The sequence below is a fragment of the Rana temporaria genome, chromosome 1 (genome assembly GCF_905171775.1).
Source record: "Rana temporaria chromosome 1, aRanTem1.1, whole genome shotgun sequence".
Classification (NCBI taxonomy): Eukaryota; Metazoa; Chordata; class Amphibia; order Anura; family Ranidae; genus Rana; species Rana temporaria.
The window spans coordinates 688,833,206-688,905,294 of record NC_053489.1 but is presented as its reverse complement, the minus strand read 5'-3'; the positions used below and the strand labels follow the sequence as shown (position 1 = coordinate 688,905,294).

The following is a 72,089-nucleotide window of genomic DNA, read 5'->3' as shown; positions in this document are numbered from 1 at the left end:
GTAGGAATTGGATTGTTATAGCAAGCAATTAACCATGTAATTGATTTCATATGTGATGTAACTTGTGAAGTGTTTAAAATCACATGACTTTCATGAAATTGTTAGAGGTGTTCTGACTTGATCTGAGGAAGGGCGTAAGGATGTAAGCCCGAAACGGATCTCATCCACGTCTGAATATTTTGAACACTTTTTTGGTATGTAACCTTTATGAAGATATTTGAAAAATAAAGAAACAATTTTAAGTGCAGCAACTCTTGAACTTGTTTCATATATACACACATATATATGTATACATGCAAAGCAAACTTACTCTTATTCAATATTGTCTAATTATTAATATATAAATTGAAAACTGTATTTCTTGATCATACATCACGGGACACAGAGCCTTAATTACTTAATGGGTTATGAAGTCACCACAGGTGATTGGACACTGGCAAACCCAATTAAAATTGAGTTCCTCCCCTATATAACCCCTCCCAAATGGAGAGTACCTCAGTTTTTTCGCCAGTGTTAAGGTGGTTGGTCACGTTCAACATGTGCGAAGAAGAAAAATGCTCTTTTGATGGTCTGGCTGCGGAGACCTAGGAGCTATAACCGGATCCATTCCTCGGGCCGATATCAAAGGCCTAAAATGGTTGGTACCCGGGCCTTGTGTAAGAAGAAACGAGGTTTGCCTGTAATGTCTCTCTGCGGAGGTCTGGGATCTGGGATACAGACTTTGGTGTACTAATACATCTGTGGCACGAAAAGTTTCTGGCAGAGTCTTCTACAGATCTAGGTATGAGGTTTTCTCTAATAAAACCCTTTATAAACATGAAGGTTGGCACAACTTGCCCGCCGTGATGGGTGAAAGCTGAAACTACTTTTAGTAGCTTTCCTGCGGCGTGGATCAGATAAGAAGATAATTTGTAGTTATGTATTATATTCTTTAGAGTAGGATGTCTTTCCTGGCTCTCACCACTGGAGGGAGTAAGTGCAACCTGGTGTTTTCTTACATAGCCTTCCAGGATAACATGCTCAGTGAAGTTGGTCAAATATAACACCACTCATCTCCTTCTGCTGCAATTTCTGCCACAATAAACATACAGGGGTCCACAAGATGCCCCCCAGTAATCTCTCCCCCCTCTTCCTCGTCTCCTGGGCGCATGTGCGCGTGCGTGTGCCGGGAGTGCGTTTTTCTGTCAGAATAGAGACATGGATGGGGGAGGGCCAAAAGTGGTTGCTAGTGCCCATGCGCAATGCAGGACACCTGTGTGCAAGCGCCAAGAGGCTGGTTCAAAAGCCCAGCACGCCAGAGCCTTCTGTAAGCGGCATGGACACAGAGCTGTGGGCTGTAAGCATCCCTGTGGATTGAACCAGGCAAACCTAAGACTCCTTTTCGGCATCAGGTTTTGCAGTGAGCTGATATGTTTTGTGCATTGTAAGACTATAGCACAACAGTGATCGCATTTATATTTGTGGATATTACCTTTGCTTTGCAGTAAGGACTATGTCACCTAGAAGAGGGTCTAGGGCGAGTAAAAGGGGCACCAGAAAATCCCTGCCTACGGCTAAGGATTCTGAGCTTGCCTTCAGTTTATCATCCCCCTCTGTCAGCCTGATATCAGCCTCACAGGATGAGCCCTTGTCTGGCTTTGCAGCTTCTCCTATGCCAGCTCCTGTATACATCACTGAGGACGCTTTAAAAGTTGGATGGCCTGGAAGGAAGGATTGCTAATATTTTCGCAACCTCCTTGAAAGATAGCAGAAAACGGGGTAGATCCACTTCATCTGCTTTGGCTCTCTCATCGGATGAGCCTTCTGAGGGTGAAAAATCCCTCTCAGGAGATGAGAATCATGTGCAGTCTGAGGTCTCAGAGGATGGGAGGTTTCCTGTGACTGCTCAGTCGCTAAAGATGCAGGTGCAATATTATGCAGAGATGGTGCGTGCCACTTACAAATTGCCTCCTGTTAAAGCTTCTAGGCCCTCTGTTTCCTCTTAGGGTTCTTGGAAATTCCCGCAGGCTGCATGCTCTTTTCCAGTTCATCCCTTGCTGGATAAACTGATGTATGATGACTGGGTTCACCAGATAAACTATTTTCTCCTCCTAAGCAGTTCTCCCTCCTTTATCCTATGGAGGAAGATTTCATTAAGAAATGGGGGGTACCTGCTATTGATGCAGCTATTTCTTGTGCAAACAAAAACCTGACCTGTCCTTTAGACAACGCGCAGGGTTTTAAGGATCCAACTGATAAAAAGCTGGAGTCCCTATTAAAAGCCTCCTCTGCCATGGCTGGGGCTGTAGTACAACCTGCAGTTGCAGCCATTGGTGTATGTCAGTTCCTCAAGGAACACATGAAGCAGATGATTAACCTTCTCCCTACAGAGATTGAGGTTTATGAAGGCCTTCCTAAGGCCTTGTTCTTTGAAATTAATGCGATTATGGACTCTGTTCAGCAAGCATCCCGCTTGAATCTCCTACAGGTACATATGCGCAGGTCCCTTTGGTTAAAACATTGGGAGGCCGAGGTTCCTTGCAAGAAATACTTGGCAGCGTTCCTCTTTGGGGGAGAACACCTGTTTGGGGATAACCTGGATAAATACATCCAAAAGATTACCGGTGGTAAGTCTACTCTATTGCCGGTTAAGAAGAAGAGTAAGCATCCCTCATTTAAACATACTCTTTCCCCCGGCAGTGGCGATGACCTCCCCAGTCTAACACTAAGGGAAAAGCCCAAGGGCAGAAAAGAACTTGGGGTTCAAAGTCTAAACAGACCCCCAAAACTCCCCTATAAAGGATGCCCCCGCTGAGCCGAGTGGGGGGAAGGTTACTGCATTTTGCAAATTCCTGGTGGAACAAGGTTCAGGACAAGTGGGTCATTGCCACAGTGTCCTCAGGCTACAAGCTAGAATTCAGAGAACTCCCGCCACCCCATTTTCTGAGATCAAGAGTTGCCAAATATCCAGAAAAAAAGAAGGCCTCTACTGCTGGCCATGGAACACCTGTTGTCCCAAGGGGTAATTTTGGAGTTATGCCCAGAGGATCAGGGCTCAGGATTCTATTCAAACCTTTTTACGGTTCCAAAACCAAACAGGGATGTCAGACCTATCCTAGATCTGAAAAGCCTGAATCAGTTCCTGAATATTCGCTCCTTACACATGGAGTCTGTCCGTTCAGTTGTTTCCACCCTTCAGGGAGGAGAATACCTGGCATCAATAGACATATATTCAGAGATGCATATCTTGCATGTGCCAATATTTCCGGCTCACCAAAGGTTTCTAACATTTGCGGTGGATCAGCGCCACTTTTAGTTTGTGGCCCTTCCTTTTGGGCTGGCTACAGCACCTTGAGTGTTCACAAAGATACTGGCCCTGGCTCTAGCAAGGCTAAGGGCAAAAGGTATAGCAGTAACAGCCCACCTGGATGATCTGTTGATCATAGATCAGTCCGCTGCACGCTTGGCCCACAATGTGCGCAGCACAGTGGAATATTTAGAGTACCTAGGCTGGGTCCTCAATCTGGAGAAGTCTTCCTTGCAGCCTCAAAGGCTAGAGTACTTGGGCATGATTATAGACACGTCCCTAAGCAAGGCATTCCTTCCCAAGTGAAAGGCAAAAGCCATAGGAGACTTGGTCCGAGTGGTAAAGGCGAAAAGAAGGCCTTCCATCCGGCTATGCATTAGATTATTGGGAAAGATGGTAGCCTCTTTCAAGGCTGTCCCTTACGCCCAGTTTCACTCAAGACCGTTACAGGGCAGAATTCTGTCAGATTAGAACAAAGATGTTCAGGCCCTGGATCTTCTTATGATATTATCTCCAGGGTTCGCCAGAGCCTCAATTGGTGGTTGCTCCCCCAAAATCTGTCAGAAGGAAAATCCTTCACTCCGGTTGCCTGGAAAGTGGTGACCTTCTGGGCTGGGGGGCAGTTCTAGAAGAAGCATCTGCCCAGGGGAAGTGGTCGGGGGCCGAAAAGCTCCTATCCATCAACATTCTGGAGATTCGGGCAATTCATTTGGCCTTCAAAGTTTGGTCTTACAGACTGCAAGGCTGGCCTGTTCGGGTTCAGTCCGATAATGCTATGGCCTTGGCCTATATCAATCACCAAGGAGGCACCAGAAGTCTGGATGCTCAAAAAGAGGTGAATCACATCCTGGCCTGGGCAGAAAGGCATATTCCTTGCCTATCTGCGGTCTTCATTCCAGGAGTAGAAAATTGGCAGGCAAATTTTTTAAGCCGCCAGCAACTGAGTCCAGAAGAATGGTCTCTACACCCCGACATGTTTCAAATCATATGTCAGAAATGGGGAACCCCAGATGTGGACCTGTTGGCTTCCTGGTTCAACGCAAAGCTAGACAACTTTGTGTCAAGAACAAGAGATCCCTGTGCTCTAGGGTGAGATGCCCTGACAATCTCATGGGATCGGTATTCCCTAATTTATGCGTTTCCTCCAACGATTCCTTCAGAGAGTCAAGAAGGAAGGAAAGTCAGTGATTTTGGTCGCCCCGGGTTGGCCCTGGGGAGACCCTGGTATGCAGAAATCATAAGGATGGCAGTAGGAAGACCTTGAGGTCTCCCACTACGCTCAGACCTACTCAGACCTACTGTCGCAGAGTCCATTATTCTATTCTGCCTTACAAAGTCTAAATTTGACGGTTTGGCTGTTGAGACCCACATTCTGAGGAAACGTGGGCTCTCTGGGCCAGTCCTATCCACTCTGATTAATGCTAGGAAGCCGGCCTCCAGGCTCATCTACTACAGAATCTGGAAGGCATATGTTTCCTGGTGTGAACCCAGAAAGTGGCATCCTAGGAAGTTTGCCATTAATAGGATTCTTGCCTTTCTTCAGTTGGGCTTAAATATGAAATTGGCCTTGAGCACCATCAAGGGCCAAATCTCGGCCTTGTCAGTATTTTTTCAAAAAACGCTTGCCCCTCATTCCCTAGTTAGTGCCTTTGTTTAGGGTGCACTGCGTTTAAATCCGCCGGTTAAGTCTTCCGCGTGCCCATGGGATTTGAATTTGGTGTTATCTGTTTTACAGAAGCTACCCTTTGAACCTTTACACCTGGTTTCTCTAAGTCTGTTGACACAGAATTTTTTTTTTCTTGTAGCCATATCCTCAGCAAGGAGGGTATCCGAATTGGCGGCTCTTTCGTGTAAAGAACCGTATATGATTATTCATGAAGACAGGGTGGTGCTGCGTCCTCAACTTTCTTACCTAAGGTGGTTTCAGGTTTTCATCCGAATCAAGACATAGGCCCGGATTCACGTAGAGCGGCGCATCTTTGTGCGGGCGTAGCGCATCTCATATGCACTACACCAATGTAACTCTGAGAGGCAAGAGCAGTATTCACAAAGCACTCGCTCCCTACTGTACATTGCGAGTGAGTGAGTGAGTGAGTGAAAAACGTATATAGCGCAACACATGCAAACTGAATCGCCTCTGGGCGCTGTGTCCATTTCATGGGTAAAAACCCTTTGACCTCAAAAGAGATTGGTTTTAATCTTTCTCCTGAAGGCCAAGTGGTCCGACTCCAGTCGGATGGTGGTTGGTAGCGCATTCCACAGCCAAGGGCCCTGGACTGCAAATCTTCGATCTCCTTTGGACTTGTATCTGGCTTTGAGTATCTGGAGGAGGTTTTGATTGGTGGATCGCAGAATGCGATTGGGGTTATGGGCTTTTATTTTTTCGCATAGATATTGGGGGGCGTTGTCTTGAATACACTTATGTATTAGGCAGAGTGCCTTGAAAGTGATTCTGTCTTTTACCGGCAACCAATGAAGGGATCTCAGCGAAGGTGAGATTGATTCCCATGTTTTTTTTCCAGTCACTAGTCGAGCGGCCGTATTTTGAACGACTTGCAGACGAGTGATTTGGTATTTGGGAAGTCCTAGATAGAGGGCATTCGCATAGTCGAGTCTGGAATTGATGATTGTTCCTACCACGACTGCTATGTCCTCTTTCGGGATAAAGGGGGTGAGTCTGCGTAGTAGGCGCAGCAGATGGTGCGATCCGCTGACTACTGACCCTATTTGTGCATCCATTCTCATGTTGGTGTCGAAAATTACTCCGAGACTTTTGACTTTGGTGCTAGGGGTGATAGTTTTTCCCAGAATGGGTGGGGGTGTCCATGCTGTCGCGGGGTGATTTTTTCCGGTTGGCGCGAAACAGGAGAAGTTCTGTTTTCGACCCGTTGAGTTTAAGATAACTGTTTGTCATCCAGTTATCTATTAGAGTGAGGCATTTCTCTAGTCCAAGAGAATGGTCCTTTTTGTTGTAGATGCGGAAATACAGTTGTGTGTCATCTGCATAGGAGTGGTAAAGTAACTTCTGGTTACTGATAATTTCAAAGAGAGGGCGAAGATAGATATTAAACAATACGGGCGACAAGGGAGATCCCTGAGGGACTCCGCATGACACCGTACGCTTTTCAGAAGTGAAAGACCCCAGTTTCACTATTTGTGATCGGTTTTCCAAGAAGGAGGAGAACCAGGGTAAAACACCTTCAGCGACTCCGGCTACTTCAGCTAGCCTAGCCAGTAGTAGTCCGTGGTCTACAGTGTCAAGAGCCGCGCTTAGGTCCAGCAGTACCAGGAGACAAGATTCTCCTTCGTCTGCGGCCTCTAGAGCGTCAACCCATATTTTGAGCAGCGCCGTTTCTGTTCCGTGACCCGGACGGAAACCTGATTGACTTCTTTCTCCATTACCTTGGAGAGAACATTTAGGCCTGTTATGGGTCTACGGTTGTTTGGATCTTTGGGGTCGAGGGTAGGTTTTTTTAGAATTGGTTTTATTGTACCTTGTTTCATGCCCTCCTTGAATGATTGGTTTATGAGCTGCGTGATAGCTGGTGCCAGTATATCGTCACATTCTTTCAGCAGTTTAGTAGGGATGATATCATTGGGTGCTGTGCTGTTTTGCAGAGTCCCGATGATGTTTTTAGTGGCCTCGATGGAAATGGGGTTTAGAGTGAATTTTGGTGATTGCGGTGGATTTATGTGGATATTAGGTTTGTGATTTGGGGAGGGGTTAGTGACGGTTCTATTTTGCTGAATACTTTCACAGATTTTTTCAATTTTATTAATGAAAATGATCCGATAATTCGTTGCAAAATTTTTGTGAATCAGAATTAGGGGCCTCTAAACAAGCTGGATTCATAGTCTGAGTGACCAGCTTAAAGAGTTTGCGGGGGCGGTTTTTAGCTTTTGCGATGATGTTGGAGGAATGTTTTTTTTTGGCCATAAAGATTTCTTTGTGGTATTTCTTGGTTATTATCTTATAAATGGTGTGGTTTTCCTCTGAGGAGCTTCTTTTCCACGCCTCTTCTACGCTCTTGCTTTAGCAACGTCAGCTGGTCATTAAACCAGCTGGAGTTGTTTTTCCGGATGCAAGTTTTGGTGCTACTAAGTCAGCTGACGGTAGTAGTGCCTTGTTGATGGCGTAAAGTGTTTCTGTAGCTGTTTGCTGTTGTTGGATTGTTTTTATTTTGTTTCCTAGTGTTGTTTTGAAGAGCTCCGAGTGGAGCTTCTTCTGAGATCTAGTCCAGTGAGTTGTCACTGTTTTTTTCATTTTTTTGGGGGGTGGCGTTTTTGGTAATTGTGAATATAATGGCATGGTGATCAGTCCATGGTTGCCGCTCAATTTCCAGGATGTCGATTTCCAGCGTAACGTAAATTGGCCGGCGTAAGCCCGCCGAATTTAAAGTAGGAAGGAAGTGGGCGTGATCCATTTAAATGAAGCTTGACCCCATGCAAATGATGGGCCGAACAAACGGCGCATGCTCAGAATCACGTCGAATTTACTCCCTAAGATACGACGGCTCAATGCCTACGACGTGAACGTAACCTACGCACAGCCCCATTCACGTACGACTTACATAAATGACGTAAAATAGGACGGCTGTTCCGACGTCCATACTGCGGACCGGTTTTAAATGGCCCGCAGTCAGGGCGGGTGCCGCGGAAGTGTAGATCGAGGTGCATGAAGAGTAGCGCAGGAAGCGTCTGTCATAAGTTCACTTGTCTCTCATGTCACACTGCTACTCCCCGGCGGCCCCTCCTCTCTTCTCGTCCATCCCCATTTGCTTGTGACATCATCTGAGATGGACGAGAAGAGAGAGGGGGGGCTGCCGGGGAGTAGCAGCGTGACATGAGAGACAAGTGAACTTATGACAGACGGTTCCTGCGCTACTCTGCCTTTGAAGAAAACAACAAGTAAATGCTGACCTGTGCCCTGGTGTGCTCTCATGTGCCCTGATGTGCTCTCATGTGCCCTGATTGTGCCCTAATGTGCTCTCATGTGCCCTGATGTTCTCTCATGTGCCCTCATGTGCCCTCATGTGCCCTGATGTGCCCTGATGTGCTCTCATGTGCCCTGATGTGCCCTGATGTGCTCTCATGTGCCCTGATGTGCTCTCATGTGCCCTGATGTGCTCTCATGTGCCCTGATTGTGCCCTGATGTGCTCTCATGTGCCCTGATGTGCTGACATGTGCCCTGATGTGCTCCCATGTGCCCTGATGTGCTCCCATGTGCCCTCATGTGCTCTCATGTGCCCTGATTGTGCTCTCATGTGCCCTGATTGTGCCCTGATGTGCCCCATGTACCCCAATGTGCCATGTGCCCCATGTGCCTCATGTACCCTGATGTGCTGGGCTCTGTACATCAGGGTACCCTGTGCCCTGTAGTGCCATGTGCCCTGTCCTGATGTGCTGTGCCCCATGTGCCCTGATGTGCTCTCATGTGCCCCATGTGCCCTGATGTGCCCCATGTGCCCTGGTGTGCTTGTATGTGCCCTGATATGCCCCATGTGCTCTGATTGTGCCCTGATGTGGCTCATGTACCCTGATGTGCCATGAGGCACATGAGAGCACATCAGGGCACAATCAGGGAACATGGGGCACACCAGGGAACATGGGGCACATGAGAGCACATCAGGGCACAGCACATCAGGACAGGGCACATGGCACATCAGGGTACAGGACATGGCACATCAGGGCACAGCACATCAGGACAGGGCACATGGCACATCAGGGTACAGGGCACATGAAACAGCACATCAGGGTACAAAGCCCAGCACATCAGGGCACATGGCACATCAGGATACAGGGCACATGAAACAGCACATCAGGGTACAAAGCCCAGCACATCAGGGTACATGGGGTACCCTGATGTGCTGGGCTTTGTACCCTGATGTGCCATGTGCCCTGATGTGCCATGTCCTGTACCCTGATGTGCCATGTGCCCTGTCCTGATGTGCTGTGCCCTGATGTGCTCTCATGTGCCCCATGTTCCCTGGTGTGCCCCATGTTCCCTGATTGTGCCCTGATATGCTCTCATGTGCCCCATGTGCCCTGGTGTGCTCGTATGTGCCCCATGTGCCCTAATATGCCCCATGTGCCCTGATGTGCTCTGATTGTGCCCCATGTACCCTGATGTGCCCCATGTACCCTGATGTGCTGGGCTTTGTACCCTGATGTGCTGTTTCATGTGCCCTGTACCCTGATGTGCCATGTGCCCTGTCCTGATGTGCTGTGCCCTGATGTGCCATGTCCTGCACTGTGCCATGTGCCCTGTCCTGATATGCTGTGCACCCTGATGTGGTCTGTTGTGCTGTACCCCTATGTGCTGGGCTTTGTACCCTGATGTGCGCTGTGCACTCATGTGTGCTGTACCCTGTGCCCTGATGTGCTGTACCCTGATGGTGAGTGGTCAGTGTGTAGTGTAGTGGTCAGTGTGCAGTGTAGTGGTCAGGGTTAATAATGCGTTCGCTGACACCAGTACTGTTTTTGAAGTTTGAAAGTTTGTATGCGGCTCCCCATGGGATATGGAAACTTGTCTTATGGCCCTCAGGTAATTTGAGTTTGAGACCCCTGCTCTAGATGTTGTAAGAGCGGTAAGGGTTTATCTGCAAGCTACGGCTCAGAAAAGTGTAGCGCCTGTGTACTTTTCAGTACAGGTGCTATGTCAAATTTAGTGGGATGGTTGAGTTACTTGAGTTAGATAAATCCATGTTGATTTATCTAAATTTGGCTGTTGCCAGCCCTGAACTGTTCCCTGGGTCATTCTGTGCTCTGGAGATGTAGTTCCATCTCTGGATGACAGGTGGTGCCAGGGAGGTCTAGGCGGAGGCGCCTTTTTGCCCAGCAGCCAATCAGGAGTGTTTCCCTCGTGGGGCATGCTGGGGGAGGGTATTTCTGTGGCAGACGCCATTTTTCCGGGGTTCTTCGCGGGTTCCTGGTTCGGCACCCACCTTTAGGGTATGCGCACATCATGGGCCCCGGCGATATGGCCTACCAGGCCGGGGCGCACGTGCTACGCGGAGTTCCTGACTCTGGGCCCTCATGGCCCGGAGCAACTGATGCTGCCAAAGGGGCCCCAGTGACTTACTGGGTCCCCCACCATTATTAAGAAGATCCCAAGCGAGTTGCGCTGTTCGGTGGGGAGTCGGTCTGAGGAGAACCCGGAGGCAGGTGATCCAATAGGGCTTAAACCATCCATCGGGGATCTGGGTGACCGGACATGACAGGTTGTATGCTGCAAACTGTCAGTCGGTGGCCCCAAGCTATCAAGTCTACCTGAGGAGGATTCAGGCAAAACTGTGTTTAGTGGGAGGATTCGCTCTATCATCCATGTTCCTGAGTACTGGGCCTGTGGCAGAGGTCTCACTACAAAAGTCTAAATCTTACTAGAGCCAAGTCGGTGGCAGAGACTTGTTCCTTCCCAGCGGTTCCGAGTGACACCCTGGCTGCCAGGCCTGTAAGAGGGACCTGTCCAGGGGCACTGCACCCAATCCGGCTGGAGTGGCAACGAAGCAAGATTAATCATTGGAGGCAGGACTGCTTCTTCTATCCATAGCCTGAATCTGCAAAGTTCTCTCCTTTTCACCAACCTATCCTATCTACCTCAAGTTGACTGTTGGTCATGTATGACCCAAAATAAAGGCACAGGAAACGTCAACTAATTGTTTGGACATTCCATCATTGCTCTCATCATCATCATTACCCCCTAGACCATGGGTGCTCAACCTGTGGCTCTCCAGCTGTTGCAGAACTACAATTCCCATGAGGCATTGGAAGCCGCTGACAGTTACAAGCATGACTCTTGAAGGCAGAGGCATGATGGGACTTGTAGTTCCGCAACAGCTGGAGAGCCACAGGTTGAGCACCCATGCCCTAGACACATCACAGAGGTAACACAACTATGCCAATCTCAAATCTAACCAGCGGCTCCTGAGGGGGTAGCGCTACATAAGGAAGACTGATTGTCTATTTATTCTGTCACAGGGCCCAAAGAAGGGCCAGGCAGCGTCAAAGTCCACTATTGCAAGGTGGATTCGACAAATCATTATTCAGGCCTTGTAACAGCACTGGTGAACGATGTGAACCACAACTGCGGTTAGCAAGGAATTCAATGCGATTCTCTATGCGACAACTCAGTATTGGCCCCAGGCGTCACTCCTCATAACAGGAGTTAGGGGGATCTATACATCATCTCTGTGTCACATAAAGAAAGGCGTTGAGCTACTAAGCATAGACGCATTACAACATGCGACCAGAGCTTAGTGTTTAAAATATAGTTCAAGATCAATATTCCAATACACCATTATATGCAAGTGATTATCAGTAAGGGACCCCAGGCGAACACTCCTCGCAACAGGAGTTTGGGGGTTCTCCACATCATATCACTTTGAGCATATAGGAATGTATTAGGCCACTAGGGGAGATGCTATGAAAAAGCATCAACCCCTAGCATAGAAAAGTTAGAGCGAACATGTTCAACAATTAGGACGAGGCCTATTAGTATTTTATACTTCTGTCAAGCACGTAGTAAGTAGTTGTAGTAACAAGTATTAGTTGCATATGAGAGCCAATATAGCTCAGGTACTTTGAGAGTACACAAAGTAATACACGAGTTGTACTGGCAACTATAGGCAATTGAAAAGGTGTAGTGCATTAGCACTGATTCAATTGACCACCGTGAAACGGCGCACTTCCGCGTTCAAAGTTGGAAACGCATCACAACGCTGGGCGATAAGGTCATCGCGCGAGCGCCGTATGCGTTCCAGCATGGAACGCACTACTGCGCTCAAAGTGCCTGTTTTGAAAGGGGAACAGCCAGCGGAAAAAGCATCTGTTACAGGCCTATGGTTTAGAAAAGAAGATCCCTCATTTTCAGGTGAAAGCGCACTCGACTAGAGCAGTTGGTGCTTCATGGGCAGTGCATCACCAGGACTCCATGGCTCAGATCTGTAAGGCTGCTACTTGGTCTTCGGTCCATACATTTACTAAATTCTATCAGGTAGATGCGAGAGGCTATGAGGATGCCGCCTTAGGGCGTAGTGTGCTGCAGGCAGCAGTATAGATCTATTGGCTCGATGGCGGCCTTATTCTGATCTGTGTCTCCCTCCCCTCAAATTTTAGCATTGCTATGGGACATCCCATTAAGTATTTAAGGCTCTGTGTTCCGTGATGTATGATCAAGAAAATAGGATTTTTTAATGCAGCTTACCTGTAAAACCCTTTTCTTGGGAATACATCACGGGACACAGAGCTCCCACCCCTCTTCAGAGTTAAACATTGAAACACTTATTGCTTTGCTACAAAACTGAGGTACTCTACATTTGGGAGGGGTTATATAAGGTGGAGGAACTCAATTTTAATTGGGTTTGCCAGTGTCCAATCACCTGTGGTGACTACATAACCCATTAAGTAATTAAGGCTTTGTCTCCCGTGATGTATTCCCAAGAAAGGGATTTTACAGGTAAGCTGTATTAAAAAATGCCATTTTCTTCATAAAGGTTCTGACATCAGGTATGAATTTTAAAGGGGGAACCCCCACACAAAAATCTTAAAGAAAACATGCGCTCCCCAAAAATTAATACCAGAACCTGATCTTAGCATGAAGCCTGGCTGGCCAGGAAAGGTGGAGTTATGATTATGTGCTCCCCTAACCATACCAGGCCACATACCCTCAAGATGGGGGAGTTCTTTCTCCATGAGGACAAGGGCCTCTTCCACATAACCCTGGCCTGGTGGTTGTTGGGGTCTGTAGGCAGAGTGTCATTGGAAATCAAAATCTGGAAGCCCCTTTTAAGATGAGGGGTTTCAAGATACCAGCCCCCCATGTTGATTATAAAGGGGTGCATTGTATAAACAGTAAATAATGACACCACACTTTTTGACAAGTCCTTAAAAATAAATAACCCAAAATAATGTCCCATGATGAACATCCATCGTTAATCTTGTCCAGCGATATAAATTCATCAATTGACCGGCTAAAAGAAAATAATCTCGCCCACATCAACATGGTCCTCCCCAAGGGCTCACTCACATGAAATTACATATCACAGATCCTGCCAATAAATGTAAACAAAGGGGCGGGGTCTCCTAGGTAATGTTATTGACCACATATGGCTTTGTGGATATATTTGGTCAGCGATATTCATGATCTTTTATTACACAGCCGGGGATACCCGGCTTACCTTGTATTTACTTATCCCCAGATGCAGAATGTTGAGCCCCCAGGAGATTCTTACCATAATGTGAAAGTATTCAAATGTGTACATTATGGCAGACCTACCTTAAGGGCGTTCCCTTCCAGCTCTGAGATGACTATACTCCCCTTCATGGTAGGCTAGTCCATCTTCTCTGGATCCTCTACCATGTTTGGAATCTTCGCCATCTTAATTAGACGGGTTGATGACTCTCATGTGTGTGTATGAAGCTACTTCTGCCTGGCACAAAACCATGCCGAGATTGTACACTCAGCATTTATAACGGAAGACCCATCCACAGTCCACCATCATAAACAAGCCTCTGCCACCCCATCAGATGTGCTTCTCCCAGGCATTTAGCTGCGGCAAGGCTCTCTCTTCCCCTGTTCTCCACAGGTGAGGCTCTGGCTTCCGTTTCCTTCTTCTCGGCGGCTAAATGGGAGTCTTCTCTTTTCAGCCAATCAGAAAACGAATATTTATTCGCTGTTGTAACACCTGGGTGGGTTTATGGTGCAACGCTCTGCGCCACGAGCACACATATATTGAAGACTATTAGAGCATATGGCTCTAATCAGCTGCTTCAAAAATACACCCCCGCTGCTGCAATTCAGGCACCCGGCGTCCGAAAAGTGGGTGGACACTTGAACAGGGGTGGCAGCGGCAGCTGTGGATAGATGCACGGTGGTGGTGTGGAGAGAGGGGGCGGCGCCCGCCCCTAATGGACGGGCCACCACTGAACAGACTTCACTTCCTCTTCAATAGTTTTATCTCTTCTATCCCCTCCATATCTGTGTATAAATATTGGAGTTCCAGAACCATTTCCAGAAGGAATCTAAGGGGTCTTCAGAGCTTAAAAAGTCAGCCTCGTCCCCAAACCACCATGTTTTCCTTGGCAAGGATAAAATCTGTGTTTCGAGAACTCCTGGAACTCACATGTCGTATATCTCAGGATGCTTCAGGTTCCATTCATGAGGCTGGATGTGGGTGGACCCAGCACCATGTCATCAGTGGGGCTTGGCTGCCTGAACCAGGAAGAGAGACCAGAAACTTGATGTCAGGACCAAAGATGGCGCCACAGGATCCGGACTCTGACAGCGGTGCAGAGGATCACAGCAGGACCCAAATTGAGAAGAGGTAAGAATGGGGGGGGGGGACATGGAGGAGGGTGACTAAAGTTCATCTTTCTGTTATCTTATAAAGAAAAGAACAACCACTGATCACAGGGATCGGATTTGGAAGTTTATTTAAAAAAGAGAAGAGTTACAAAATAAAAGTGAAGTTCATAAACTAGAGACAGACACACACATTAACACAATTTATGAATTTCCAAAATACATTTTAAAACTTTCACTGAGGATTTTGTAGAAGCAACGTATAACAGGATGACATTCATTTCTGGTATTGTGGAATGCTGACTATGACCCACAATGTGAAGTACCTCTGTACAATATTAGAAGTCAAACCATCGCTCTACAATCTGCACAAGAACATTCTAACAACACATTCTAAGGACTGTCGTCATGTATGGTTTGGATCCTTCGCCCTCCATGCATCCTGCCAGCTGGATAGTGACATGGTCAGAGAGCTTGTCCATGCAGGCTACCGCTGGCGTAGTGCAAGGAAGCATAAAGGCGAGGATCCAGGAAAGCACAGAATACAGAACTCACAGGAATTGCAGGATATAGACTATAGTGCAGCACCGAGGAGCTGGTCTTACAGACAAGCAGGACTCACAGGACAACAGGAGTATCTTAGCAGCAGTGGGATACCGAGCTTACAGAAACACAGAGGTACAATGTATGAAGATTACTGAAATGCACAAAGATCTTAGGGAAAGCAGGTACACAAGGAGTCTAGGACAGGCCAGCCTGCCCACACTGAAGGTACAGAAAGCACACTGAGAGACACTGGCAACACTGGGGGGAACAGGGATCACACTGGCAACACTGGGGGGAACAGGGATCACACTGGCAACACTGGGGGGAACAGGGATCACACTGGCAACACTGGGGGGAACAGGGATCACACTGGCAACACTTTCTGGAAATGTTTGGCCTCCTCCAGTTATAGAACCCGGGAAGTTTCAGACGGTTTGTTGGGAGTTTTCTGTGTCTGGTCTTTGTGGAGGAGGACCCTCTGATGGCCTACTGGTGGTGTCTGTTCTCTCTTACATCCCAGCAGGCTGTAGACGTGTCTCTGCCACTCTGAGGACGCATAGTAATAGATCAGAGGATCCAGACAACAACTGACACTGCTCATACTGACACTGATAATGTAGACAGTGTACAGTAAGTTATTACCTTGGTTATAGACCTGCAGGTAATGCATGAACCAAATAACATTGGCTGGGCCAAAGCAGAGGACAAACACACACAGCACAACCGCAGTCAGGAGGACGGCTCGGGACCTCTTCTGGGCGCCCTTCATGCTCGGTGCTCTGAGACTGCGGACAATTCCAATGTAACAGACGGTTGTAATAATTAAAGGTAAGAAATAGAAAAGTGCGATATAAAAGGGGAAATAGTAGTAAACATGAAACCTTTCAACCGATTCGGCATCCAGAATATCGGTACAAGTTGTGATATTAAGGTCAGGGAATGGTCGGGTTTGTTGTCTTATGAGAATCGGCACGGTGCTGACCATCGATATCACCCAGATGCAGCAACACACCAGCCAGGCTCTTCTCACTGTGCGCCAGGAAAGGGACTGGACCGGGTAGACCAGAGCCAGGAACCGGTCCACACTGATACTCGTCATCAGCAGGATGGATCCACGCATGTTACTTAAATACATGGCCGTGACTAATCGGCACATCCCTTCCCCCACCATCCAGTTATTTCCTGAGAATCTGTACACGATGTGGAAAGGAAGAATACAAACAAAGAGAACATCGGCAGCGGCTAGGTTCAGCAGGAACACCACTGCCGGCTTCTTCACCTTCACCTTCACCAAGAACACAATGATCGCCATTATATTGAGAGGAAGAGACACGAGGAGAACCACGGTGTAGATGGAGGGCACAAACTTCGTCACCAACCAGCTGTTCATATGTTCTTTAAATTCATGTAAAAACGTTTTGTGTAGTATGTGGACCTCGATTTGTTGGGTTGAGTTCATCGTAGTTTCATTACCTGAAGACATTAAAATATGACGTGAAGTTATTGTACGAGAAACATTGTGTAGCATTTTTCACATTACATCAAAGAGGAGGTATAATATTAATATATATAAAAAAAGGTACTACAGCACTAATATGATCATATAAGGGGAAAAAAACAACAACAAAAATAACCAAATGATAAAGCTGAATACATAAAAAAGGTGCTAAACCAGTGAAATTTTTTTTTAACAAAATAGAATGAATGCGCTAAATCAACCCTTGCTATTGTACAGTACACATCAAGGGCCGGATTCACATACATCGGCGCATTTTTATGCCGGCGTTGCATATCTTTTACGCTACGCCGGCGCAGCGCACAGAGGCAAGCACTGGATTCACAAAGCACTCGCTCCCACTCGCTCTTAAAGATACGCTGGGTTTCCTCTGCGTAAGCCAGCGTAGGTGGAAGTTGGTGTGAGCCATGCTAATGAGGTGTGACCCCATGCAAATGGGCCAAGCATCATAGAAGTACTTAAAATGAACGGCGCATGCGCCGTCCCGTGGCCTCATCCCTGTGCGCATGCTCAGAATCACGTCGAAACAACTGCCTAAGATACGTCGAATCACTGCCTACGACGTGAACGTAACCTACGCCTAGTCATATTCACGTACAACGTAAATGACAAAAGATACGACGGCTGTGCTCCCTGGTTATTCCATACCTTTGCATGAGTTGCACCTCATATATGGGGAATAACTTTACGCCGGACGTACGACTTACGCAAACTGCGTATATAATGGGCCGGGCGCAACTACGTTCGTGAATCGGCGCATCTCCCTCATTTGCATATGGGAACGGAAAATACGCCCAGCGTAAATATGCGCCCACGATACGACGGCATAGGAAAGTTACGTCGGTCGGATGAAACAAAATACAAAAACAAAAAAGTCCACAAGCATATATAAAATGCACTTGTGCATCAGTGCAAACACTGTGAAGTGAAAAACACCAGGTAAAAGCAGCAAGAAACAAACCAAAGTTCCAGCATGTAGGATTGACGTAATGATAGAGAGCACCTCCGATAGACATAGACAGCCTGTAGATACAGCTCAGTGCGGATGTGACCACTGACGATACTAGTGGGGGAGAAGCCTAAGTGACGCGATCGACGGACCTACATCCGCATGAGAAGATCGCCGCACTGAGCTGTATCTACAGGCTGTCTATGTGCAGAGGATTCCTGAGTGTGGTTTCTCTAATCAGTCCACAATCTCTGCTTTTTTTCCCTCGGCCATATTACACTATGAGCATTCTCCTTTGTTTTTTCTTCTCTCCCCTCTCTATGAGCTGGATTTCTGAATCGGCAAGTGGCAGTATTGGACTGTGGATGGGAGGTATGGTGAAGTGCTGAGCATATCGCAGGTGCTCTCTATCATTAAGTCAATCAGGGCGAGGCTCGGCCATTGCACTCTGGCCGTGCTGATCGTGGTGTCTTCCCTGTTGCTTCTCGGCTTTTTGGCTAGGATCGAGTGTGGTATCTGTTCTTATCAGTTGTCAGCGGAGCGCTGAAGCGCCTCCTACATGGGGAGGGTGGATGCAATCCAATGACATCATTGCACCTGAAAGGATGGTTTCAGCAGGCACTACGCCGTGCTGCCCGACAGTTACTGGGGGCCGTCCCATATTCGAGTCCGAGCCATCTGGAAGGGTGCTCCTGGTGAGGATGGGTGCTGCGCTTGGTCTCGGTCTTTTTGCCGAGTTCTAGTCTGGCCTTCTGGCTGGCTGGTGTAAGTGCTATCTCTATCAGCGATCCGGTAGGAGGAGCTGGTACTGCCCTCAGAGTTGACGGGGTAAGGCCATTGAGCGCATCGAGGCCTTTTGGGTAATGACTGCGCTCCCAATAAGCATTTTTATAAATAAATAAATAAATCCGCCGGGTTGACGGAGAGTCTGGAGGGGCTAGTATTGGCGGAGGCTGCTAACTGGAGCGGCAGTTCTCCCCAAGAAAACCTTGAAGGGCCCTCTAGCTGGCAGGGGTGGAGGGCTGCACTGGCTGGTAGGGGGGGGGGTAGATTTGGAAGGAAAAGCCTATGGTGCATGTGCCCCTGGAGTGGCAGTCCAGGGGTATCTGAAGATCACTGTGTGTGAGGGACACATTGATTTAAGATACACTGCACCAGATACACGCTTTCTTTAGCACCTGCCTCCTGGGCCGGGCCTTTTGGCTAGGACCGGAGGAATTTTTTATTCCTGGCCGGAGGGCCTGGTCATTGTTGAACACAATGACCACTTCTTTTCACTCTCCTCTTCACTATCCCTTTCCCCCACTTTCTTATATTTAAGCCTATGTTTGTCACGTTTTGTTCACTGTGAGATTAGGGTGCCGGTCCTCGGGCCAGCTCTGAACGTCTTGGGAGTAGGTGGACATGGCCTTCTGGCTTAGTTCACTTGCTCTCATGGGGTCTCCCTTCGGGGGAGCCCCACCTAGTACTGGGAGGGTTCTGTTTCGGCAGTCCCTCCAAGGAAGTTGGGTCCGTGTCGGCTTCGGTTGCTCGGACCACAGTACCTCAGTCCCCGTCTGGAGCCCAACGCCCCGGGGGATCAGGGTTTGGGTCCCTCTTCACATGAGGACCACTTGACGTTGCACCCGTCTGCACGTTTTTGTGAACACTCGTTATGTGTGTGCACATTTTTTCTGCACCGGGTGGAGTTTTTGGGTGTGTTCACACGCCATTGACTTAATGATTTTTTTTTTTTAAAGCCTATCTACATGCTGGAACTGTGAATGGTTCGTTTCTTGCTGCTTTTACCTGGTGTTTTTTACTTCACAGTGTTTGCACTGATGCACAAGTGCACTTTATATAAGTTTGTGGACTTTTTTGTATTTTGTTTCACACACACACACACACACACACACACATATATATATATACACACACTTGATGTGTACTGTACAATAGTAAGGGTTGATTTAGCGCATTCATCCTATTTTGTTCAACATCAAAGAGGACAGCTGGTGATCTCTTGTGTGTCTCTAATGTTGGGTGCCCTGAGATCAGCTGATGATTCCAATGTAAGAGGAAGGACACAGCAAATCTCTGGGAATATGCTTTGGCTCTAGGAAGTTGGACACTAGGCAAGCCAAAAGGCCCATCAGATCTCTGGGAATATGCTTTGGCTCTAGGAAGTTGGACACTAGGCAAGCCAAAAGGCCCATCAGATCTCTGGGAATATGATTTGGCTCTAGGAAGTTGGACACTAGGCAAATAAAAAGACATAAGAGAGCTCTAGGAGGCTGGACACTAGACAAACCAATGGGCTCAGCAGACTTCTGGGTATACGCTTTAACTCTAGGAGGTAGGTCACTAGGCAAATCAAAAAGGCACAACAGATATCTGGGTATATGCTTCTGCTTTAGTAGGTTGGACACTAGACAGACAAAAAGACACTGGAGAACTCTAGGAGGTTGGACACTAGGCAAACCAAAAAGGTTCAGCAGATCTCTGGATATATACGTATGTTCTAATAGGTTGGACACTAGGCAAACTAAATGGCTTAGCAGATCTCTGGGTATATGCTTCTGCTCCAGTAGGTTGGACGCTAGACAAACCAAAAATGGCTCAGTACAGATCTTGGTATATGCTTTGTATCAAGGAGTCTGAACAGTGGACAACCCAAAAGATCTCTAGGAGGTTGGACACCAAGCAAACCACAAAGAGCAGCAGATCTCTGGGTATATGCTTCTGCTCTACTAGGTTAGAAACTAGAGAAATAAAAAGACACATGAGAACTCTAGGAGGTTGGACACTAGGCATACCAAAGGGCTCAGAAAATCTCTGGGTATATGCTTTTGCTTTAGTAGGTTGGACACTAGGCAAACCAAAAAAGGTCCCGCAGACCTCTGGGTATATGCTTCTGCTCTACTAGATTAGACACTAGACAAATAAAGGCACAGCATAGCTCTGGGAGGTTGGGCACTACACAAACCAAAAGGCTCATCAGATCTCTGGGTATATGCTTCGGCTCTAGTAGGTTGGACACTATACAAACCAAAAGGCTCAGCAGATCTCTGGGTATATGCTTCGGCTCTAGTAGGTTGGACACTACACAAACCAAAAGGCTCAGCAGATCTCTGGGTATATGCTTCGGCTCTAGTAGGTTGGGCACTACACAAACCAAAAGGCTCAGCAGATCTCTGGGTATATGCTTCGGCTCTAGGAGGTTGGGCACTACACAAACCAAAAGGCTCAGCAGATCTCTGGGTATATGCTTCGGCTCTAAGAGGTTGGACACTACACAAACCAAAAGGCTCAGAAGATCTCTGGGTATATGCTTCGGCTCTAGGAGGTTGGAGAATAGGCAAACCAAAAGGCTCAGTACAACTCTTGGTATACGCTTTGGAATAGGAGTCTAAACACTGGACAACCCAAAAGACGTTCGGACATCTGGACATCTGTACATTAGAACAGTACATTAAAGAAAAAAAAATCATAATTAGGAGTCCTAGATGGGAGGTAGTCCCACAGGATGGTCTTGACGACCCGGAATCTATGAATGAGTGGTATGAATTTTTTTTAACACTATGGGTTTCAAGCTGCAAGATCTTATCCTCAAACGTAAAAGGAAAAAAAAATGTCAAAATTGGAAGGTAGGATTAATGATTAATGATCTTAAATTGCGGCTTGACCCCATTAAAGATTTGCAACAGGTGGTGGACTTTAACACTCGGATAAAAAAGAAAAACTTGAAAAAGTTGACAAAGATACTCAGAAAAAGAAGATTAAAAAGTTGCACCGCGATTTGGGGGATTTTCGCTCTAATGGTGTATATCTCTGGCAACAAGTGAAGACCCCAGAAAATAGGGAAACTAATGGGGCGAGTTCCCAATTGGATGCCCCGGTGTAAGACCACCAACAGTACCCACTGGTGTCCCGAATGTGAGTGACATTAGGAGGGGTGATGCTCGGTCCAGCCCCCCAAAGGGACCACTCTACACCGATTAGGAACGATATTGATTATGGTAGAGGCAGTTCAGTGAGAGATGGACAAAATATAGCATATACCACATAATAAACAGTATCAAGTCCCAGTCCATAATAGGTTTTTGCCGTTATGGGAGAACGGGGGAAGAGGTAGCTATCAATCTCTGTCCTTTTTTAGGAAGGGGGAGGGGGTGGCAGAAACGAGGCTGGGGGTTCCCCCAACAACAGAGGGAGGCCACCAGCACACTCTCAGCAAACACAAGGTTACCGAGATCCTCAGTCTTCTCCTAGGTAGGTGCTAGAAGAAAGTATAGTTTTTGGGTCTCTCTGCTTACCAGGAAGGCTGCCAGGTAAATTTAGATGTTCTCTGCCTATCAGGGAGCAGTGATCCATTGATAGGGTCTGCTCATGGTGCTCAGATGCTGCTCATGTTGTCTGAAAGTTTCACACTGGTCCAATAGGATGGGGCGTATTGGACAGTGGGAGGAAACCTGACCAGTGAGAGCACAGGCATAGTTCTAGCCTTGACCTTTGGCAGAGGAAAGTGCCTCAATGCATGCTGGGTGACTGTATATATGCCAAGGGCACATGTGCTTTATACCTTCAGCTGTAGAGTGTGGTCAAAGAGGGAAGGGGCGGCTGCCCCTCCCCTGCACAGGCTACCAAGCGCTCCTCAGTCATTTGACAGTGGGCGAACGGAAAGCGATTAAACACTCCGAGATTCTCTTGCAACCCTTAGATAACTAATCTCACAAACTGAAATATCCTGTTGAGAACGGAAGATATTCATCCATAACAATATTGTATTACCGTATATACTCGAGTATAAGCCTAGCTTGTCAGCACTTTATTTTTGTGCTGAAAATGCTCCCCCCCCCCCCCCCCCCCCCCGGCAGGGCCGATCCTAGGGTCACAGCGCCTGGGTGCAGAAATATTTCTGGCGCCCCTACAAGGGCGTGGTCACCTTACTAACTCCTCCCCCTTTACAAATGTTTCTATGGCAACGATTCAAACACAGAGATGCTCCCCTAAGGAGTCATTGTTGCCCTGGGATCCTCCCATGATCTCTTAACAATAAACAAAATACAGGAAGAGAAGCAGAGTACTTTATTGGGACCTGGAGGAGGGGCCTCTCTGATGGACACAGAGACGGCTTCTGTTAGAGGGTCTGTTTAGAAAGAGCCACCAGACATACTACAGGAGATGGTCAGAGACTTCCAACATGATACAAGACATGGTCAGAGACTGCAGACATGGTACAAGAGATCAATGCAGCCTTCCAGTGCCCACCAAATGCAGCCTTCCAGTGCCCACCAAATGCAGCCTTCCAGTGCCCACCAAATGCAGCCTTCCAGTGCCCACCAAATGCAGCCTAACATTGCTGACCAATTGTAGCCTACCAGTGCCCACCATCAATGCAGCCTCACCGGTGCCCACCATCAATGCAGCCTCACCATTGCAGCTTATCAGTGGCTAACAGTGCGGCCTCATCAGTGCCTATCAGTGTAGCACATCAGTGCAGCTTAAGGCTACTTTCACACTGAGGCACTTTGCAGCTGCTATAGCGCTAAAAATAGCAGCTGCAAAGCTGGCAGGATGGTAAAAAAAAAAAAAGTCCTGCAAGCCGCATCTTTGAGGCACTGTAAGAGCGGTGTATACACCGCTCTTACAGATCAACTGGCCATTGGAATCAATGGGCAGAACTGCCAGGGTGGTTTTAACCATTTTTTGGCCGCTAGCGGGGGTTAAAAGTGCCCTGCTAGTGGCCGAATAGCACCGCAAAAAATGTCAGTAAAGCGCCGCTTTACCGCTGATGCCTCAGTGTGAAAGTAGCCTTAGAGCGCCGCCTAATCAGTGGCAATGAGTGCAGCCTCAACCTCCTTAAAGCGGGGGTTCACCCTATCGACCAAAAAAAAAAATATTTTTTTTCTTTTACCTTAAAATCAGGCATTGTAGCGCGAGCTACAGTATGCCTGTCCCGAATTTTTTACCCCCGTACTCACCTTGTAGTCGTCCATCGAAGATACCGGGGAATGGGCGTGCCTATGGAGACGGAGGATGATTGACGGCCGGCTCTGGCGCGTCACGCTTCTCCGGAAATAGCCGAAATAGGCTCGGTCTTCACGACGCGTGCGCATAGCCTGTGCGCAGGCGCCGTGAAGAGCCGAGACCTACTCCGGCTGTCTTCGGGGAGAGTGACGTGCCAGGGCCGGCCGTCAATCATCCTCCCTCTCCATAGGCACGCCCATTCCCCGCGGGAGCCGGAATCTACGATGGACGACTACAAGGTGAGTCCGGGGTTAAAAAAATCGGGACAGGCATACTGTAGCTCGCGCTACAATGCCTGTCTCGATGGTAAAATGTGTCGGGGGGGGGGTGAACTACCGCTTTAATGAGTTTGCATCGATTTCAGCATGCATTGCATGGAACACTTTGCACATGCTGAAATCAATGAAAACAGACCACATTCATTGACAGTTCATTAATATGCAGATCATGCTATTGCAATAAAGTGATCCATGCATGCAAACTCATTAAACACCTTCAGTGAAAGTTCATGTACTGCAAAGTTTGCAAAACATGAACTTTCACTGAAGAGAGACTGTTTGTTTAATGAGTTTGCATGCATGGATCACTTTATTGCAATAGCATATTAAATTGCAAGGGGTCTCGGTCTCTCTCTCGGTCTCTCTCTCTCTCTCTCTCGTAAAAACAGGCTGAGGCAGCGCCACGGCCGTTTTATCAATAAGGTAGACGGCCTCCGGCTCCCAGTCCGCCCCTGAACTGAACGTGATCACGGCGCCCTCGCGACTCATCCAGGACGAAAACCGTCGCTCGGGACCAATGGTGCTCCTGAAGCTCTAGCGCCTGGGTGCAGTGCACCCCGTCTCGGATCGGCCCTGCCCCCCCCGGTTTATACTCAAGTCACCTTTTGCACCTGATCTCCCGGACTTTGGGGACCCGGTACCGGCCGGACCACAAACTTGACACACATGTAGTCCCACTCTTCCTCTACAAGTTTGTTGTCCGGGGGACCTAAAGGCCGGGGAGCACCGATTTTTTCAAAGTCGGGCACCCCTTCAATAGACTCCCATGTTAAACGGTAATTTCTCCGTTAATTTTGGGAAGCCGGTACCGGCCGGGGAGCACCAAATTTTCAAAGCCCTTCTATATACTCCCATGTTAAACCTAAGTCTAGTCATGGGCACAGTGAGGCATGGGCACAGTGAGGCATGGGCACAGTGAGGCATGCAGATGGACACCATAGGCTTATACTTGAGTCAATACGTTTTCCCAGTTTTTTGTGGTAAAATTAGGTGCCTCGGCTTATATTCGGCTCGGCTTATACTCAGGTATATATGGTACTTGATTAAAAAAGGTAAAATTTTAAACACATTACCTACAGTTATGAATCACAATATTTTATTTTCTTACAAAATCGCTTTGGTCTCCTTTATCCACTTAAGGACCGCCTAACGCCAATATACGTCGGCAGAATGGCACGGCTGGGCACAGGCACGTACATGTACGCCGCCTTTAAGAGCCCAGCCGTGGGTCGCCGGCGCGCACGCGACCCGGTCCGAAGCTCCGTGACCGCGCCCGTGGACCCGATCGGTCACAAGAGCTGAAGAACAGGGAGAGGTGAGTGTAAACACACATTCCCCGTTTTTCACTGTGGCAATGTCAGTGATCGTCTGTTACCTGATATAGGGAACAGACGATCACTAATGTCACACGTCCAACCCTGCCCCCTACAGTTAGAAACACACATGAGGTCATACATAACCCCTTCAGCGCCCCCTAGTGGTTAACTCCTAAACTGCAATTGTAATTTTCACAGTAATCAGTGCATTTTATAGCACTTTTCGCTGTGAAAATGACAATGGTCCCAAAAATGTGTCAAAATTGTCCGATGTGTCCGCCACAATGTCGCAGTCACGAAAAAAAAAAAAAAAAAAAAAAAAAAAGCCGCCATTAGTAGTAAAACATTTATTTTTTTTAATAAAAATGACATAAAACTATCCCCTATTTTGTAAATGCTATAAATTTTGCGCAAACCAATCTATAAACGCGTATTGCGATTTTTTTTTTCCAATAATATGAAGAAGAATACGTATCGGCCTAAACTGAGGGAAAAATTTTTTTTTATATATATTTTTTGGGGGATATTTATTATAGTAAAAAAAAAAATATATATATATATATTTTTTTTAAATTGTCGCTCTCATTTTGTTGATAGCGCAAAAAAATAAAACCGCAGAGTTGATCAAATACCACCAAAAGAAATCTCTATTTGTGTGGGAAAAAAGACGCCAATTTTGTTTGGGAGCCACGTCGCACGACCGCGCAATTGTCAGTTAAAGCGACGCAGTGACGAATTGCAAAAACTGTCCGGGTCCTTTACCTGCATAATGGTCCGGGGTTGAAGTGGTTAAACAATGTATTTTATTTTTATTTTTTTGATGTGCAATTTTTTTTTGTACCACCATAAAATTTCCTAAATAAAAGTTGATAGTAAAATAAAAACTGGTAAGCCCATGAGATGCCTCCACCTCCTTGTCCTGCTATGTGAGATGAGTTTAACCACTTAAGGACCGGACCGATATGCTGCTAAATGCCCAAAGGCGTTTTTACAATTCGGCACTGCGTCGCTTTAACAGACAATTGCGCGGTTGTGCGACGTGGCTCCCAAACAAAATTGGCGTCCTTTTTTCCCCACAAATAGAGATTTCTTTTGGTGGTATTTGATCGCCTCTGCGGTTTTTATTTTTTGCGCTATAAACAAAAATAGAGCGACAATTTTGAAAAAAATGCAATATTTTTTACTTTTTGCTGTAATAAATATCCCCCAAAAAACATATAAAACATTTTTTTTCCTCAGTTTAGGCCGATACGTATTCTTCTACATATTTTTGGTAAGAAAAAAAAAAAAAATCACAAAAAGCGTTTATCGATTGGTTTGCGCAAAATTTATAGCGTTTACAAAATAGGGGATAGTTTTATTATTATTTTTTTTACTACTATTGGCGGCGATCAGCGATTTTTTTTCGTGACTGCGACATTATGGCGGACACTTCGGACAATTTTGACACATTTTTGGGACCATTGTCATTTTCACAGCAAAAAATGCATTTAAATTGCATTCTTTATTGTGAAAATGACAGTTGCAGTTTGGGAGTTAACCACAGGGGTCACTGAATGTGTTAGGCTTCACCTAGTGTATGTTTACAACTGTAGGGGAGGTGTGGCTGTAGGTGTGACATCGATTGTGTCTCCCTATAAAAGGGAATCACTCGATCGATACGCCGCCACAGTGAAGCACGGGGAAGCTGTGTTTACATACAGCTCTCCCCGTTCTTCAGCTCCGGGGAGCGATCGCGACGGAGCGGCTAGAAACGAATAGCAGCGCCGTCGTCCCGGGTTCGCTCCCCGCGGGAATCCGCCCGCCGCACGCAGCGGAGTGGGTCCCGATCGGACCCCGGAAAAGGCAAGGACGTACGGGTACGCCCATTTGCCTGTACGTGCCATTCTGTGGACGTACATATACATGCGGCGGTCGGGAAGTGGTTAATGAAGGCTGATTGGATACATATTCATCATAAAATATTATAATAAACAGATTAATAATGTCTTTACCTGAGATCACAGTGGAGTTTAGATCATCTGCTGGTGATTGGGGAATGAACCCGATTGTATCTATAAAAACATAATAGAAATCCATCATTGAGTGAGAACATTGGATGTGAGGACCTTCAGATACAACACAAGGACCGGAGAAGAGCAGAACTTTCTCGTTGTGTCCGGAAACCTTCCACAGAGATCTCACATTGTATGTATTGTGTAGTATGTGGAAGATGGAGGTCGGTGTAAATCACAGGGAGCAGCATAGTGGCTTGGGGGTTAGCACTTCTGCTTTGCAGCACTGGGGTCCTTGGCTCAAATCCCAAACAGGACACCGTCTGCATGGTGTTTTCATGTTCTCCCTGTGCTTGTGTGGGTTTCATCCCAAAATTCCAAAGACATGCTGGTAGACAATTGGCTCCGGTCCAGATGGGCCCTAGTATGTGCCGGTGAGCCGGGCTGATCCTAGGCAGGGTGCACAGGGTGCTTTGCACCCAGGCGCCTGCAGAGGTGGGGGCGCCAAAGTGGCAGAGTTCTCCCCTCCCTCCTTGTTTGTGTACGTCCAGATCTAGCGTTCTGAGCAAAGGTGTCCGTCCGTCCAGAACTGATGTGTCTCTGACCATCTCATGTATTATGTCTGCAGTCTCTGATCATCTCCTGTACCAAGTCTGCAGTTACTGACCGTCTCCTGTACTAAGTCTGCAGTCTCTGACCATCTCCTGTATCATGTCTGTAGTATGTCTTGGGGCTCTTTCTAACAGACTCTCTAACAGAAGCCCTCTCTGTGTCCATCAGAGAAGTCCCGCCCCCCCTCCAGGTCCCCATAAAAGTACTCTGCTCCTCTTCCTGTATTTTGTTCATTGTTAAGAGATCATGTAAGGATCCCGGGGTAACAAAGACTTTGTGGGGGGCATCTCTTTGGTTAGGTCATTGCCATAGAAGCATTTGTAAAGGGGAGGAGTTAGTAAAATGATCACGCCCATGTGGGGGCACCAGAAATATTTCTGCACCGAGGCACCTGTGACCCTAGGATCGGCCCTGCCGGTGAGACAAGGGCCTTACATACTGAAGGGTAGGGACTGATGTGAATGTACAATATGTAAGGTGCTGTAAAAAATAGATATTGGGACAGACCCAAGCAGGACGGGGGCTTTTGGAGAGGACTAGGGGGCAAGACTCCTACCCACTGATTATGGCCCATGGAGAGAATGATTTGCTCTCTAATGAAAAAGACCGCCACTTATTGGACGCCGAGAGCGAGGCTTGGATTACTTCTCTGAATAAGGACAATAAAGCTTTCCTTCTGGAGTGGATGGAAAGGTGCAATAATGGTTAGGGGGGACTATGGTGTCCCTCCTGCAGACTGGGTCACTTGGGACAGAAATATTTAACAACCATAACCCTCAGGAGATCTATGAAGACACATTCCATTGCATCAGACTGCTGGGGCAATGAATGTCTTCTGATGACATGTCTAGCAGACAGAATACCTTTCCCATTGTGAATTGGGTCACCTATTGTTTCTGTCGGTCCGCTAGTATTGTGTCCACTTCACCTTGTTAGCAAACTATTATGGGATGTCACACATTTATGTTGATTCGCTTACAGGTTAATTAAATCACCATCTTTTAGTTGCTAGATGTGAATTAGCATATAGTATATGTTGGTTGCTGTATAGTTATGCCAATTATATTTCTGTATACAGTTTCCTTTCCATACAACAATGTGTTCAGGATCACCTGACCCGGTGTACTCTGAATTCTGAGTGAGTTTTCAATAAACAGTCAAGTTCCAGGGCATCCAAGCTAGTGCCGAGAGATCACAGAACTGTACTGGATGATGATAGAAGAGAGATCACAGAGTTGTACTGGAGGATGATGGAAGAGATCACAGAGCTGTACTGGAGGATGATAGAAGAGAGATCACAGAGTTGTACTGGAGGATGATGGAAGAGAGATCACAGAGTTGTACTGGAGGATGATGGAGGAGAGATCACAGAGCTGTACTGGAGGATGATGGAGGAGAGATCACAGAGCTGTACTGGAGGATGATGGAAGAGAGATCACAGAGCAGTACTGGAGGATGATGGAAGAGAGATCACAGAGCTGTACTGGAGGATGATGGAAGAGAGATCACAGAGCTGTACTGGAGGATGATGGAAGAGAGATCACAGAGCTGTACTGGAGGATGATGGAAGAGAGATCACAGAGCTGTACTGGAGGTGGATAGAAGAGATCACAAAGCTGTACTGGAAGATGATGGAAGAGATCACAGAACTGTACTGGAGGATGATGGAAGAGATCACAGAGCTGTACTGGAGGATGATGGAAGAGAGATCACAGAGCTGTACTGGAGGATGATAGAAGAGAGATCACAGAGCTGTACTGGAGGATGATAGAAGAGACATCACAGAGCTGTACTGGAGGATGATGGGAGAGATCGCAGAGCTATACTGGAGGATGATAGAAGAGAGATCACAGAGCTGTACTGGAGGATGATAAAAGAGAGATCACAGAGTTGTACTGGAGGATGATAGAAGAGAGATCACAGAGCTGTACTGGAGGATGATGGAGGAGAGATCACAGAGCTGTACTGGAGGATGATAGAAGAGATCACAGAGCTGTACTGGAGGATGATGGAGGAGAGATCACAGAGCTGTACTGGAGGATGATAGAAGAGAGATCACAGAGCTGTACTGGAGGATGATGGAAGAGATCACAGAGCTGTACTGGAGGATGATGGAAGAGAGATCACAGAGCTGTAATGGAGGATGATGGAAGAGAGATCACAGAGCTGTACTGGAGGATGATGGAAGAGAGATCACAGAGTTGTACTGGAGGATGATAGAAGAGAGATCACAGAGCTGTACTGGAGGATGATGGAGGAGAGATCACAGAGCTGTACTGGAGGATGATAGAAGAGATCACAGAGCTGTACTGGAGGATGATGGAGGAGAGATCACAGAGCTGTACTGGAGGATGATGGAAGAGAGATCACAGAGCTGTAATGGAGGATGATGGAAGAGAGATCACAGAGCTGTACTGGAGGATGATGGAAGAGAGATCACAGAGTTGTACTGGAGGATGATAGAAGAGAGATCACAGAGCTGTACTGGAGGATGATGGAGGAGAGATCACAGAGCTGTACTGGAGGATGATAGAAGAGATCACAGAGCTGTACTGGAGGATGATGGAGGAGAGATCACAGAGCTGTACTGGAGGATGATAGAAGAGACATCACAGAGCTGTACTGGAGGATGATGGGAGAGATCGCAGAGCTGTACTGGAGGATGATAAAAGAGAGATCACAGAGCTGTACTGGAGGATGATGGAGGAGAGATCACAGAGCTGTACTGGAGGATGATAGAAGAGATCACAGAGCTGTACTGGAGGATGATGGAAGAGATCACAGAGCTGTACTGGAGGATGATGGAAGAGAGATCACAGAGCTGTACTGGAGGATGATAGAAGAGAGATCACAGAGCTGTACTGGAGGATGATGGGAGAGATCGCAGAGCTATACTGGAGGATGATAGAAGAGAGATCACAGAGCTGTACTGGAGGATGATAAAAGAGAGATCACAGAGCTGTACTGGAGGATGATGGAGAATTCACAGAGCTGTACTGGAGGATGATAGAAGAGATCACAGAGCTGTACTGGAGGATGATGGAAGAGATCACAGAGCTGTACTGGAGGATGATGGAAGAGAGATCACAGAGCTGTACTGGAGGATGATGGAAGAGAGATCACAGAGCTGTACTGGAGGATGATGGAAGAGAGATCACAGAGCTGTACTGGAGGATGATGGAAGAGAGATCACAGAGTTGTACTGGAGGATGATAGAAGAGAGATCACAGAGCTGTACTGGAGGATAAGGATGATAGAAGAGAGATCACAGAGCTGTACTGGAGGATGATGGAAGAGAGATCACAGAGCTGTACTGGAGGATAAGGATGATAGAAGAGAGATCACAGAGCTGTACTGGAGGATGATGGAAGAGAGATCACAGAGCTGTACTGGAGGATAAGGATGATAGAAGAGAGATCACAGAGCTGTACTGGAGGATGATTGAAGAGAGATCACATAGCTGTACTGGAGGATGATTGAAGAGAGATCACAGAGCTGTACTGGAGGATGATGGGAGAGATCGCAGAGCTATACTGGAGGATGATAGAAGAGAGATCACAGAGCTGTACTGGAGGATGATAAAAGAGAGATCACAGAGCTGTACTGGAGGATGATGGAGGAGAGATCACAGAGCTGTACTGGAGGATGATGGAGGAGAGATCACAGAGCTGTACTGGAGGATGATAGAAGAGATCACAGAGCTGTACTGGAGGATGATGGAGGAGAGATCACAGAGCTGTACTGGAGGATGATAGAAGAGATCACAGAGCTGTACTGGAGGATGATAGAAGAGATCACAGAGCTGTACTGGAGGATGATGGAGGAGAGATCACAGAGCTGTACTGGGAGGATGATAGAAGAGATCACAGAGCTGTACTGGAGGATGATGGAGGAGAGATCACAGAGCTGTACTGGAGGATGATAGAAGAGAGATCACAGAGCTGTACTGGAGGATGATGGAAGAGATCACAGAGCTGTACTGGAGGATGATGGAAGAGAGATCACAGAGCTGTAATGGAGGATGATGGAAGAGAGATCACAGAGCTGTACTGGAGGATGATGGAAGAGAGATCACAGAGTTGTACTGGAGGATGATAGAAGAGAGATCACAGAGCTGTACTGGAGGATGATGGAGGAGAGATCACAGAGCTTGGATGCTCTGGAACTTGACTGTTTATTGAAAACTCACTTTATAGTACATTGGGTCAGGTGAGCTAATCAGCCACACTTTCCACCACAAAGACACAGTCCTTGACAGAGTTCCACTCTAAAATACATTTTACAGAATAATGGAAGCATAAAAAAGTCATTTTTAATATTGAAGCTCCTTACCGTCAAAAAACCATTCATCTGAAAATAAGAGGAGAGAAGACAGAGTTAGGTTTGATCTTCCATTGATATAAAAGTCACTTTATACAGAGTAATGAGGATGTGCCATGTGACCTGAGCCCCAGAAACCAATCAGATCTCAGCTCACTGGGGTCACATGATAGATTTTTGTCAATAAGCACTTATGGTGTTCATACTTCTGATGTGTTGTATAATCTGAGGACCATCTCTATATCAGTGGCGGTTGAAATTCTTGATATAGCCGGAGTTTGGAGATCAACATGGGAAGGAGGTGCTTTGCCAGGGGGTTCCGCTCCTCTGGTCAGCCAGGCTGCATGCTCAGATAAGGGTCTGGTATAGAATTTGAGGGACTTTGTGCTTTTATTTCCAGTCACCCGGTCATTTGTTGGTGTGAATGCGAACAATCTAGACATTTCTCAGTGAGAGACTTTCTTTCAGTGGGTGTTGGGCATCATGATTGACACTATTCGCTGGATGTGATGAAAGTGGATGTGCATTGTGGGACTTTTTTTAATTCAAAGGACTTTTCAAGGACTGTGTCTTTGTGGTGGCAAGTGTGGCTGGTTATCTCTGTCCTTTGCTGGACAAACAGCCTGTTCCCCGAGGCCCTCGATCCCTTGACATAGCTCCTTTTCTACTTCTCCCGCTCAGGAGAGGTTTGTGCATGCCTTCCATGAAGAAAAAGCAGTGCATCTCTGCTCAGAAGTTGCTCACCACCTTAGGGTTACTGAGAGCACAGGACCGCTACAATATGCCTCAACATGGTGCTGGGCTTTCTCCCACCAGGGCAGGTACAAGGGGTGGGCAGGAGGGAAGGCTGCCCTGGGCACAATGGTTTATTGTAGGGATGGGGGCACCCTGTGCCACATGTTTCTGCTACAAGGCTGATAACAGTAGTGGACAGCAACATCACTAACCCTAAGGGAAGGGGGGGGCACAGTTTGGCATGTTTGCCCTGGGTGCTAAATGACCTTGTCGCAACGCTGCCTACCACGCAGCCTGCCTCAGATGCTGCAGTGGCTCCGACATCCCAAGACTGAGTACATTACACACCTCACTAAGGAGGACTTAGGCCTCGTACACACGATAGGTTAACCAGAGGACAACGGTCTGATGGACCATTATCATCAGTCAAAACTGATCGTGTGTGGGCCCCATAGGTTATTTATCCATAGGTTAAAAAAAAAGCCAACTTGCTTTAAAGGTAACTGATGGATTCCTAACCGATAGGTCAAAACCGATCGTTAGTAGGCACAACCATCGGTTAAAAATCCATGCATGCTCAGAATCAAGTTGACGCATGCTTGGAAGCATTGAACTTCATTTTTTTCAGCACATCGTTGTGTTTTACATCACCTCGTTCTGACACGATCAGTTTTTTTAACCGATGGTGTGTAGGCGCGACGGACCATCAGTCAGCTTCATCGGTTTACCCTTTGACAACGGTCCTTCAGACCGTTCTCAACGGATGGACTGATCGTGTGTACGAGGCTTTAGATCACAGTCTGGAAGCCAAGTACAATAGGCTAACCACTAAATTTCAACAAGAGCTACACAAGACCACTAATACCTTATCCCAGAAGCTAGCTTCTTTAGGGTCACAGACAGATCTTTTAGAAACCAAACATGAGGAACTGGCATACAATGATCTGGTTAGAGAACACGCGACCCTCTTGGCTGCTTTTGCTCAGATGCAGGCTCAGGTAGAAGACTTAGATAATCGTAACTGACGCAATAACCTAATAATTTGCCTACTGGATATGGTTACTGATCTTTTACCCACCATGCTAAAACACATTGATTGTCAAGGAAGTTCAAGCTTTCACCTGTGATCGCATCCATAGGGCCATATGCCCTGAACCTCCACCAGACAAGTCTCCTTGTGATATTATTTTGTGCATGAAAGCATCTCCTTACTAAGAAAGATATTCTACTATTGGCTAGGAACTCGCAGTCTCTCTTTCAAAAGAAAACACAATCCAAATATTCCCTTATATATCACAAGCCATGCTTGATAGGCACCACAAAATGAAAGAGGTTACTACTGTCCTAGCATCAGCCCAAACCCACAATAGATGGGGATTCCTCTTTGAATTGATTGTTCCGCATAACGGAACAACCTACATAGCTACCTCCTTGCTGGAAGGTTAGGACATTTTCATTAAACTTGGCCTTATGGATGCTGACATTTTTAACCCCTAAAAAGGGTTAAAAGCGCCCGTGTTGTGGCGCTTCCAAATCGCTTTTCAGACTTATTTAAATGGGTAGGGCGTTTTGGGAGCACTAAATACAGTGCTCCCAAACTGCCCCAAAGGGAGGCTCTTTATAGGCACCATTTCTAGCGCTAAAACGCCTGAAAACCGCCACAGTGTGAAAGGGGTGTATCCTTTCCACACTCCATCCAAGAAAAATAAAGATTTGACTTGAGTTCCGCTTGAAGTGACATTTTTGTTACAGAATGGAAGCATAAAAAGACTTTTAATATTGAAGCTCCTTACCGTCAAAAAGCCATTTATCTGAAAATAAGAGAAGACAGAGTTAGGTTTGATCTTCCATTGATATAAATGTCACTTTATACAGAGTAATGAGGATGTACCATGTGACCTGAGCCCAGGCAACCAATCAGATCTCAGCTTACTGGGGTCACATGATAGAAGATATGATTTTCGTCAACGAGGTCCTTATGGTGTTCACACCTCTGATTTGTTGTATAATCCGAGGACCATCTACTGTATATCAGTGGTGGTCAATGTTCTTGATGTAGCTCGAGTTTGGAGATCGACATGGGAAGGAGGTGCTTTGCCAAGGGGGGGGGGGGGGATTCGCTCCTCCCCACCTTCTCTGCTCAGCCAGGCTGCATGCTCAGATAAGGGCCTGGTATAGAATTTGAGGGACTTTGTGCATTTCCAGTCACCCGGTCATTTGTTGGTGGGAATGAGAAGGATCTAGATGTTTCTCACTATTTATCTTTCAGTGGTTGTTGGGCATCATGATTGAGGAGAATAAATCGATCATCACTGGATGATGTGATGGAAGTGGATGTGCATTGTGGGACTGTGACTTTGTGGCGGCAAGCGTGGCTGATTAGCTCTGTCCTTTGCTGGACAAGCAGCCTGTTCCCCGAGGCCATCGATCCCTCAACACAGCTCTTTTTCTGCCCATCCCCCTCAGGAGAGGTTTGTGCATGCCTTCCATGAAGAAAAAGCAGAAGTTGCTCACCACCTTAGGGTTACCGAGAGCACAGGACCGCTACAATACGCCTCAACATGGCTCCGGCCTTCTCCTACCACCAGGGCAGGTACAAGGGGTGGGCAGGAGAGAAGGCTGCCCTGGGCACAATGGTTTATTGTAGGGACAGGGGAAGCTTGTGCCAAATGTTTCCACTACAAGGCTAACAAGAGTAGTGACAGCAACCTCACTGCTAACCCTAACGGGGGGGTGGGGCGCAGGTTGGTATCTTTGCCCTGGGTGCTGGATGACCTTGTCCCGGTGACTTGTCGTTAAGGTTCCCCTATCGAGATGGTTCCTGTAAGGACTGCGCAGGCGCAATCCTTGCCGACGTAAATCTCCGAACCTCGGCCGGCATCCAGGCTCATTCCTCAACATCCCCGTGGATTGGAGGATGTTAAAAAAAAGCCAGGAGGCCGAGCGAGCGTAGCGAGGACGCGAGGCCGACTGGCCGCTTTCCTCAAATTCCACGTCGCCCTGGATGCCGGCCGAGGTTCGGAGATTTCCGTCGGCAAGGATTGCGCAGTCCTTACAGGAACCATCTCGATAGCCAGAACCATATCGTCAGATCACCGGCACTGCCTACCATGAAGCCTGCCTCAGATGCTGCCGTGGCTCCGGGGTCCCAGTTGATGTTCACCTCGCCATATTGTCCGTTTCTCCTACACATGGAAACTGTATGGTGGTATCTGTCATCATCATACGGTTCTGGCTGCACCAAACCTTTCCACTTTTATATGGTCCTTTTATTATTGTTATTATTATATATTTTTTTTGCATAAACATTTTTTAAAAGAAATACAACATAAAGGAAACTTAAATAAAATCCACATACAGTATCTCACAAAAGTAAGTACACCCCTCAGTGACATTTGTGTAAATCTTTTCTTGTATCTTTTCATGTGACAACACTGAAGAAATGACACTTTGTATCTACAATGTTGTGTAGTGAGTGTACGAGGGGGGGGGGGGGGGGGGGGTGTACAGCTTGTATAACAAATAACTCAACACACAGCCATTAATGTCTAAACCGCTGGCCACAAAAGTGAGGACACCCCTAAGTGAAAAATGTCCACATTGGGCCCAAAGTGTCAATATTGTGTGTGTCCGCCATTATTTTCCAGCACTGCCTTAACCCTCTTGGGCATGGAGGTCACCAGAGCGTCACTGGTTGCCACTGGAGTTCTCTTCCCCTTCTCCATGATGACATCACAGAGCTGGTGGATGTTAGAGACCTTGCGCTCCTCCCCCTTCCCCCCCCCCCCCACAGATGATCAATAGGGTTTAGGTCTGGAGACATGCTTGGCCAATCCATCACCTTTACCCTCAGCTTCTTTAGCAAGGCAGTGGTGGTCTTGGAGGTGTGTTTGGGGTGGTTATCATGTTGGAATACTACCCTGCGGTCCGGTCTCTGAAGGGAGGGATCATGCTCTGCTTCAGTATGTCACAGTACATGTTGGCATTCATGGTCCCCTCAATGATCTGTAGCCCCCCAGTGCCGGCAGCACTCATGCAGCCCTAGACCATGACCCTCTCCCCACCATGCCTGACTGTAGGGAAGACACACTTGTCTTTGTCGTCCTCACCTGGTCCCCCCCCCCACACACACACGCCTGACACCATCTGACACCAAATACCTTTATCTTGTCTCATCAGACCACAGGACGTAGTTCCAGTAATTCCTGTCCTTAGTCTGCCTGTCTTCAGCAAACTGTTTGCGGCTCTTTCTTGTGCATCATCTTTAGAAGAGGCTTCCTTCTGGGATGACAGCCATGCAGACCAATTTGATGCAGTGTGCGGCGTATGGTCTGAGCACTGACTGGCTGACCCCTTCCCCACCTCTTCACCCTCTGCAGCAATGCTGGCAGAACTCATACGTCTATTTCCCAAAGACAACCTCTGGATAGGATGCTGATCACGTGACCTCAGCTTCCTCGGAGGACCATGGCGAGGCAGGGGAGGGGAATCCGTCCTGTTATACCTCTGGATGGTCCCGGCCCCCGTGCTGCAGATCAGTTTCAGGGTCTTGGCGATCTTATATCCTCGGCCATCTTTATGTAGAGACACAATTCTTTATATCAGATCCTCAGAGAGTTCTTTGCCATGAGGCGCCATGTTGTCCTTCCAGTGACCAGTATGAGGGAGTGAGAGCGATAACACCAAATTTATCACACCTGAGACCTTGTAACACCAACGAGTCACATGACACCGGGGGAGGAGGGAAAATGGCTAATTGGGGCCCAATTTGGGCATTTTCACTTAGGGGGTGTACTCACTTTTGTTGCCGGCGGTTTAGACATTAATGGCTGTGTGTTGAGTTATTTGTTATACAAGCTGTACACTCCCCCCCCCCCCCTGTCTACACCCACTACACAACATTGTAGATACAAAGTGTAATTTCTTCAGTGTTGTCACATGAAAAGTGACTGAGGGGTGTACTTACTTTTGTGAGATACTGTGTATTTCACATTCATGCAAGTGAAAAATATTTTACATAAGCCAAAAAGAGTTCTCTTATTTTGTCTCCTTTAGAATCCAATCGGACTTTATGTGACATTTCTACAGAATGATAGAAAGATATTCAATAATGAAGCTCCTTACCTCGGGGGACCATGGGCACTGAAAACAAGAGGAGAGAAGACACAGAGTTAGGTTTGATCTTCCATTGAAATTACTTCATGTACCATGTGACCTGAGCCCCAGCCAGGGATGGACTGGCCATTGGGACTACAGGGAGTTTCCCGGTGGGCCGATGGCTCAGTGGGCCGGCTTCAGTGACAATGGACCGCCGCCCCCCCTTGCTCCTCTGTCTCTCACTTCCCGCAGCGCTAACCTGGGGGGTGGGGGGGAACAAAGAAGCAGGGGGAGGACCAGAGGAGCAGGGGGAGGGGACAGAGGAGCAGGGGGAGGACAGAGGAGCATGGGGAGGACAGAGGAGCAGGGGGAGGACAGAGGGGGAGGGGACAGAGGAGCAGGGGGAGGACAGAGGAGCATGGGGAGGACCAGAGGAGCAGGGGGAGGGGACAGAGGAGCATGGGGAGGGGACAGAGGAGCATGGGGAGGGGACAGAGGAGCATGGGGAGGACAGGACAGACAGCTGACTCAACAGCTATGACCTGGGAGTTACTCCCTTCTGCCTAATCTTGTCCCATTAGGTGGGGGGGGCACCGAACTGATTCTTTGCCCCGGGTGAAATAATGTCTAGCTTCCCCACTGGAACTGCCTATAAGAGTACCAGTACCGGCCGTTCTACTCTAAGGCCTCGTACACACGACCGAACATGTCTGCTGAAACTGGTCCGCGGACCAGTTTCAGCAGACATGTTTGGTCGTGTGTAGGGCCGACCGGACAATTTACCGGCCGACCGGACAGGTTACCAGCGGACAAATGTTTCTTAGCATGCTAAGAAACATGTCCGCCGGACATGTCCGATGGTCAGTACGACTCATCGGACATGTCCGCTGGCCCGAGAACCCGCACATCGCGTCGAAGTGATTCGACGTATGCGTGGAAGCATTGAACTTCCGAGTTTGCGCACGTCGCCGCGTCATCGTCACCGCGTATTCTGTCCACGCGGAATTTGGTCTGATGGTGTGTACAGCCATCAGACCAAATGATCCCAGCGGACATGTCCGATGAAAACGGTCCGTGGACCGTTTTCATCGGACATGTTGGGTCGTCTGTACAAGGCCTCATAAAGTAGAACGGCTAGTGGCTAGTGAAGGGGAGAGGGGGCTTGGGTGGCAGGGGGGGTGCGGGAGTTGTCCGGCCGCCATGGGAGAGACCTGTCAAAGTGGGCCAGTCTGGATGAAGTCCAGGGCCAAATTTCTGTCCCAGTCCAGCCCTGGCCCCAGCGACCAATCAGATCTCAGCTCACTGGGGTCACATGACAGGAGAGACAGAGATTGCCCACAATAGGGCAAGGAATAAGCTCAGGTTTTCAGACATTCATTCGAATGCCAAATGCTTTTGGAGTTCACCATGGACTAACATGACAGCTTTCGGTCAGTGGCGGCTGGTGCTCAAAATGTTTGGGGGGGGCGCAAACGAAAAAAAAAAAAAAAACAATTTCAGCCACTGGGCCCATCAAACGCAGCCACTGTGCCATCAATTGTCACCACTGTGCCATGCCATCAAATGCAGTCACTGTGCCATCATTTGTCACCACTGTGCCATGCCATCAAACACAGCCACTGTGCCCCCAATTGTCACCACTGTGCCATGCAACACATCCACTGTGCCATCAATTGTCACCACTGTGCCATGCCATCAAATGCAGTCACTGTGCCATCATTTGTCACCACTGTGCCATCAAACACAGCCACTGTGCCCCCAATTGTCACCACTGTGCCATGCAACACAGCCACTGTGCCATCAATTGCCACCACTGTGCCATGCCATCAAATGCAGTCACTGTGCCATCATTTGTCACCACTGTGCCATGCCATCAAATGCAGTCACTGTGCCATCATTTGTCACCACTGTGCCATGCCATCAAACACAGCCACTGTGCCACCAATTGTCACCACTGTGCCATGCAACACAGCCACTGTTCCATCAATTGTTACCACTGTGCCATGCCATCAAATGCAGTCACTGTGCCATCAATTGTCACCACTGTGCCATGCCATCAAATGCAGTCACTGTGCCATCAATTGTCACCACTGTGCCATGCCATCAAACACAGCCACTGTGCCACCAATTGTCGCCACTGTGCAATGCCATCAAACACAGCCACTGTGCCACCACTGTGCCATGCCATCAAACGCAGTCACTGTGCCATCAATTGTCACCACTGTGCCATCAAACACAGCCACTGTGCCATCAATTGTCACCACTTTGCCATGCAACGCAGCCACTGTGCCATTCCATCAATCGCAGCCACTGTGCCATCAAACACAGTCCCTGTGCCATGCCATCAAAACGCAGCCACTGTGCCATCATTATCACCACTGTGCCATGCCATCAAATGCAGCCACTGTGCCATCAATTGTCACCACTGTGCCATGCAACGCAGCCACTGTGCCATCATCATCATCACCACCACTGTGCCATTCCATCAATCGCAGCCACTGTGCCATCAAACACAGTCACTGTGCCATGCCAAACGCAGCCACTGTGCCATCATTATCACCACTGTGCCATGCCATCAAACACAGCCACTGTGCCCATTGACGCCACTGTGCCCTGTAAAATGCCCCTCCCCCGCCACTGGCTCTGATAGGAACTTCCACACAGCCAACCAGCTGCCGTTATTCAGGTGGCCGGCGCTCACCATCCGGCCATCTGAATAGTTGGCGGCAGCAATAACATAGATTCATGCAATGCATGAAACTATGTTATTGCAATCAGTGGCGGTGCGAAAGCCAGAGGGGGCGGCGCTCTCTATAGACGCACCACCACTGCTTTCGGTTGTCAATGGTTGCGAAGGAAGAAGTGGGTGCTTGTACCCACCCCGTCCTTACCAACCACTGACATCACCTGGCCCATTTATTTACAGGGACAGGAATCCCCAGCTACATAGGCAAATGGACAAGGATTGAAGTGGTGACACCATTGCCTAAATATAGCCACCAGTGGTATTAGAGTTAGGGTCTTCGGGCTTCATGGATGTACCTTTTTTTTTTTTTTACACACTACATACCTAATACTCCTGTCATATATGGGAGATCAGTATCTAGGTTCCCCCTTATTATTAAAGGGGGTCTTCCAAATTCTGATAATCCCCCCTGCCTGCAGACCCCCACAACCACTGGGCCAAGGTTGTGGGGAAGAGGCCCTTGTCCTCATCAACATGCGGACAAGGTGCTTTGCCTAGGGGGTTCCTGGCTAGGTACCCTTCCATGTTGAGGGCATGTGACCCGATATGGTTCAGGGAGAATGCACGCTTGCTGTCATGCTCAAAAAAAGGGTCTGGGGTGAAAGTTTGGGGGGTTATGCAACCTAATATAAAATAGTATATACCAGCCTGCAGGGGCAGCTCTCGGCTCCTGTTCACCTCTACCAATCAGGACAATAGAAGTTTACAGACATTTTCAGCAACCAATTCCATTCAGAGAAGAGCAGGAAGTGGAAGCAGAACGGCGACTCACTGGAGGTGTTGGGTCATGTGATCAGTGCGCTCTGGGGGCGGGTTTAGTGGAGATTTATATGGGGCCTCCTGCTCTCCTTTCTATAGAAAACTCAAACCTGGACGCTCCCATCCCCCCCAGATTACTCCCTGGACAATGATCTCCTCTCCAGGGACACAATGAGAAGGTATTGGAGATCGGAGAATCCTATTGGACGGTATAATGAGGAACACCAAATAGAATTACAGAGGGCGTGTCAGTTATGGAGGAAGCTCCACCCAATGTACATCGAGATATTTCCACCTAAACCTGGAATGTGTAGAAATAGAATAGAAAAGTGTCTACAATACGATACTCACTAAATCCAGTGTTATCGAATGGTCCTGGTCCAGGTCGGCGAAGGCCTGCAAAGAGAAAATCATTTCAAACTCAGTTCATTCTCAGGATTCATCTTTACAAACACAACATTCCTCCCTCACATCATTGGAAAGGTTCAATAAAGACTCAAGTCCATCCAGTTCAACCCGAGTGTTTATGTCACTACCATATACCATATCCCTGTACATTGTGTTCCCTGAGAAATACATCTAAACGCTTTGGAATTTATCTACATTTCCATCCCCCATAGCTGAGATCCTTCATCTCCCACAACGGAAACCCATCATCCCCCTTCTCCATCCTCCATCCCCCACAACCAAGCTCCTCCATCCGCCACAACCAAGCTCCTCCATCCGCCACAACCAAGCTCCTCCAGCCAGCACAACCAAGCTCCTCCAGCCAGCACAACCAAGCTCCTCCAGCCAGCACAACCAAGCTGGATCTCCTCTCCAGGGACAGACAGTGGAGGACATGAGATGGGAGCAATGATCTCCTCTCCAGGGACAGACACCAGTGGAGGACATGAGATGGGAGCAATGATCTCCTCTCCAGGGACAGACACCATAGAGGACATGGGATGGGGGCAATGATCTCCTCTCCAGGGACAGACACCATAGAGGACATGGGATGGGGGCAATGATCTCCTCTCCAGGGACAGACACCAGTGGAGGACATGAGATGGGAGCAATGATCTCCTCTCCAGGGACAGACACCATAGAGGACATGGGATGGGGGCAATGATCTCCTCTCCAGGGACAGACACCATAGAGGACATGGGATGGGTGCAATGATCTCCTCTCCAGGGACAGACACCAGTGGAGGACATGGGATGGGGGCAATGATCTCCTCTCCAGGGACAGACACCAGTGGAGGACATGGGATGGGGGCAATGATCTCCTCTCCAGGGACAGACACCAGTGGAGGACATGGGATGGGAGCAATGATCTCCTCTCCAGGGACAGACACCAGTGGAGGACATGGGATGGGGGCAATGATCTCCTCTCCAGGGACAGACACCAGTGGAGGACATGGGATGGGTGCAATGATCTCCTCTCCAGGGACAGACACCAGTGGAGGACATGGGATGGGTGCAATGATCTCCTCTCCAGGGACAGACACCATAGAGGACATGGGATGGGGGCAATGATCTCCTCTCCAGGGACAGACACCAGTGGAGGACATGAGATGGGAGCAATGATCTCCTCTCCAGGGACAGACACCATAGAGGACATGGGATGGGGGCAATGATCTCCTCTCCAGGGACAGACACCATAGAGGACATGGGATGGGGGCAATGATCTCCTCTCCAGGGACACAATGAGAAGGTATTGGGGATCTGAGAATCCTATTGGATGGTATAATGAGGAACACCAATAGAATTACAGAGGGCGTGTCCGTTATGGAGGAAGCCCCACCCAATGTACATCGAGATATTTCCACCTAAACCTGGAATGTGGAGAAATAGAACAGAAAAGTGTCTACAATACGATACTCACTAAATCCAGTGTTATCGATTGGTCCAGCTCCAGGTCTGCGAAGGCCTGCAAAGAGAAAATCATTTAATTCTCAGGATTCATCTTTACAAACACAACATTCCTCATTGGTAAGGACTCAAGTCTATCCAATTCAACCCGAGTGTTTATGTCACTACCATATACCATATCCCTGTACATTGTGTTCCCTGAGAAATACATCTAAACGCTTTGGAATTTATCTACATTTCCATCCCCCATAACTGAGAACCTTTATCTCCCTCAATGGAAACCCACCATCCCCCGTATCCAAGCTTCTCCATCCTTCATCCTCCACAACCAAGCTCCTCCATCTGCAACAACCAAGCTCCTCCATCTGCAACAACCAAGCTCCTCCAGCCAGCACAACCAAGCTCCTCCATCTGCAACAACCAAGCTCCTCCATCTGCAACAACCAAGCTCCTCCATCTGCAACAACCAAGCTCCTCCAGCCACCACAACCAAGCTCCTCCAGCCACCACAACCAAGCTCCTCCAGCCACCACAACCAAGCTCCTCCAGCCACCACAACCAAGCTCCCTCCAGCCACCACAACCAAGCTCCCTCCAGCCACCACAACCAAGCTCCCTCCAGCCACCACAACCAAGCTCCCTCCAGCCACCACAACCAAGCTCCCTCCAGCCACCACAACCAAGCTCCCTCCAGCCACCACAACCAAGCTCCCTCCAGCCACCACAACCAAGCTCCCTCCAGCCACCACAACCAAGCTCCCTCCAGCCACCACAACCAAGCTCCCTCCAGCCACCACAACCAAGCTCCCTCCAGCCACCACAACCAAGCTCCCTCCAGCCACCACAACCAAGCTCCCTCCAGCCACCACAACCAAGCTCCCTCCAGCCACCACAACCAAGCTCCCTCCAGCCACCACAACCAAGCTCCCTCCAGCCACCACAACCAAGCTCCCTCCAGCCACCACAACCAAGCTCCCTCCAGCCACCACAACCAAGCTCCCTCCAGCCACCACAACCAAGCTCCCTCCAGCCACCACAACCAAGCTCCCTCCAGCCACCACAACCAAGCTCCCTCCAGCCACCACAACCAAGCTCCCTCCAGCCACCACAACCAAGCTCCTCCATCTGCAACAACCAAGCTCCTCCATCTGCAACAACCAAGCTCCTCCATCTGCAACAACCAAGCTCCTCCATCTGCAACAACCAAGCTCCTCCATCTGCAACAACCAAGCTCCTCCATCTGCAACAACCAAGCTCCTCCAGCCACCACAACCAAGCTCCCTCCAGCCACCACAACCAAGCTCCCTCCAGCCACCACAACCAAGCTCCCTCCAGCCACCACAACCAAGCTCCCTCCAGCCACCACAACCAAGCTCCCTCCAGCCACCACAACCAAGCTCCCTCCAGCCACCACAACCAAGCTCCCTCCAGCCACCACAACCAAGCTCCCTCCAGCCACCACAACCAAGCTCCCTCCAGCCACCACAACCAAGCTCCCTCCAGCCACCACAACCAAGCTCCCTCCAGCCACCACAACCAAGCTCCCTCCAGCCACCACAACCAAGCTCCCTCCAGCCACCACAACCAAGCTCCCTCCAGCCACCACAACCAAGCTCCCTCCAGCCACCACAACCAAGCTCCTCCAGCCAGCACAACCAAGCTCCTCCAGCCAGCACAACCAAGCTCCTCCAGCCAGCACAACCAAGCTCCTCCAGCCAGCACAACCAAGCTCGATCTCCTCTCCAGGGACAGACACCATAGAGGACATGGGATGCGTGCAATGAGGAGTCATTAGATATCTGAAATATTATTGGATGGGATGATGAACAGGAGCACAAATGGAACTCCAGAGGTCCAATCAGTAATGAAGAGACCCCGACCCTATATATTACATACCATCTAAATATTTTTTCAATGCATAATCTTCAGAAGAGACGTTCAGGACAGATATGGGAAGACCTGAAAGGAGAAAATTATTTAGAATTCTGTCCACCATTTCTATGTAAAATACACATTTCTCATTTTCACTTTTACATTTTATTGACCTTTAATAATACACATTTCTAATTATAATTATCTGGCCGGTATTTGTAAGAAGGATAAAAGTCAGAATGTGAGTGACAATCAGGACCGTCCTCTCACCCAATAACATCAGAAATACAACTGACCCCAGAGGAATGACCCAGAACCCTTCCAGGGGCAGATCATTCCTCTACAATCTCTGTGATGGAAGGTCACCCCTTCCTCCTGACACCACTCTGCTCAGGGTGACCCAGAACCCTTCCAGGGGCCGATCATTCCTCTACAATCTCTGTGATGGAAGGTCACCCCTTCCTCCTGACACCACTCTGCTCAGGGTGACCCAGAACCCTTCCAGGGGCAGATCTTTTCCATATTCTTCCCTGCAGTTCCTTACTTTTAGGCTATAGAGAGATGTTGGGATTTTTTACAACCAAGCGGGCTGAACAAAATAAATAACCGGATGCCAAATCGGCAGACCTTTTTCTGTTATGCCCCTTCAACAGACTTTTAGCCGATTTCCGTCAAACCGCTGCTGTACACATGGGCCGAATGTAGGCCAGTTTCTATTGAACCAGCCGATACACCCATCCACCCCCCCCCCCCCGATATTCATGTGTATGGGGCTTAAGAATGTGTTACAATACTGAAATGGGGGTACTCACCCTCCGTCTCATTGTCCTCTATGGAGAGAGAGGAGGACACACAATACATGATATCACCCTACAATACTGAAATGGGGGTACTCACCCTCCATCTCATTGTCCTCTATGGAGAGTGAGGAGGACACACAATACATGATATCACCCTACAATACTGAAATGGGGGTACTCACCCTCCGTCTCATTGTCCTCTATGGAGAGTGAGGAGGACACACAATACATGATATCACCCTACAATACTGAAATGGGGGTACTCACCCTCCATCTCATTGTCCTCTATGGAGAGTGAGGAGGACACACACACAATACATGATATCACCCTACAATACTGAAATGGGGGTACTCACCCTCCGTCTCATTGTCCTCTATGGAGAGAGAGGAGGACACACAATACATGATATCACCCTACAATACTGAAATGGGGGTACTCACCCTCCGTCTCATTGTCCTCTATGGAGAGCGAGGAGGGCACACAATACATGATATCACCCTACAATACTGAAATGGGGGTACTCACCCTCCGTCTCATTGTCCTCTATGGAGAGCGAGGTGGACACACACAGAAGGATGAGAGGCAGACGGAGATCCATCTCTGCGCTGTGAAAACGAAGAAGTGATGAAGAGACTTCTCTGTAGATGACGGGTTGGGTCCTTTATCTGAGTTGGAAGAGATGACATTTGGAGATTATCTCAGCACAGATTTGGGGATCTTCGGAAACATGATTTCCATGTATGACAGACAGCAGCTTCAAGCCAACTGAGAAGTGGATGTCAGAGGGTCTCACCAATAATCACATTACAGGGAATACCATAGTACTACAGACATAAGGGCCGAAGCCCAGACTTCCCTGCGGAATAAAAATAAAATAAAAAAGGGAATTGCCAGCAAAAAAAATAGTGAGGAAAAAAAAAAAACAGCATTGGGTCCCTTGGGTCCCCCCCCCCCCCCCCCCACGCCAAAATGTAAAAAAAATGGCGTATTCCTCCCCAAAATCCATACCAGACCCTTATTTGAGCATGCAGCCCGGAAGGTCAGGAAAGGGAAGGAATGAGTGAGCGCCCCCCCCCCTCCTGAACCATATCAGGCAACATGCCCTCAACATGTGGGGGTGGGTGCTTTGGGGCCGGGCTCTGCACCCTCCACCCCAAAGCACCTTGCCTCCATGTTGATGGGTACAAGGGGCTCTTCCTGAAAAACTCTTCTCCGGTGGTTGTCGGGGGCTGCAGGCGGGGGGGGGGTGTTATTGGAATCTGGAAGCCCCCTTCAATAAAAGGTTTGAGCAACGAGTATGTACCCCTACCCATTTACCACAAAAAAAGGAGTGCAGTGTGAAAAAGTATGGGAGACAGTTTTTAATAAAAAATATCTTCTTCCTCTGGTCTTTTTCTTTCTCCTGTCTTTTTTGCCCGGTGTTCTTCTTCCTCTGCCGCCGACCCTCCTCTGATGCTGCGTTCCGCTGATCTGTCCAAGCCGATATCAAGCATGTCTTAGATAATGATAGGGACGTGGCCATTGGGTGACATCACCTGGAGGCCCCACGCCCTTGTGATGTCACAAACCCATCAATCCCCCAGTCGGTGACGTCACAAGGGGTAGGTCTCTGGAAGATGCCAGCCGATGGCCGCCACCCCCCCCCCCCATCGTTATCCAAGACATGCTTGACATCGCCGCAGACTAGATCAGCGGGACACAGCATCGAAGGAGGTTTGGCGGCAGAGGAAGAAGAACACCGGACAAAGAAGACAGAAGAAAGAAGAGTGAAAGAAGAAGCGGGAGAAGATGGAGGTAAAGATTTGTCAAAAACTGTGTACTGTATATTTTCACACTGCACAACTTTTTTGGGGTGAAAGGGTAGGGGTACAATGTACCCGATACTCATTCACATGGGGTGGGAGGCCAGGATCTGGGGGCCCCCCCTTGTTAAAGGAGGCTTCGAGATTCCAATAAGCCCCCCACCCACAGACCCTGACAACCACTATAATAATAATAATAATAAGAGGCCTTGCCCCCATCAACATGGCACAAAGCACCCACCCCCCCATGTTGAGGACATGTTGACTGGTAAAGTCTATTGAACACAAACATGAAAAATCTAAAGTGCTAATTTTAAAGGCTAATATGCAAGTTATTGTCATAAAAAGTGTTTGGGGACCCGGGTCCTGCCCCAGGGCAGTGTTTGGGGACCCGGGTCCTGTCCCAGGGGACATGTATCAATGCAAAAAAAAACATTTTAAAACTGCTTTTTTTTCGGGAGCAGTGATTTTAATAATGCTTAAAGTAAAACAAAGTAAAACAATAAAACTGAAATATTCCTTTAAATTTCACCTGGGGGGTGTGTATCGTAAGCTAGTAAAGTAGCGCATGTTTCCCGTGACGCGTCTGAGGGGGGTGGGATCACCCGTGACACCATGGGGAAACCGCCGGAAACCCTTGTTGCGTCAGAGGGGGGTGGGGTCACCCCTCCAATTCCCCCTTACCAATTCACATGGGGGGGTGGGATCTGGGGGTCCCCTTCGTTAAAGGGGGCTTCCAGATTCCGATAAGCTCCCCGCCCGCAGACCCCCACAACCAACAGGCAAGGGTTGTGGGGATGAGGCCCTTGTCCCCATCAACATGGGGACATCCTCCCCATGTTGAGGGCATGTGGCCTGGTACGGTTCAGGAGAGGGGGCGCTCTCTCATCCAATAAGAGTCTGGTATAGATTTAGGGGGGAACCCCCACACTTTTTTTTTGGTGTGGGGTTCCCCTTAAAATTCATACCAGACCTGAAGGATCTGGTATGGATTTTGAGGGGGACCCCTACGCCATTTTTTTTATATTTGGCGCAGGGTTCCCCTTAATATCCATACCAGACCTGAAGAGCCTGGTAATGGAATTTGGGGGGACCCCAGGCACTTTTAGTGAATGGGTAGATGTACCCCCTACTTATTCACATGATGGGGGGTGGAATCTGGGGGCTCCCTTGTTAAAGGGGGCTTACAGATACTTATAAACCCCCCGCCCGCAGACCCAGACAACCCCCAGGCAAGGGTTGTCGGGAAGAGGCCCTTGCCCCCATCAGTATGGGCGCAAGGTGCTTTGGGGCAGGGGGGCAGGACGAACCCCCCCATGTTGAAGGCATTCAGCCTGGTATGGTTCAGAAGGGGGGGAGTACTCGCTCATCCCCTCCCTTTACTGACCTGCATGCTCAGATAAGGGTCTGGTATGGATTTTGGGGGGAACCCCACACCATTTTTTTTCACAATTTTGGCATGGGGTCCCCTCCCAATCCATACTAGACCCAATGGCCTGGTATGGACCTGGGGGGCGGACCCCACGCTGTTTTTTTTCTTGATTTGAGCCGGCAATTTATTAAATTTTTTTTACATTCAGCGGGAAGCCAACTGACACACAGCCTCCCAGCCCCCTCTTTAGCAACCAGCTATATACAGTGTAAAAAAAAAAATGCAAAACGCAAATTTTGGCAAAATCACATGTCCAAAAACGCAGCAAGCGCCACAAAAGGCACTGCGGAAACACTCAAAAGCAACATGCATAGATGCGAATCAAACCTTAAGAATCGGGACTTCTGCTGGTAGGAAGGAAGCGCATCAGTAAGGCTCTATTCACACTAATGCATTTTTCATGCATTTTGCATTTTACAGAAATGCAGGGACATTTTTTAACATGGGTTCCTATGGAACGCGTTCACATCAATGCATTTTTGTGCCTCTACGTTTTTCTGGAAAGGGTCAGAGACTTTTTTTCCCCGCAAAATTCAGCGTTTTGCATGTAATAGACTTCAATGGACCCGCATCCAAAATGCAAGTATCGCGTTTTTTTACTGCGATTTGCGTTTTTTTTTACACTCTATATAGCTGGTTGCTAAGGAGGGGGCCCGGGAAGCCGGCCACCACGTCCTTAACAACCGGATGAGTCACTAGCTGTCAGCAGTCTTCCCTCTGAATTTAAAAAAACAGCGTGGGCTCCCCCCAGGCCCTTGGGTCTAGTATGGATTCAGAGGGGACACCCCATGCCAAAATTATAAAAAGAAAATGGCATTGGGTCCCCCCCCCAAAATCCATACCAGACCCTTATCCGAGCATGCAGGTCAGGAAGGGGACGAGCGAGCGCACCCCCCTCCTGAACCATACCAGGCCACATGCCCTCAACATGGGGGATGGGTGCTTTGGGGGAAGGCAAGTAGGAAGGGTCACAAGTGTGTGTTGTGTCTCTCTGATGCTGAGGACCTTTCCTAGCCTGGTGTCGGGATAAACATAACAGATTAGAAGAGCATGTTTTCCTCGGCTCCCGTCCCCCTATCTCTGACTATCCAGAAAGTACTCACTGTGACTCAGAGGAGCTGAGGGGTCTTGTTAGCTTCTCCTTCCTCCTCCATTGAACTGCTGAAGTCAAAATCTGGAGGGACTGGAGCTTGGACACAACATAATTGGCTACGATTTAGCAAGTGAATGTCCAGATCCCTCCCTATGCTGGCCGAGCTCTGGAAGGACTGGATTGACCACTAAGCAACCTTTTCACACCTTTGTTATCTCCTGCCTGGCCTATTGTAATTCCCTCCTCATTGTACTACCTCTCCCCAGGCTCCTCCCCCTTCCACCTTTCATCAATGCTGCTGCCACAATCATCCACCTTACCGACCACAAGACACGTGCCGTTCATTTCCGTCCCAATACAAATTCCGACACATGTTTTGGTTATGAAATTGTTACGAATAGTAACAAATTTAGTTGAAATTCGTTAAAATTTGCCGAGTTTATTCGTTTTCTAACGATTTCCAAATTTTCAGAGCGATTAGAATTTGGATCGGTCGAAAAACGATCGACCGATTCTGATTCTGTGTAAAGACCAGCTGGTCGTTAAGCAGCGAGCTGAGAAGACGGCCGCCGCGTCCTTAACAACCGAAGACTTATCAGCGGTCAGCTGGCTTCCCCCACTGACAGCTGAAACAAAGCAATGGTGACAATAAATTCAGAAAAAAAATGGTGCGGCCCTCCGGGTCTGGTATGGATTCTAAGGGGAGCCCCACACCAAAATAAAAATAAAAAACAGCGTAGGGGTCCCCCCAAAATCCATACCAGACCCTTATCATGCAGCCCAGCAGGTCAGAACAGGGGGGGGGGATGAGCGAGTGCCCCCCTCCTGAACAATACCAAGCCTGCAGACCCCCACACCCACCAGACAGGTTTGTGGGGATGAGGCCCTTGTGGGGGGTGGGTGCTCCCCGGGCAAGGTCCCCAAAGCACGTTGTCCAGGAAGGAATTTTTTCCCCCTGCTGGAGCAAATTGGATCATGCTCTGCTGGGGTTTTTTGCCTTCCTCTTCCTTTTTTTTAACCGGTTAAGCCCCGGGCCATTATGCAGGTTAAGGACCAGGCCCCTTTTTGCGATTCGGCACTGCGTCGCTTTAACTGACAATTGCGCGGTTGTGCGACGTGGCTCCCAAACACAACTGACGTCCTTTTTTTCCCACAAATAGAGATTTCTTTTGGTGGTATTTGATCACCTCTGCAATATAGTTAACTTTTTGCGCTATAAACATCCCCAAAAAAATGTATAAAAAAAAAACATTTTTTTCCTCGGTTTAGGCCGATACGTATTCTTCTACCTATTTTTCATAAAAAAATCGCAATAAGCGTTTATCGATTGGTTTGTGCAAAAGTTATACAAAATAGGGGGTATTTGTATGGCAGTTTTATTAATATTTTTTTTTTACTAGGAATGGCGGCGATCAGCGATTTTTTTTTCGGTACTGCGACATCATGGCGGACACTTCGGACACTTTTGACACATTTTTGGGACCATTGGCATTTTTATAGCGATCAGTGCGGGGAAGGGGTTAAGTATGTTCCCTGGGAGTGTCCTAACTGAAGGGGGTGGACTCACTAGGGGAAATGACTGATCACTGGCAGGGCCGCCATCAGGGGGGTACAGGCAGTACACCTGTAATGGGCCCGGAGGTGCCCAGGGTCCCGCATGGCAACCCCCTTTAAAAAAAATTAAAAAGATTTTTTATTTTTTATTTTTTTTAGGGGTCCGGAGGTCCCCAGGGGCCCGGATGGAAATGGCAGTTTTATTATTTATTTTATTTTATTTATTTTATTTTTTAGAAAAAAAATATATATTTTTATTTTATTTTTTATTAAAGGGACAATTTTTTACTTTTATTTTTTTAGGGGTCAGGTCCCCAGGGACCCGGAGATCCCCAGGGCCCCAGATGACAACCCCCCTTTTTTATAAAAATATATATTTTTTTTATATATATATTTTTATTTCTTTTATTTTTATATATATATATATATATATATATATATATATATATATATATATATATATATATATATATATAATATATTATTATTAAAAGGCCCAGGATGGAAACGCCCCTTTTTTCTGTAACGAGCGATCGCGCATAGCTACGGGCTCTCGCGCAGGGGAGCCGCCCTGCCGCCGTGAAAATGACGGCGGCTGGTCAGCAAGTAGTTAACCTCCTTACTACCGGCCGCCGTCAATTGATGGCGGCACGATAGCTCTCTTGTTCTGAGAGGACGCCATATGACGTCCTCGTCTTTCAGAGCCACTAGGGGCCGCGTTACTGGGAACCCGATGCCCGTGCCCGGCGGCCGCGATGGCCGCGGGGCACCTGCGATTGCCCAGTAACTACAAATTCGGACACATGTTTTGGTTATGAAAATGTTACGAATAGTAACAACTGTAGTTGAAATTCGTTAAAATTTGTCGAGTTTATTCGTTTTCTAACGATTTCCAAATTTTCAGAGCGATTAGAATTTGGATCGGTCGAAAAATGATCTGCCGATTCTAATTCTGTGTAAAGACCAGCTGGTTGTTAACCTCCTCACTACCGGCCACCGTCAATTGATGGCGGCACGATAGCTTTCTTGTTCTGGAGAGGACGTCATATGACGTCCTTGGGCCAGATTCAAGAAGCAATTGCGCCATAGGTTACACAGCGCAATTGCTTACTTGCTCCGGCGTAGCGAGTGCTCCTGATTCAGGAACATCGCTACGCGGACTGCAGCCAAAAATCTGCGTGGCAAAAGGCTCTTATGCCACGTAGATTTTAGGCTGCATTCTTGCGATGGCCGCTAGGGGGCGCTCCCATTGTGATCTGCGTATAGTATGCAAATTGCATACTAACACCGATTCACAACGTTGCGCGAGCCCTGCGTACGCAAATTACGTAGTTTGCGTACGTCGGGTTTCGCGTAAGGTTACACATCCTAATAGCAGGCGCAGCCAATGCTATAGGATACCCACGTTCCCGCGTCGCGATATTTAAAATCTACGTCGTTTGCGTAAGTGAATCGTGAATGGCGCTGGACGCCATTCACGTTCACTTTGAAGCAAATGACGTCCTTGCAACGTCATTTGCCGCAATGCACGTCGGGAAAGTTTCCCGACGGAGCATGCGCTCTACGCTCGGCGCGCCTAACTTAAATGATTCCCGCCCCCGGCGGGATCATTTACATTGCGCGCGCTTACGCCGGGCAATTTTGCCGGCGCGCCCTCGCAATTTACGGAGCTACTGCTCCGTGAATCGAGGGCAGCGCAAAATATTTGCGGGGGCGCAGGGCAAAATCGTTGCCCTGTGCCTCCGCAAATAAAGCGCAAATGTACCTGAATCTGGGCCCTTGTCTTTCAGAGCCACTAGGGGCCGCGATCAGGGCTGGACTGGGACAAAAATTTGGCCCTGGACTTTTTCCAGACTGGCCCACTTTGACATGTCTCTCCCATGGCTGCCGGACAACACCGGCACCCCCCCCCCCCCCCCCCCGCCCGGCCACCCAAGCCCCCTCTCCCCCTTCACTAGCCGTTCTACTTTATTAGAGTAGAACGGCTGGTACTGGTATTCTTATAGGCAGTACCAGTGGGGAAGCTAGACATTATTTTACCCGGGGCAAAGAACCAGTTCGGTGCTCCCCCTTATGGGACAAGATTAGGCAGAAGTGAGAAACTCCCAGGCCATAGCTGTTGAGGGAGCTGTCTGTCCCCTCCCCCATGCTCCTCTGTTGTTGTCCCTGCTCCTCTGGTCCTCCCCCTGCTTCTCTGTTCCCCCCAGGTGAGCGCTGCGAGGAGGGAGAGGAGGTGAGCGCTGCGAGGAGGGAGAGGAGGTGAGCGCTGCGGGAAGGGAGAGAAAGAAGAGTGGAGGGGGGCGGCGGTCTGCTGTCACTGAAGCCGGCCCACTGAGCCATCAGCCCACCGGGAAACTCCCTGTAGTCCCAATGGCCAGTCCATCCCTGGCCGCGATACTGGGAACCCGATGCGCGTGCCCGGCGGCCACGATGGCCCAGTAACTGAGCAGGACCGTGGATCTGTGTGTAATGATGGGGTGTGAACACAGAGCTCCACGTCCTGTCAGGGAGATGAGACCGATGAATGTGTCCCTTGTACATAGGGACACCGCATCGATCTCCTCCCCCAGTCAGTCCCCTCCCCCCACACAGTTAGAAACACTATGCAGGGAACACATTTAACCCCTAGTGGTTAACCCCTTCCCTGCCAGTCACATTTATACAGTAATCAATGCATATTTATTGCACTGATCGCTGTATAAATGTGAATGGTCCCAAAAATGTGTCAAAAGTGCCCGATGTGTCCGCTATAATGTCGCAGTCCCAATAAAAATCGCAGATCGCCGCCATTACTAGTAAAAAAAAAAAATATATAATTACCTCCCCTATTTTGTTTTGCGCATACCAGTCACGATACGCTTATTGCGATTTTTTTTTTACCATAAAATATTTAGAATACGTATCGGCCTAAACTGAGAAAAAAATAGTTTTTTTTAAAAAAAATTGGATATTTATTATAGAAAAAGTAAAAAATATTGGGCCAGATTCAGAAAGATCAGCGGATCTTTCTGCTGGCGTAACATATCACAAAGCACTTGCCTGCAAAGTTGCGGCGGCGTAAATCCCCCGGCGGAATTAAAATTTCGGCGGGTAGGGGGCGTGTATCATTTAAATGATGCGCGTCCCCACGCCGAACGAACTGCGCATGCGCCGTCCGTGGAATTTCCCAGTGTGCATTGCTCCAAATGACGTCGCAAGGACGTCATTGGTTTCGACATGAACGTAAATTACCGTATTTATCGGCGTATACCGCGCACTTTTTTGCCCTGAAAATCAGGGCAAAATCGTGGGTGCGCGATATATGCCGATCCCCGCTTTCCCGCGCCAAATTTGAATACTGCGCCGGCATATACCGAGCGCAGTACACTCGTGTATAGTCGGGCAGGCTCGGCTCCTCTCGCGCTCACTTCCTGGACGTACAGGACGTGAGCGCGAGAGTAGCCGAGCCTGCCCGACTATACACGAGTGTACTGCGCTCGGTATATGCCGGCGCAGTATTCAAACTCGGCGCGGGAAAGCGGGGATCGAGTGGGGAGGACGCTGCAGAAGGACGCCAGACCCGACGAAGAGGACACCCGAAGCCGCAGACGGACGCCGGACCCGACGAGGCCGCCGATGGACGCCGCGCAAGACACCAAAAGTGTAAGAACAAAAATCTTTTTTTCCACAGGAATGCGGGTCCACTTTAGAGGTGCCCGCTATACGCCGGAGCGCGCAATACCCCGATAAATACGGTACGTCCAGCCCCATTCAGGGACGAGTTACGCAAACGACGTAAAATTTTCAAATTGCGACGCGGGGGAGCGACGGCCATACTTAACATTGGCTACGCCACCTAGGGGGCATGTTTATCTTTACGCGGCGTATACCTCTTACGGAAACGTTGTCTTTACTGCTGCGGGCAAGCGTACGTTCGTGAATCGGCGTATCTTCTCATTTGCATATTCTACGCCGAACTCAGCGGAAGCGCCACCTAGCGGCCAGCGTAAATATTGCACCCTAAGATACGACAGCGCAGGCCGTCGTATCTTAGGCAGGTTTAAGTGTATCTCAGTTTGGGAATACACTTAAACATACGACGGGCTTAGATTCCGAGTTACGTCGGCGTATCTACTGATACGCCGGCGTAACTCTTTGTGAATCCGGCCCATTGTGTTTTTTTTTTCACAAATTGTCGCTCTATTTTTGTTTATAGCACAAAAAAATTAAAACCGCAGAGGTGATCAAATACCACCAAAATAAATCTCTATTTGTGCGGAAAAAAAGGACGTTACTTTTGTTTGGGAGCCACGTCGCACGACCGTGCAATTGTCAGTTAAAGCGGCGCAGTGCCGTAAGCTGAAATTTCGCCTGGGCAGGAAGGGGGTATACGTGCCCAGTAAGCAAGTGGTTAAGCAGTGAGCTGAGAAGACGGCCGCCGCGTCCTTAACAACCGAAGACTTATCAGCAGTCAGCTGGCTTCCCCCACTCACAGCTGAAACAAAACAATGGCAATAAATTCAGGAAAAAAAATGGCGCGGCCCTCCGGGTCTGGTATGGATTCTAAGGGGAGCCCCACACCAAAAAAAAAAAAAAAAACGTGGGGTCCCCCCAAAATTAATACCAGACCCTTATCAGAGCATGCAGCCCAGCAGGTCAGAACAGGGGGGGGGGGGGGGGGTGAGCGAGTGCCCCCCTCCTGAACAATACCAAGCCTGCAGACCCCCACAGCCACCAGACAGGTTTGTGGGGATGAGGCCCTTGTGGGGGGTGGGTGCTCCCCGGACAAGGTCCCCAAAGCACCTTGTCCAGGAAGGAATTTTCCCCCTGCTGGAGCAAATTGGATCATGCTCTGCTGGGGTTTTTTGTCTTCCTCTTCCTTTTTTTTAACCGGTTAAGACCCGCACCATTATGCAGGTTAAGGACCTGGCCCCTTTTTGCGATTCGGCACTGCGTCACTTTAACCACTTAAGTCCCGGACCATTATGCAGCTAAATGCCCAGGCCAGGTTTTGCGATTCGGCACTGCGTCGCTTTAACTGACAATTGCGCGGTCGTGCGATGTGGCTCCCAAACAAAATTGGCGTCCTTTTTTCCCCACAAATAGAGCTTTCTTTTGGTGGTATTTGATCACCTCTGCAGTTTTTATTATTTTTATTATAAACAAAAATAGAGCGACAATTTTGAAAAAAAAATATATTTTTTCCTTTTTTCTATAATAAATATCCCCCAAAAAATATATAAAAAAACTTTTTTCCTCAGTTTAGTCCGATACGTATTCTTCCACCTATTTTTGGTAAAAAAAAACGCAATAAACGTTTATTGATCGTTTTGAGCAAAATTTATAGCGTTTACAAAATAGGGGATAGTTTTATGGCATTTTTATTAATATTTTTTTTTTATTAGTAATGGCGGCGATTTTTTTCGGTACTGCAACATTATGGCGGACACATTGGACACTTTTGACACATTTTTGGGACCATTGTCATTTTCACAGCAAAAAATGCTATAAAAATGCACTGATTACTGTGAAAACAACACTGGCATTGAAGGGGTTAACCACTAGGTGGCGCTAAAGGGGTTAAGTGTGGCCTATTGTGTTTTTTTTACTGTAGGGGGCGGGGCTGGACGTGTGACGTCACTGATCGTCGTTCCCTATGACAGAGAACAGACGATCAGTGACAAGCCACAGAGAAGAACGGGGAAAGGTTTGTTCACACACAGCCAGGGCCGTCTTTACCGCAGGGCAAATGGGGCAGGTGCCCTGGGCCCTGTCACTGTTGTGGGCCCAAAGCAACCCCCTTTGAAAAATTTTTTTTTTTTTTTAGGGGTTCGTAGGCCCCCAGGGCCCCAGATGGCAACCCCCCCTTTTGTTTATTTATTTTTAAATAAAAAAAAATATATTTTTTTTAATATATTTTTATTTTATTTTTTATTAAAGGGCCAATTGTTTTTTTTAGAGGTCTGGGGGTCCCCAGGGGCCCGTAGTTCCCCAGGGCCCCGGATGACAACCCCCCTTTTTTTATAAAAAAAATATTTACATATATATATATATATATATATATATATATATATATATTATATAAATGTTATTATTAGTATTATTATTAAAGGACCCAGAGGTCCCCAGGGCCCCGGATGGCAACCCCCTTTTTTTTATAAAAAACATTTTTTTTTTATATTATTTTATTTCTTTTTTTTCTTTTTATATATATATATATATATATATATATATATATATATATATATATATATATTTTTTTTTTTATTAAAGGGCTCAGAGGTTCCCAGGGCCCCATGTGGCAAACACCCTTTATTTTTTTTATAAATGTTTATTTTTTTATTTTTGTTTATATATATATATATATATATATATATATATATATATATATATATATATATATATTATTAAAGGGCCCAGAGGTCCCCAGGGCCCTGGATGGCAAACCCCCTTTTTTTTTATAAATGTTTCTTTTTTATATATTTTTTTATTTTTTATTAAAGGGCCCAGAGGTCCCGGATGGCAACCCCCTTGTTTTGGTAATTTATTTTTATTAAAAAAAAATTATTAAAGGGCCCAGAGGTCCCCAGGGCCCCAGATGGCAACCCCCTTTTTAAAATATATTTTTTATATATATTTTTTATTTCTTTTTTCTTTTTATTAAAGGGCCCAGATGATGGCTACACCCCTTTTTTTTATATATATTTTTCTTTATTTCTGTTTTTGTAAAGGGCCCCCCGCTTCTAAATTCGCGGCAGCCCCCCCCCCCCCTGCTTCTCAATTTCAGGCGGCAGCACCCCCCATCCCGGTTCTCTGCTCCAGGGAGCCCATGCCTGAAGCTGTGTAAGTGGCCCCATAATTCCTGATGGCGGCCCTGCCGCCCGTTAAGCCCCTGTGCTGCCCACAAATCAGGCTGAAAATCATCAGCGGCACGCAGCCAGTGACAGTACTGCTTCCCTTCCCAGTGTTTTAAAATGTACAGCACCCCTGGCTTCCCTTTAGACGCGCACTTCTCCCTTCCTGCCACTGGGTGCTGCTTGTATATAAAAGTGAATTAGAATGTGATTTTATAACATCCCCAGTTTGCTCTTCCCGAGGCTGACTTCTTCATGTCCTGCTCCTCAAGGTATGTCACTGTTTGCTAATCTATATTGTAAATAGAAGTTTTCTGGAGAGTGTGCCCAAAGTCTTTATAATATTTGATGATTCACTGCAGGTCTGGTCAGTGTTTTAAAAAGTTCCTCTATTTTACACATGGCATGGCATGGGGTCACAGCACCATCTGTCCATTCTGCTTTAGCACCATGAGACCCCATGCCATGCCATGTGTAAAATAGAGGAACTCTTTAAATCACAGACCAGACCTGCAGTCCAGGCTGAGTAAGGCCTCAGAGCACATGGCATTACTGTCTGTATTTAACTGCTTGATGGGCTTATTTTGGGCCTGGCTGGTTCACATGTATGTGTTTTGGAGGCCCACATTTGCGCAGGCACAGCAGCCCATTCATTTGAATGGGCCGCCATGCCTGCGTTTCCTGCCAAGAAAAGTGCATGCCTCATGTAATAGGCTGCGCACACGGCACGTCTATGCCCATCAAGCACTGAAATACAGCACTGTCTGTCCATTCTGCTGTGACTTATCTGCAGTTCCCGCACTGTCAAACTTGCTGCATTTTTAGATGTTTAGGTCACGCTTTTAAAAACACAGTGCGTTTGTGTGTGCAAGAACTGCAGGTAAGTAGCATGGTGCAAGAACTGCAGGTAAGTAGCATGGTGCAAGAACTGCAGGTAAGTAGCATGGTGCAAAAGCAGAATGGATTTCAAGGCAACTGTATTTTTAAAATGCTGAATGCACCTTTTTTCTGCAGGAAACAAAGGCATGGCAGCCCGTTCAAATCAATGGGCTGCTGTACCTGCACAAATGAGGACCGCCAAAACATACATGTGAACCAGCCAGGCCCAAAATAAGCTGGAGGGGGGCCCAAAAATAATGTTTGCCCGGGGCCCAAACCATATTAAAGACGGCCCTGGATGGAGATCCATCTCTGCGCAGTGTACAGACGAGATGAAGAGACGTCTCTCTTTGGATGACAAGGTGGGTCCTTCATCTCAGACGGAGGAAATGACAATTAGAGATTTATTCTCAGGACAGATTTATTGTTTGCTTGAAATTCTTAGTAAAACTAGATATTGACCTCGGACGTTCTACACGCCAAAAATAACTTCACTGAAGTAAACAAGACGTGTGTACGCCATTTCCTTCTGTCCCTCTGCAGCTTCCACAGAGAAACCCCCCCCCCCCGGGAGAAACAAAAAGAAGATGTGCCCCCCGGAAAAGACGCCAAGGGTGGACCGTGCCGCGCACAAAATGGTTTATTGGTACAAATTTAGGCAATCACATGATATCAGACACTCAAATACCCTTCACCATCCCCCAAATATATTATTCACACAACGTTGTCTAAGTTACAACTGAATTGCGTTACAAAGTGCGTGCGAAGATCCTCTCGCTGGGTGACCAGCTGGAAGTGAATCCAGTTGGCTATGGACGTGGCTCAGCCAATTGGACTGATCAGATCCGATTGAGGATGTATGGCAGAGTCTGGTGAAATTGGCTGGTGGGGCTCATCTGGGAATGATAATCAGCTTGGAATTTACAGATTTTAGCCCGGATTCAGATACGAGTTCCGACGGCGTATCTCCGGATACGGAGGGTGAGTACCCCCATTTCAGTATTGTAGGGTGATATCATGTATTGTGTCCTCCTCACTCTCCATAGAGGAAAATAAGATGAAGGGTGAGTACCCCCATTTCAGTATTGTAGGGTGATATCATGTATTGTGTGTCCTCCTCACTCTCCATAGAGGACAATGAGACGGAGGGTGAGTACCCCCATTTCAGTATTGTAGGGTGATATCATGTATTGTGTGTGTCCTCCTCACTCTCCATAGAGGACAATGAGACGGAGGGTGAGTACCCCCATTTCAGTATTGTAGGGTGATATCATGTATTGTGTGTCCTCCTCACTCTCCATAGAGGACAATGAGACGGAGGGTGAGTACCCCCATTTCAGTATTGTAGGGTGATATCATGTATTGTGTGTCCTCCTCACTCTCCATAGAGGACAATGAGACGGAGGGTGAGTACCCCCATTTCAGTATTGTAGGGTGATATCATGTATTGTGTGTCCTCCTCACTCTCCATAGAGGACAATGAGACGGAGGGTGAGTACCCCCATTTCAGTATTGTAGGGTGATATCATGTATTGTGTGTGTCCTCCTCTCTCTCTCCATAGAGGACAATGAGACGGAGGGTGAGTACCCCCATTTCAGTATTGTAGGGTGATATCATGTATTGTGTGTCCTCCTCACTCTCCATAGAGGACAATGAGACGGAGGGTGAGTACCCCCATTTCAGTATTGTAGGGTGATATCATGTATTGTGTGTGTCCTCCTCACTCTCCATAGAGGACAATGAGACGGAGGGTGAGTACCCCCATTTCAGTATTGTAGGGTGATATCATGTATTGTGTGTCCTCCTCACTCTCCATAGAGGACAATGAGACGGAGGGTGAGTACCCCCATTTCAGTATTGTAGGGTGATATCATGTATTGTGTGTCCTCCTCACTCTCCATAGAGGACAATGAGACGGAGGGTGAGTACCCCCATTTCAGTATTGTAGGGTGATATCATGTATTGTGTGTCCTCCTCACTCTCCATAGAGGACAATGAGACGGAGGGTGAGTACCCCCATTTCAGTATTGTAGGGTGATATCATGTATTGTGTGTGTCCTCCTCTCTCTCTCCATAGAGGACAATGAGACGGAGGGTGAGTACCCCCATTTCAGTATTGTAGGGTGATATCATGTATTGTGTGTGTCCTCCTCTCTCTCTCCATAGAGGACAATGAGATGGAGGGTGAGTACCCCCATTTCAGTATTGTAGGGTGATATCATGTATTGTGTGTGTCCTCCTCTCTCTCTCCATAGAGGACAATGAGACGGAGGGTGAGTACCCCCATTTCAGTATTGTAGGGTGATATCATGTATTGTGTGTGTCCTCCTCGCTCTCCATAGAGGACAATGAGACGGAGGGTGAGTACCCCCATTTCAGTATTGTAGGGTGATATCATGTATTGTGTGTCCACCTCACTCTCCATAGAGGACAATGAGACGGAGGGTGAGTACCCCCATTTCAGTATTGTAGGGTGATATCATGTATTGTGTGTGTCCTCCTCGCTCTCCATAGAGGACAATGAGACGGAGGGTGAGTACCCCCATTTCAGTATTGTAGGGTGATATCATGTATTGTGTGTGTCCTCCTCACTCTCCATAGAGGACAATGAGATGGAGGGTGAGTACCCCCATTTCAGTATTGTAGGGTGATATCATGTATTGTGTGTCCTCCTCACTCTCCATAGAGGACAATGAGACGGAGGGTGAGTACCCCCATTTCAGTATTGTAGGGTGATATCATGTATTGTGTGTCCTCCTCACTCTCCATAGAGGACAATGAGACAGAGGGTGAGTACCCCCATTTCAGTATTGTAGGGTGATATCATGTATTGTGTGTCCTCCTCACTCTCCATAGAGGACAATGAGACGGAGGGTGAGTACCCCCATTTCAGTATTGTAGGGTGATATCATGTATTGTGTGTCCTCCTCACTCTCCATAGAGGACAATGAGACAAAGGGTGAGTACCCCCATTTCAGTATTGTAGGGTGATATCATGTATTGTGTGTGTCCTCCTCACTCTCCATAGAGGACAATGAGATGGAGGGTGAGTACCCCAATTTCAGTATTGTAGGATGATATCATGTATTGTGTGTCCTCCTCACTCTCCATAGAGGACAATGAGACGGAGGGTGAGTACCCCCATTTCAGTATTGTAGGGTGATATCATGTATTGTGTGTCCTCCTCACTCTCCATAGAGGACAATGAGACGGAGGGTGAGTACCCCCATTTCAGTATTGTAGGGTGATATCATGTATTGTGTGTCCTCCTCACTCTCCATAGAGGACAATGAGATGGAGGGTGAGTACCCCCATTTCAGTATTGTAGGGTGATATCATGTATTGTGTGTGTCCTCCTCTCTCTCTCCATAGAGGACAATGAGATGGAGGGTGAGTACCCCCATTTCAGTATTGTAGGGTGATATCATGTATTGTGTGTCCTCCTCACTCTCCATAGAGGACAATGAGACGGAGGGTGAGTACCCCCATTTCAGTATTGTAGGGTGATATCATGTATTGTGTGTGTCCTCCTCTCTCTCTCCATAGAGGACAATGAGACGTAGGGTGAGTACCCCCATTTCAGTATTGTAGGGTGATATCATGTATTGTGTGTCCACCTCACTCTCCATAGAGGACAATGAGACGGAGGGTGAGTACCCCCATTTCAGTATTGTAGGGTGATATCATGTATTGTGTGTGTCCTTCTCACTCTCCATAGAGGACAATGAGACGGAGGGTGAGTACCCCCATTTCAGTATTGTAGGGTGATATCATGTATTGTGTGTGTCCTCCTCACTTTCCATAGAGGACAATGAGACGGAGGGTGAGTACCCCCATTTCAGTATTGTAGGGTGATATCATGTATTGTGTCCTCCTCACTCTCCATGGAGGACAATGAGATGGAGGGTGAGTACCCCCATTTCAGTATTGTAGGGTGATATCCTGTATTGTGTGTCCTCCTCACTCTCCATAGAGGACAATGAGATGGAGGGTGAGTACCCCCATTTCAGTATTGTAGGGTGATATCATGTATTGTGTGTCCTCCTCACTCTCCATAGAGGACAATGAGATGGAGGGTGAGTACCCCCATTTCAGTATTGTAGGGTGATATCATGTATTGTGTGTGTCCTCCTCTCTCTCCATAGAGGACAATGAGATGGAGGGTGAGTACCCCCATTTCAGTATTGTAGGGTGATATCATGTATTGTGTGTGTCCTCCTCACTTTCCATAGAGGACAATGAGACGGAGGGTGAGTACCCCCATTTCAGTATTGTAGGGTGATATCATGTATTGTGTGTGTCCTCCTCTCTCTCTCCATAGAGGACAATGAGATTCCATCACAGAGATTGTAGAGGAATGATCTGCCCCTGGAAGGGTTTTGGGTCACCCTGAGCAGAGCGGTGTCAGGAGGAAGAAGTGACCTTCCATCATAGATATTGTAGAGAACTGGAAGGGTTTCGGGTCATTCTGCTGGCATTATTTGTATTGCAGATTTCTGTTCAGTGTTATTGGGTGAGAGGACAGTACTGAGCACTCACAATCTTACAAATATCGGCTGTGACGGGGGTCACTTTGGGTGGGGGGTTTGTGCGGCTCAGCTTGCCCTGGAGAGTTCTGGAGGTTCCTTGTCCAGCTTTCCCAGGCCCTCTTATGTGTAGATCACCCTGTGTCTTTAATAGGGGCACAGGGTGAATGACAACCCCACTATTATCTGTGCTAGTCGGACTCTCTTTACAGCCACACTAGAACCTTGTAAATTGTATATAATGTGTGCTGTTGGACTCTTTTGCTGAGATTGTTTGGGGTGTGGTTGTATTCCGTTGGTTTATTGTCTCTGTCTGCTCTGGCCGTGGGGGGGGGGTGATTCCTCCAACAGCTCTCCTTGTTGATTGGACAGTTTACCCCCCCTGAATTCCAAAGGGAGGGGTGACGGTCCCGAGAGGGATAGCTATTGTGTTCATGTGTGAAAATAAAGCACGTTGTTGTTTGCCCCTCTCCACTGAGGTGTTGTCTGTTGACTGGGGGGGGGGGGGTAAAGAATCCTGGACGGTGGTGGATCTGAAGAGAGGAAGCATTGATGGCGGACCTAGATCCGTTTGAGGACAGAGGGTTTGTCACATCGGCCATATAATTATAACATGGAAATATGTTTATATTATTAAAGGCCGATAAAGTGTAAAAACGGAAAAGAAGAAATGTGTATAAATCCTGAGAATGGACGGCATTCTAAATTATTTTCTTTTATCAGGTCTTCCCATATCTGTCCTCAACATTTCTTCTGAAGATTATGGAAGGATAAATGATTTTTATGGTACGTAATGTATTGTATATTCTTCACATACCAGTTATAGGGGGAAGAGCCCCCTGGGCCCACACTCACCCTCACCCTGGGACCCCCATGATTGACAGAAGTGCGAGCAGCCCCCTTTTCTGCCCTTTGTACACTTGCCCTGTAAACCAATTCCCCGAGTCATTACTGTTGGTCTTTCTCTTGTGCATGAATTGCCTCTCTGACCCGAGACCAAATCCCTGTTACACCATATGGTTGCCTATCCCTTGCCATGCCCTAGATTGCTGCCCCTTGGACTCTAATTTGTGTGTCATAATCTGCTTTTTCTGTGCTCTTAGTTCTTCCTAAACAGCACATAAGAGGGTAGGTGAGAACATGTTCACCACGGACCAAATGCGTACCCAGAAAATCATAACTGGACTGCAATAAGCCTTCCAGGGCAGGTCATGGGGTTGGATATTGGCTGCAATGGACTTGTCAAGGAACAACTGGTTAGGATGCTAAAGAATGTTGGCCAACAGGAAGAGTCAAGCAGTGACATTGTCCAGACAGGACCCCGGGGAGATGTGGAGGCCTGAAGCCCCCCTGGATGACAAGTGTGAGGCTATCAAAATAAATCAGCAAGAGTTGGAAGCTGTGACCGAACAGTCAGGGAGAAAGGGCCCACGGGGCTATCAAACCATCCCATGAAACACTGGGTGATGTGTGAGGGTTCTTCCAGGTCTTTAAAGCGGAGGTTCACCCTAAAAAACATCTATGTACCATTACATGCAGCATACTTGCGTCAGCTACAGTATGCTGGTATTTTTTTTTATCGCTGTACATACCGTTATATAGTTCATTTTCTTTTCTTCCTCCGGCAGGGAATAGGCGTTCCTATGAAGAGGCGTAGATGATTGACGTGTGGAAAAGGCGCATCACGCGTTCCGAAAATAGCCGATCTGGGACACGGCGCTATGCGACGCCTGCGCACAGACTAGGAGCCGTGCAGAGCTGACTGCGCAGGCGCCGTATATGGCCGAGTCCCAGATCGGCTATTTTCAGAACGCGTGATGCGCCTTTTCCACACGTCAATCATCTACGCCTCTTCATAGGAACGCCTATTACCTGCGGGAGGAAGAAAAGAAAATTAACTATATAACGGTATGTACAGCGATAAAAATAAAAAAAATACCAGCATACTGTAGCTGACGCAAGTATGCGGCATGTAATGGTATATAGATGTTTTAGGGTGAACCTCCGCTTTAATCACCAGTGCTGGAAGTTCATCCTAAAGACCTGACCAGCCCTTCTTTGGGGCTGCTAGATAAAGGCGCTGTGAACTGCCGGCCCTTGTAAAGAAGGGGAACTACAAGGACATCGGAAAGGACATCGGAAAGGACATGAGAAGGACATCAGAAGAAGGACATCAGAAGGACATCAGAAAGGACATCAGAAAAGACATCAGAAGGACATCAGAAGGACATCAGAAGAGACATCAGAAGGACATCAGAAGGACATCAGAAGAGACATCAGAAGAGACATCAGAAAAGACATCAGAAGGACATCGGAAAGGACATCGGAAAGGACATCGGAAAGGACATCGGAAAGGACATGAGAAGGACATCAGAAGAAGGACATCAGAAGGACATCAGAAAGGACATCAGAAAAGACATCAGAAGAGACATCAGAAAAGACATCAGAAGGACATCGGAAAGGACATCGGAAAGGACATCAGAAGGACATCAGAAGAAGGACATCAGAAGGACATCAGAAAAGACATCAGAAGAGACATCAGAAAAGACATCAGAAGGACATCGGAAAGGACATCGGAAAGGACATGAGAAGGACATGAGAAGGACATGAGAAGGACATGAGAAGGACATCAGAAAGGACATGAGAAAGGACATGAGAAGGACATGAGAAGGACATCAGAAAGGACATCAGAAGGACATCAGAAGGACATCAGAAAGGACATCAGAAAGGACATCAGAAGGACATCAGAAAGGACATCAGAAGGGACATCAGAAGGACAGCACTAGATTACTATGTAGTGTCTCCAGAAGCCTATGGTGCCCAAACCTGGAGCACACCCTCTCCCAGTCTGAGAACTCTTTCATGTACAAAATACCTCTATAGAGTCCTTAGTGCTGGAAAAGGAATGTGAAGGGTCATCTCTGTGATGTAGAGAAAGTGCTGCAGCAGAACTGACATTTATGAATGAAAAAGCAAATTACTTTGACAGGCTGCTGTCCATGATGTCACCATGCCCTTGACCAATGGCCGTCAACCACCAATAACCCCCCCCCCCCTCACTTAAAGCGGTTGTATACCCGCATTTGTTTTTTTGTTTGTTTTTTTACACCTGAAAAGTAAAAGCCATAATGAGCTAGTATGCACCGCATACTAGCTCATTATGAAATACTTACCTTAAAACGAGGGGAACTTACCTGGTCCACGCGAGATGTCATCTTGCTCCGGCGTGTCTTCCGGGTATCGCCGCTCCAGCGCTGTGATTGGCTGGAGCGGCGATGTCATTCCGGCAATGCCCGGAAGCGGGTGGCCCTTTAGCCGAGGATCCCCCCTGCGCATGTGCCGTTGCAATCAGCGGCGCATTGCGAGGGGAATATCTCCTAAACAGTAGAGGTTTAGGAGATATTCTCTATACATACAGGTAAGCCTTATTATAGGCCTTATTGTAGGCTTACCTGTAGGTAAAAGTTTAACCACTTCCCGCCCGGCCTATGGCCGATTTACGTCCGGGAAGTGGTTATGAAATCCTGACAGGACGTTCTAGAACGTCCTGCAGGATTTCATGCCGCGCGCGCCCGTGGGGGCGCGCATCGCGGCGATCGGTGATGCGGGGTGTCAGTCTGACACCCTGCATCTCCGATCTCGGTAAAGAGCCTCCGGCGGAGACTCTTTACCACGTGATCAGCCGTGTCCAACCACGGCTGATCACGATGTAAACAGGAAGAGCCGTTGATGGCTCTTCCTCACTCGCGTCTGACAGACACGAGTAGAGGATAGCCGATCGGCGGCTCTCCTGACAGGGGGGGTTCGCGCTGATTGTTTATCAGCGCAGCCCCCCCTCGGATCGCCACACTGGACCACCAGGGATGCCCACCCTGGAGCACCAGGGTGGGCAAAAAAAAAAAAAAGCCAGAAAAAAAAAAAAAGTCTAAAAAATAAATTAAAAAAAAAGCATAAAGAAAAAAGATGCCAGTCAGTGCCCACAAATGGGCACTGACTGGCAACCTGGCAAAAATCAGTGCTGCCACCCCAGTGTCCATCAGCGCCACCCCAGTGTCCATCAGTGCCACCCCAGTGTCCATCAGTGCCACCCCACAGTGCCCATCCATGCCCAGTGCCCACCTATCAGTGCCCATCTGTGCCACCCATAAGTATCCATCAGTGCCGCCCATGAGTGCCCATCTGTGCCGCCTATGAGTGCCCATCAGTGCCGCCTATGTGTGCCCATCAGTGCTGCCTATGTGTGCCCATCAGTGCCGCCTATGTGTGCCCATCAGTGCCGCCTATGTGTGCCCATCAGTGCCGCCTATGTGTGCCCATCAGTGCCGCCTATGTGTGCCCATCAGTGTCGCATACCAGCGCCGCCAATCAGTGCCACCTCATCTGTGCCCGTCAGTACTACCTCATTGATGTCCATCAGTGCCATCTCATCGGTGCCCATTAGTGCCGCCATATCAGTGCCCATAATTGAAAGAGAAAACTTATTTACAAAAAAATTAACAGAAAAAAATAAAAACGTAATTTTTTTTCCAAATTTTCAGCCTTTTTTTAGTTGTTGCGCAAAAAAAAAATCGCAGAGGTGATCAAATACCACCAAAAGAAAGCTCTATTTGTGGGGAAAAAAGGATGCCAATTTTGTTTGGGTACAGTGTAGCATGACCGCGCAATTGCCATTCAAAGTGCGACAGTGCTGAAAGCTGAAAATTGGCTTGGGCGGGAAGCTGCGTAAGTACCTGGTATGGAAGTGGTAAAAAAAAGGGTATACAACCGCTTTAAGGCAAGCCCTGCCCAAGCCAAAACCCTGCTAAGCCCGAGCCAAGCTTAGACGATATCTAATTGTGCAGTTCTGGAGCCGCCTAATTAGTGATCGGCTGAGCTCATCAGGGATTAGCTTGAGTAAGAAGGGTTGGGCAGAATGCTCGTGAGGTACACAAGGGGGGACACGGGGGGGGGGGCAATTGGGGGAGAAGCTCAGAAACAAGAGTAGTTGTTGTGATGGTATTGGTATGATATCCCCGTCAAACAGTCCCTTCTTCCCATAACAGAACATCACAGAATCATCCACACATGAGCTAAGGCTGAATGCTGGAACCAGACAGACTTTAATGGTATAACACACAGCTTATATGTAATTTACAAAACTGTTACAATGACAAATCTCCGCCCCCTCACACTGGGGCTTCCATACAGATCATGGGCAGACATTTCGGAGCCGATTCTGAAAACACATTTTCTTTAGATAATGACATCAGTGGAGTTAATTACTAGGTGTAACAGAATATATATCTAGACAGCTTGGCCCCGCATATAGAAGAGATAATTACCACAATGAAGCAATCAGAATAATTAACCTGAGCCACTTCTAATCACAGTAAACAGTAACCACAGGGCTTCTTCACACAACACACTAGATCAATTAACATTTCAACAGCCTGTTAGAAGGTGATTTCAGGTGTGACTCACTCTGCTAACACAGCATTAACCAAGCAGGGAGAATTTAAACTGAAGCATCCTTCACAATGGCCCCCCTTTTTCTCCCTGCTCCGGCAACCCGGTTGGACCTTCCCTGGTCCAGTAGGGTTGACGGGTTCAGAGCTTTTAGTCCGAGGTTAACTCCGTTTGGCGTGACTGACCTCCCTTGGCAACTGCTTCAGACTCAGGTATGTCACCGTGTCGTCAGATCACACGCCGGTCAGTCCCCAAGTCTTTGTGCGATCTGCAGAGTCACCAGAAGTCAGTGTGAAGACGGCGAATGGGTCTGTGCGCCGCCGTCTAGGTGTCCCGCTATGGGAGGGGGAAGGTTATGGCTCTGAAGTGACAATCACAGGAGATTCATAAAAAGAAAAAGTTATATTTGTTGATATGCTGTAGCACTGGTGCTCAGAGTCCGGGGGGGGGAATCAGTGCCCCATAGGGTCAGCCACCACCTGCTCCCTCCGCAGCCGCCAGTTCTCCTCTTTGAGCTTCTCCAGCTCCATCTCCAGTTCATGGAGCCTGGGGGGGTCGGCCTGCTGTGACCTCAGGTGGTTGTTCTCCTCCTCCATGCGGCTTATGCACTCCTCCAGCTCCATGTACTCACGGATCAGCTCCTGCTTGCTCATGTCCTGCAGGCTCTCCACGTGGTCCTTCATCATCAGGAACTGGGTGGTGGTGTAAGGGGCCACCGGTGGGCCCTTGGCATACATCTCGGCCCGCATCTGGGACGCCCGCTGCGACTCCCTCTCCTCCAGTCGCTTCTTCGCCTCCCAGGTCAGCTTGTTATACGGCTTCCAGGACCTCTTCTTCTTGGAGGGTGGCCGGCGGTGCCTCTTTCTGCCCAGCTCCCTCCAGGGCCCCTCCGGCTCATGGCTGTTGCCCATGACCAGCTGACAATGGTGTTCCCTGTTGTCCGTAATAACAGATTGTACCATGAGGGCTTCGTAAGGGGTGCCCAATGGTTCTTCCGGACCCAGCTCCTGGGGATCCCAAGCCGAGTCTACACAATGGGCTGCTGCTGGTGGGCGGTACCCAGGTTGAGACCAATTTGACCTGGTGTTGTCGTTCATGGGGCAATTCTGCTTGAAGTGACCCAGCTGTTTGCATCGGAAGCAGCGTTGTTCGTTATCCTCCTGGCGTGGATAGCGAGGGCTAGATGTCACCGGTCTGTTAGGAGGTTGGTATCTAGCGGCTGGTGGGTGTGAGGGCACCGTTGGTCGTGGAGGTTGTACCCGTGGTGTGACCTGGTTTGTCTTGCAAGTATCCGCATATTCATCCGCCAACTTAGCGGCCTCTGGTAGAGTCATGGGCCTGCGATCTCTCACCCAATCTTTGACATCCGTCTGGATGTGATTGTAAAATTGCTCCAGGAGCATTAGTTGCAAAATGTCCTCTGCGGTGGTGGCCTGGCTGCTGTTAACCCAGTTAGAGGCCGACAGGGACAACTGGCATGCCCATTCCGCGTAAGAGTCTTTCGTGGTTTTGCGTGAGTCCCTGAACTTCTGTCGGTGGGACTCTGGGGTTACTGCATAACGAGCCAGGAGCGCTTCTTTAACCCTGGCGTAGCTATGGATATCCTGATCTGGCACGGTCCGGAAAGCATCAGAAGCTTTGCCTGACAGTTTGCCTGACAATATTGCAACCCACTCTCTTCTAGCTATTCGGTGCAGGTTACATTGTCGCTCAAAGTCTGCCAGGTAGTTATCAATCTCACAGTCCTTTTCATCAAAAGCTTTAAAAGCGCTAAACGGAATCTTCCTTGTGTCTGCTGTGCTGTACTCACTGTTTGGAGAATGCGCGGCTGCTTGTTGGACTGCTGCCAGTTTTAACTGTAGCTCTGCGTCTCTTATTTGTTTAGCCTCCTTCGCTAACAGGTCCATCACTTTCAGCACCACATCCGCCGTTGGGTTCGGACCGAACCATGCTAGCTTCTCTCTCATTACTTTGTTGGCTGGTGATTCCTCTTCCTGAATCACTGGTGTCTCCATCTCTTGTACTGCTGGCGTTGCTGCAACCAAGTTCTCCTGGTCTAGCTCCATTAATTCTGCTATGATGACCCGCTTGGTTTTGTTGCTAGCAATCCTTCCACGAACTTCCAGTAGTTCTTCCAGTGTCTGCTTGGAATCCGGGAGTAAAGGAGAGTAGAAGGGAAAATCCTGCTGCTGCCAACCAATTTGTGACGGTATTACAATGATATCCCCGTCAAAGTCTTCCCTTCTCCCCATAAAGAAAATCACCCCAATATTCCACGAGGAGGAATATTCCTGGAATCACCCAATAAGCCACACATGAGTCAGCGCTTACTGCTGGAACAAGACACTTTAATGGTACAACACACAGCTTATATGTAATTTACAAAACTGTTGCAATGACAATCTCCGCCCCCTCACACTGGGGCTTCCATACAGATTATTAGGCAGACACTTCGGAGCCGACCCTGAAAACACATTTTCTTTAATGACATCAGTGGAGTTAATTACTAGTTGTAACAGAATACGTTATCTAGACA

At 48.0% G+C, this 72,089-nt stretch overlaps 1 protein-coding gene and 1 pseudogene across 6 annotated transcripts; one reads left to right on the top strand and one right to left on the bottom strand.

The window, feature by feature from the left end:
- Positions 1-14,962: 14,962 nt before the first annotated feature.
- LOC120924739 (proteinase-activated receptor 1-like) lies at positions 14,963-50,573 on the bottom strand. 6 transcript variants are annotated; one of them, XM_040335755.1, is made up of 10 exons: positions 50,326-50,571; positions 46,514-46,653; positions 45,212-45,274; positions 43,330-43,374; positions 41,815-41,859; positions 37,986-38,003; positions 34,655-34,672; positions 32,139-32,156; positions 27,195-27,254; positions 14,963-16,605 (listed from the first exon to the last, which is right to left on the bottom strand). In XM_040335755.1, exons 2-10 carry the CDS (start codon positions 46,584-46,586, stop codon positions 15,539-15,541), a joined length of 1,407 nt encoding a protein of 468 aa, XP_040191689.1. In that variant the 5' UTR covers positions 46,587-46,653; positions 50,326-50,571; the 3' UTR covers positions 14,963-15,538. The 6 variants fall into 6 exon arrangements, with proteins under 6 accessions (XP_040191689.1, XP_040191690.1, XP_040191694.1 ...); XM_040335756.1 differs by lacking the exon at positions 41,815-41,859 and having other exon boundaries at positions 50,326-50,573; XM_040335760.1 differs by lacking the exons at positions 46,514-46,653; positions 50,326-50,571 and adding an exon at positions 46,429-46,458.
- On the top strand, positions 18,075-18,181 carry LOC120925260 (annotated as a pseudogene).
- Positions 50,574-72,089: the final 21,516 nt, after the last annotated feature.

What these genes read in the sequence shown, in the direction of transcription:
- LOC120924739 (XM_040335755.1), bottom strand. Translation starts at nt 46,586, where the DNA reads ATGGATCTCCGTCTGCCTCTCATCCTTCTGTGTGTGTCCACCTCGCTC. An exon ending in AGAGGACAATGAGACGGAGG is followed by an intron (nt 45,275 to 46,513) that starts GTGAGTACCCCC and finishes TTCTCCTTTCAG; the next exon opens with GTCTTCCCATATCTGTCCTG. An exon ending in AAACTCCACTGTGATCTCAG is followed by an intron (nt 16,606 to 27,194) that starts GTAAAGACATTA and finishes TAATGTCTTCAG; the next exon opens with GTAATGAAACTACGATGAAC.